Raw genomic sequence first — 62,002 nt, 5'->3', positions numbered from 1 at the left:
CTTTAACCTGCCTCTCCTCAGGGACCCTCCCCAGCTCCTTCCCACTGTGACTGCCTTGCTCGGCACAGCAACCAACTCCACCAGGACAGATGATGTAAATCCAAACATTCAGAACAAACCCAGCCCTTTGGATATGCACCAAAATCACCTACTCGGTTTTAGTTCATGTACTAAATTGAATTCATCCAAGTTATGATTGGATTATGTGAAATCAAGATTAAATGCTTCCCCTTTTTCTGTGAAAAGCACATTGGAAATCTTATTTTAATTTACAGTGTAACTCAGAGCAATTAAGAGACTTTACAATTTCAGTTCTGAATATTTTGCAAAAAATAACCACATAACAAGCAAATATTATTGTAACTGTAATATTTATTGATGTCTACAAGTATAATGTCCCTGATGCTTATACCATTACTATACTATAAAGAAGGACTTATTATTACTATTACCATTATTCTATTACTATAAAGAAGGACTTATTTTAAGTCTTACTCAAAAAAAAAGGCTGACTTATGACAGATATTGCAAAACTTTTGTATCTTAATAAAAACAGACTATCATTATCTTAGCTTTCCCTTAAGTCTGGTGATTAAATTGATTTATTTTTAAACATCATAAGAAGAAAGAGTGGCAGAGTCAAATAGAATAATAAATTACCTGGTTTTGGTTTATTTTGCTGTGTTTTTTGTACCTTGAAATTGACTCCCCCTGTTTTTACATCTGAACAACAGCTATTTAACTTATTAGTGATGAGTATTTCTTACAAAACTTAGGAAATACTTAAGTGGAAGTTTTAATTAAAATTAATTGCACCATCAAGGTTTCTCATTTGCTTTATGGGAAGCAAGGAAAACTTTGTTGTGAAATGCCATAATACATCAGCAAAAGTCCACCAAAACCACTGAAAACAAAAATAAAATAACTAAAAATCAGGTCACAAGCTAATTCATACTATTTTCACTTTGATTTCCAGGCACTTTGGGGAATGGTTTATCAAATTTTCACTATTAGTAAAAAGAGGGGCCAGGAGCAATTACTCTTTTTTAATTTAACCACCATCTTCAATTAAACACAATGACCTTAATACACGACAGGGATGGGCAACTGACTGCATAAAACAGTTAAAAACTCATCATTCCTACCCCTCAACAAGTGATCCCCTTCCTTTAACAGTTAACCTGCAGTGTTAGGAAACATCAATAATGAGAAAGCTATGGGGATCTGCAGACCTATCAAGTTTTGAAATAAACCCATGGGACTGAAGCTACCTTAATGCTCCTTTCTGGTTAGAAAATTAAATTATGACTGAGAAAAGACTTTGGTATGTCTAGTCCTATTGTCTCCATCTCTTTCAAACTGTAAAAAACCGGAAGAACCCAAACCCTGGGGACTGGATCACACAATTGAAAGTGGCAGGTACAGCAATTTAATGAGTATCTATTGGTGAAGCCACAGTAATTGTGTTCACACTGGTTGTCCTCTCTAGTTGTAAGGGAAAACACATTAATTGAATCTCGTTCTGCTGGAATGTAATCTCATTTGTTTTCCCTCACAACACAAAACAGCCTCCTGGGAATCAATAGGTGGGGGTTAAACTGTTTTAAGTTGAAGATGTTAACGCTGTGAGAGTTAACAGAGTTAACTCTGTTCTTCTTTCATGGCTGAGCCCCTGGCAGCTAGGAATTATAAAACTATTTGTATTTGTATATATATTTGTATATATAGTCTGGGTTCACTTTCTACAAATTCAGTGAGCTGAAATGGCCCAGCACAGGTGTCAGAGAGAGAAAGGCAGTGTGGGGTTGGGCAGAGCTGGGGAGGTAACAGAGCCAGCTTCCAGGGTCTGCCTTCACCCCTATGGATCACAGGAAGTACAAGAGCCCACTTCAGATTTTGGCTCTCTGACTCTAAATGTGCTTAAGTGAAGGCTATAAGCAATTAAAACTGAGCAGAAAAGAGTTGCCCAAAGAACATTCCAATCATCTGGTTTAAAATCTCCTCACTCAGCATGCTTGGCCGCTGGGAATCCAAGTGCTTAAGTCCCAGTTTTGCCAAGAATTTCCTAGAGCTTACCTCAGCTTTGTGAATTCTCTTCCCAAAACCAGGTTCCAGAACTAAAGCATAGCAATACTGACGACCATCACACTTGCTACCCTGGAAGATCAGCCTAATTTACCAGCTTAGGGTGCTGAGCCCAGCATGGCACAGGGGAGTGAATCCCTGCACACAGGGAACTGCCAGCTCCAGCCAATGCAGACAAGTAATGATGACTGTAATTCATCACTGCAGATTTTGACTTTTCCTTACAGTGGGGTCTGTGGAGAGGCTGCTATCTCATCTTGGCACCCCTGGCTTCAGTGAGGCTAGACACAGAGACAAAAGTCATTCACTCAGAGCTCACACAAGGCTTCACCACTACAAAACCAAAGCACACTCACCGTACCTTCCAAAACAAGGGCTTAGATTTGCTTAAGAACAAAACAAAAAGCCCCAAGCAGAGAGGTTAATGAACCCTTGCTTCTGTAACATGCTCTTCCAGTGTGGTAAGTTAAATCCCAAATCCTCGTCCCTCCAGCAGGCTGGAGATGGTGCTGGCTGTCACTGATGGGCTCTAGGGCGACCTGAGCTGCCACCCAACTGCTGCCAGACATGACAGAGGAGGTCCGGCCTCCTTCACCTTTACAGGTACATCCAGATAGTTCCTGCTCTCACCTAGAAAGCAAACAAAGGTGTCAAACATTTATAATTTTGCACTTGGTAAAGGAATGGGACAACTTTACTGCTAGTGTGAAAGGGAAATTACCAGTCTGATCATCTGGTAAGGTGCTAAAGTGCTAAGAACAGGGTAAGCCAAGTCAGCCACCTTCCACTGCAGCTAGCTGCATCCTCAATTTGCTAACAACTTTAAGGACACTACTAACAAGACAATTTATCTAGCAAGAAATATTAAGGACTAAACAAAATCTTAATCCTTAACACTTCCTAAATACTGCAATGACACACAGTGAGGAGAAACTGACAGCCTGAATGTAAAGACATGATGGTAAGCAAGGACAGGAAATCATGTTCTTCTACTAATAAGCACTTAAAAGAACACTTGACCATGGAAAACAAATGGACACCAGAACAGTTTGTAGCACAGACAGCTTTATCTCTCACATTTTCTTGCACTTCAGGGTCAGAAGCCCATCATCAGCTCTCAGAGGGAGGGAACTACAGCTTCCCCCATTTTTCATGCTGCTACATCTTGTGACTGATACTGTTAACAGTGAAGAATTGGCAAACCCTAGCTCTAGAATGGAAATAGATAAAAGAGGCCATTTTCCTCTTTTAAATACATACCCTAATGCACAGTCACAGGCTACAATAGCTAGCAAAAAAATTACAAACCAGTGTGTTGGTTGCTGTGCAAGATAAAAATGCAATATTTACTGAGAAACTCCAGGCTACCATAAAAGAGTGCGGTAAGCCGCAGGCCACTGAAGCTTGAAATAAGACAGCTCGATACAAGACATAAAAAGACTTGAGAAGTGAGCAATAAAACTGAAGTTTCTAAATCCTAGGAAGCCGGCAAAAGCCCAGCTGTACAGCACAGGGGGACTAGATGACTCTGGAGTCTCCTGTGAGAAGCTACAAAGGAAGTCACGCTGGGAAAGCATGCTGTGGGCTGAGATATTTGCCTGGCAAGCCTTGCCCGATTCAATCTTTTATGGCAGGAAGTTTCTCTTTCCCTGCAATTTATTACCTCGGTTTTTTTCTCCCGTTCTTCAGTAAGGAAGAACAGAAGTATAAGCAACATGCAATAAAAACAGACTGGCAGTACCTAAATGACCCCATGTTCTCCACCTCACTATAAATAACTCCACATAACTGACACTGTATTTGTTTTTAGGGCTAAGCCTCCAGCACTTATTAGGTGAATTTTCAGCGCTGTTGTTCTTGTCAGATGAGTTACAATCAAAAATGAAGTTCAGAAAAACAGCACTGGGCAATGACAAGATGTTCAGCCTCAGAACAGATATGGATGTTCAGCCTCAGAACAGATATGGCAAGATCCTCAGGAACACTCACACCATCCAGCACCTCCTCCTGTTGACCATCCTACATTTTCTTTTACATCCTCCATACTCTATATACACTATCCTTCTGTATTTCCAGTTTCTACATTTCTTAGGTCCCTGCATACACTATTAAGTAAAATAACATTTTGCTGCCCATCCAATCTAAGAGACTGAAGACTTGGCTGTAAATCTCCTTAGTGGGAGCATTCCTGGTACCTCTTTCTGAACTGTGGCCTTCCCACCCTCCCCATCATGAACCAGTAGTTGACAGCTTTTTTTCTGCTGAACATCAGGAAGTTGCTCTGGTCTCAGGATGAGTTGGGGAGGCTCAAAACTCCTCCCTCCAACATTGATCACTTAAATCTGTTTTGTGTAATTACATATAATCTTCCTATTCTGATGCACAACACATTTTAAAGCCTGTTAGATAAGTCCACTGTTCTTCATGGAAGACGAAACCCTCACTGCACTGAGACAGGGCTTAGTTTTCTATCTAGTTATTATCAGTTTAGATCTGTGCTCTCCCATGAGTGTTGCTCATTAGGTTAAATGCCTACTCACTTGAGCCTGACTCCACCCTGCCTTACTGGTTACTCATAACCCTTCCCTGCATTTGCTTTTCCTAGGTTAATCAAACAAATATTCCCAGAGCCTCTTGTAGATAAGCTTTGTTCTCATCTCCAGTAACCCTCCTGGAAGTACTTGTGCACAAACTGCTCTTTCCTGGACATGATTTATCAGAACTGTATACAGTAATGTCTCACCAGTCACCCAGAAGCCTGGCTGTGTGCACACCACTGTCACACTCAGCTTTTTCACAACCATGTTAAACTGGCAGCCTGCTTTCACTGACTAATAAATCCAGGTATTTTCCCATTACTCCATTACTCTGCTGGAGGGTTCCTGGATTCACACTACAAATAGTTATTAATCTGTACATTAGTTACAGTTAATTAATCTCTTACTGTTAATTAATTAGTTACAGTTATTTAATCTGTACAATAGTTATTAATCTGTACAGTATCTTGTATTCTGTGATATTACACATTCTTGTAGGCTCTTTTCTAATACTTGAAGGCCTCAAGTCACCAACAGAAATTAGGTCATTCGTTGAAACTATTACTCAGTTCTGACCAGGCTCCGCATTATTTACAAATGAATTCTGACAGTCCTGTAAAAAAATTGTCTACCTCTTTGGTATTGACATATTTAAATCACTCAAATATGTGTGGTTTCCAGTTTACTACAGCAGCTTTGGACATGGGAATTGCAAGAAGCTGGCAGATAATCTTCTTTCTCCTAGATGCTCCAAAGCTATCGCCATCCTACTAAGAAAAAATTGTTTTGAAGCTTTGCAATTTAAAAAAAAAGAATCAAAAACACACAGAAGAAAAGCCAAACAGAATACCCAAGCAAAACACTGCAAAGCCTAAAATACTGCACTTGGCAAGCATTTAACTGGAAGACTTGGACAGGGACAAATGTGCTCCAAAAAGCCCTTAATACGTCTGCTACTGTTAGGTTTGGAAACATGAAAACAAGCCAAAAAGGAAGAGAAAAAGGAGAAAAAGAAAAAAAAAAAGACAAAAAAGAAAAAGAGAAAAGAACAAGACTTGCTTGGAAAGCAGGCCGACACCTCAGGCCTTGCTTCAGATGCAGTGGGAAGAACAGCAGAACAAGAAAAACACAGCACCAGGTCTGGGCTCATTTCTGACAGCCAGAAAGCTTTCTCAGAAAGCATCTGAACAGCAGAATAAGGGCTCTGGCTGACCTTCAACCCTCTAATGGAAACAAAGTTTTTACTCCCTGTATCAAATAATTCTAGCCAGTTATGACTGAGGAAAAAAACGAAGGTAAAAAAGAAAAAAAGAAGCGTTAAGGAGACTGTCTCATAGCAGACAGGCAAGCATACAAGTGTGAGCATCTTTCCGGAGTGATATCAGTTCCTGGGAGGAACTGTGAATTCTATCCCATCAATCATCTTCATTTCCTATCTGTTTTGATGCAGCACTTTTCCCAAAATGTACCACCACTTTTTCTGGCCCTTTCTCTCTATCAGAAGGGGGAGAGAAGGCTGGCAGGCACCCAGTGCCAACAAACACCTCCGGCCGCCCCCCTGCAGGCGCAGCCCAGACCGCAGTGCGCCCACAGGGATCTAACGCGCGCCGGATCACCGCCACGGGTTCGATGAATCCCACTGACTTTTACACGCAGCAGCGGGATCCACAGGGCCGGGAAGCCGCCAGGTCCGAAGCGGCCCGAACTTACCGCGCCGGGGCCGCCTCCCGCCGCCCGGGAAGCGGAACCGCGGCCGCCCGGCCCGCGCTCCCATTGGCCCGGCCCGCCCCCGCCCGCCGGCCCTCCCCGCTCGGAGCCGGCCCGGAGCGGGGCCGGGGGACGCCGTGTGCCCGGGGCGACGGCACCGGAGGGGACAAGGGAAGTGGAAGGGGCACGGGCTACAGCGGCGCCACCGCCCGCCGGCATCACGTGCGGCCGCCGCGCCCGGGGGCAGGAAGGGGGGCGCGCCACGTGACGGGGCGGAGCCCGCCCTCCTCCTCCTCCTCCTCTTCTTCTTCTTCTTCCTACTCCTCCCCGCTCTTTCTTCCCCCGTCCCGCCCCGTTGGCTGTTGCCGTGGCGACACGGGAAGGAGGAGGCGGGGCCGCCGCCCCACCCCGGCCGCGCCGCAGCCCGTGAGCGCGGCCCCGCCGCCGGCAGCGCCGCCCAGGAGCCGCCGCGGCGGCCCGGAGCATCCGCCGGGCGGGGAGCGGAGCGGAGGCGGCTGCGGCGGCGGGCACAGGGCGGGGCGGCCGATGGCGGGGGGGTGAGGAGGGGCCGTCGGCAGGTGCGGGTCGGGCGGGCGGTCCGCGCTGGCGGGAGGATGCGCGAGTACAAGGTGGTGGTGCTGGGCTCGGGCGGGGTGGGGAAGTCGGCGCTCACGGTGCAGTTCGTGACCGGCACCTTCATCGAGAAGTACGACCCCACCATCGAGGACTTCTACCGCAAGGAGATCGAGGTGGACGCCTCCCCCTCCGTCCTGGAGATCCTGGACACGGCGGGCACTGAGCAGTTCGCCTCCATGCGGGACCTCTACATCAAGAACGGGCAGGGCTTCATCCTCGTCTACAGCCTGGTCAACCAGCAGAGCTTCCAGGACATCCGACCCATGCGCGACCAGATCATCCGCGTCAAGAGGTGACTTGCCCGGCGGCCGCTCCTCCGGCGGCCGCGCCCGACGCCCACCTGCGGCCCGGCCCGCCCCGCCGGGGCCTGCGGGCCTCCCGCCCCCCCCTCCGTGCCCTCCTCCCCCGCCCCGGTGCCCGGATCTCCGGCCCGGGGGCTGCCCACGCCCGCTCAGGTGCCTGCCCCGCGGCTCCCTTCCCTCGCCCGCCTCCCTCCGCCCTCCCCCGGGCTGCGGGGCATTGCCCCCGGCCCGCCGCCCCCTCCGCAGCCGCGCCCGCAGCCCCGGGCTCCCCGTGGGCGGGCGGCGGAGCGGGGGCAGGGGCCGGGGGCTCCCGTGGTTTCCGCCGCTCGCCCTCCCACCAGCTGCGTGTGCGGGGAGTTTGGGGTGCTCCCGTATGGAATACGGTGGAGAATCTGGCCAGAGGCTGGCAGCGTGGGGGCGGAAAAGCAGTTCCCCAGCGGTCTATCGGGTCAGTCAGCCCTCGAATGCACTTTCTTGGTGGACGTGCTGTGGCTGATGTGCAAGGGAAGCACCTGGATGCTTTCGTGCGGCAGGCGAGAGGTCTGCCTGCTCAGATACCTGCATAGGTATTTCCATGAACTTCCCACTCCTTAAAGTGCAGGGCGCCAGCCTCCTTCCAGGTGGCAGTGGCAGTGTGAGTGTTAGGCCTCATGTGTGCTGGTGTTGCTCTTAAATTTCCCACGGTCTCGTTGCCAGCCGCTCTGTTAGGAGCGAGCCCACGGTGGAGAAACGCCGGTGCCTACTGCCAGTTTGTTTTTATAATCGCTGCGTTGTTTAGATGTGCATCAATCAGTCAGATGTCGGCAGCTGAAATGCAGCCAGTCGCGCTAAAATAAGGGTAGATGCACCATTTGAAATCATAGCAACCGTTTGAACCGGAGCGGAGATGAGAAAATGCCGCTGGCCACATCGCCGCAGTCAGAGGTCTGTTAGTGCCCGTGGAGAGAGGCTGTAATTATATCGCAGAACTGGTTGAAGCTTTGGCTTGGACATCTGAAAGGGAAACCCTTGTAAATAACTTAGTTGGACCACATCTGTTGGATTTGCATCTTAGTGTAGAGTAGAGCATAAAAGGTGATAATAATAATGGCTAATCATATGGTCGGGTATGGTCTGTTCACAGAAACTGCCATTCCAGACCAAGGCCTGGGGAAGATGTATTTTGAAATTGGGGAGGAGGGTGAGTAGGGGAAAGGGGAGGGAGGAGGCAAAGCGCTGCTATTTTTAAAGACTTGCAACTTTTTCATAGTGGGTGTTTCTTAATGTGTGTCCTGACTCTTTCAGTGGAGATTTCTAAAGACCAATGTAATGGAGTTATTTTGAATTTATTATGGAAAGTGCATTTTCAGTATCCTTCAGTTCTTTTCATTCACTCATACCTTACAGAAGAAGGTTTTTTCTTTAAGTAGTTCAGGTAGACTTTATTCATTAATAATGCTTTTGGTTTTCTTGTATTTATTCGTCACTATAAATTCATTTAGCTTCTGAATTTATATCTGTGGATTTGCAGCTTGCTTTGTACCTTGTGCTGGAGCATCTGCATTCAGACCCCAGCTGACCAGCTGTAGATAGGTGAAGCAGAATAGAAAGCAACTTGTACTTCCATAGTTACATTGACTCAGCACTGCTGAGAGTGGGTCTGAATGCTGCTCTCATTTTTCATCTGCCAGCTCTTTTACTGCAAGACTCCAGCTTTTGGTTAGATATTTTGTGAGACGTATGAGCAACATTGTAATCCTAAATTTCATTTATGCAAAGTAATCTAAATGCAGCTGAAATCCTGAAAATTTTAGCAAGCCCAGATAATTTTAATTGAGTTGTAGTTGAAAGGAATATGATGCATTAAAAGGATGTAGCTTCAGCAAGGGTACCAGATTTTTACTTGTTAACTTGCCTGATTTGCATATGTGGGTTGTGGTGGGGGTGTTATGTTTTGGAACTTAGGTTCGCAGGCAGTGTAAGACCTAATGTGCTGTAGACTTAAGCTTGCATCCTTCTTACCAGTTGAACCTGAAAAATGCATATTTACAGATACAATATGCATCTGTACAAGGACTTCTAAATTATAATTTAGTCACAGAAAGGCATTTAATCCATGCTGAGGAACAAATAATCGTACGATTTTCTTGGGGGTTTTGGATGACAACTATGTGCTTATATTGATACAAAACCGTGTTCTGAAAAGTCTCTGAGCTTTAGTTGTATTGAAAACCAATTGGCCAGGTCTCTAAGTGGTAGGTATCTGTGCATTTTACATATTGTCCTTGCTATTTTGTTTTATTTTCGGATTAAAGAATCCCTGTGCTATAACATAATTAGAGAGTAATTTTAATTACACTCTCTAAAGTAGAAAAGCCAGTTGAAATTCCCTCTTTGGGTTAAGAGATGCACACTTGAGTCGTTGGCTTCCCTGGTCTAACCAGCACATACCAGGCCAGCCAAGCTCAGCGAGTTCTTTGCCCCACCTGATGAATCTGAGTGATCCTAGAGGAATGAATGACATGTTCATGAATGAAAGAGAGGAAACAAGTGGACCTTCACTGAACTCTGAAGCTTAGTGGTTAGAAGAGATTGAGATCACTCTTGCCACTCTAGTTTCTGTTCTCTTTAAATGGCTATTTTATATTAGCACATAAATAGGCTTAGTCTGAAATCCAGCTCTGCCGGCTTGCAGAGGACTCCCCTAATGGCAAAACTGTGAATCTGAGCTTCCTTGTGTAGTGTCTGTAGGCCTTGCATCCCTTTCAGTCATGGTGCACAGCTTTATCCAGAGTGGAGGATGTCTCCATGCCTTTTGAACAGGTATTTAAAAGTCTTTCTCAGAAAATGTTTTAAATGTAAACAGTATTCCTCTTCTCAAAGTAAAAAAACAAGTTTTGTTTAGATCTTTCTAAGAGAGAGTCCAGGTGCTTTACCTTGAGAAGGGAGCCCTGCCAGTTCTGGGTGGACAGGTGCACCCCCAGCAGCTCTGCCTAGACAGAGGATGAGGAGGAGGTTTCAGAGGTGCTCGCTGTACTCTGGGCCAGAGTTTCCTGCAGCACAGAGCGCTGCCAGCGCTGGATGAAGGATCATGGTGGTATGAAATCACAGCTGCCATTCTTCCTCCAGATGCTTCATCTGAAACACCCTGGTCCAGTCCCAGTTTGGGCACCTGGAACTGGTTTCTGAACCCTGCTTTTGCCAAATAGGTCCTTTAAGCCTTGTTTCTTGATTCTTGCATATGCCGAAGGTTTGTACTGCTAGGAGGGTGGAGTGTGCATAAGGTAGCTTTGAAGACTACTTATTTTCTGTATTCAAGAAGGATAAAAAGAATCAGCTGCTGCTTTACTGCCTCCTGGTGAGGTAATACACAAGGTATGCCACCTGTGCATCAGTGGGTGCTGCAGCTCTGGGGCCTTCTTCCTTAGATTTAGGCTTGGCAGCAAAGAGTTGTTTATGCTGCAGACTGAACTCACTGTCGTTTCAGAATGAGCTGTTTTCTGGAGGAACCTTCTATTTGTGAGAGCAGGGCAAAATTGCATGAGTGGGCCCATGCCAACAAAGGTCTGCAGTGAAGGAAGAACAGAAGCTGTCAGAAGAACAGATTGGAAGTGGTACACCCCAGTTAGATGTCAAGATTTAGAAGTAATTAGTGAGTATGAAGATTAGGTAGTGCAAATTTTAATTTTATTTTTGTGGGAAAAGGAATTGGGTATCTTCTAACACTTTTGTGTTTGTTGTGTGATTAGGAAGCTCTCTAAAGAGAATCTGCTGGTATTTGCCAAATACTGAATTTTAATTTTTAATATGACAGCCAATGTTTTTCCATTATGGAGGTATGTTTAAAACTCACTAGGTATCAATTCTAGGTGCTTGCTTAGCCTTCAACAGTGTAATTTCTCAATCTGTTCTACAGGCATTTTTATAGTGTTTTTTTCAGTTGAACCCCAAGAAAGAGGAAAGTATTATTTCTATTCAAGCAGAAAACTAGTGCCTAGAAGTAACTACAAACTCATAGTTCTGAGTTTTTCACTTGTAGTAATTTCTCTAGGTGTCTGACCTGTGCTTTAAGTACAGGACTGTTGCATTCACATTTTAGAGACTAACAGGGCCTACTTAAGTATTTATACTTAAGTATTTCACAAAAGGGCTATTTTACTCCAAGTCGTGAAAAGAACCCTCCTTTTCATTAATCTAATGCTTCTTCTCTAGAAGAAAAAGACCAGAAAATTTATTTTATTTAGATTGGCTGGAAATGTAGGCTAAATTATATAAGTATGTTGCTATGAAATATCACAGAAATATGTCTTTGAGTTGACAATGTTCTTTGTAGCTGTGGTTTATGATCAGGATGAAAATCTGCCTCTCAGTCTCGGGATTCTGTGTAATATTAAAACATAGAAGAGATGTAATTATTGAAATTTATTAATTGTGAAATCAGCATCTTCAGTCAATGATAGTTGATATATTTAGTGACTTAATGTTGATTAAGTCTGGAAAACTATATTTGAAATTACAAATTGCTCAAAAGTTTAGTTGAAAATATTGCTTTCCAAATACTTTGAAATCGAAGTTTCATTTTTATTCAAAGAACATAAGACCTCTTTAAACAAGGTCAAATTTTTCAGTTTTTGAAGTTCTATGTGTGTTGCAGCCTTATTTTCAGAAAGTATTTTTTCTACTTTTAAGAAGTAGTTAGAGGATGAACGCTGGTATAACACCTTCAACCCCAAACATGGCTTCAACCTTTCAGGAAGAAACACTGAAGTGTTTGGTAGAAGTGAAATATGCAAAATCCTGTTTCTTCTGAAGTGTACTTGACAAAAGTCTGGGGATTTTAATACGTTCTAGCTGTGTAGAGATGCAGAAATAAGCACACACTGAAATCCTTAAGTCTTTTTTAGGAAGAGTTCTTTTTCTTGCAGTCATCTTAACGTAATGGATTGTTTTGAGTACTCATCTTTGGGTAAAAAAAGGCAGTTTTGGTAAAAAGTATGGCCCCCATTCTGCCCTTGGCCAAGCTGCCAGCCACTCTTGTGCACCCATGAGATGAAATTTAGGAGTTCATTGGAAGAACAGATTAACAGATTCTAAATCTCAGCAAACATTTGCACATATTCAAGTACAATAGAAGAACTCTACTGGTCTCCCTTTTCCTTCTTTCTTAGTTAAGGGACGCCTATGGATAGCTGCTTCTCAGGTGGGAACCTCACTGATTTATAAGAACAAAATATAAACTCTTCAGGCATCTGTAGAGATACAGAGGAGAGGTAGGCAGAGGTAGTCAGTCATACCTAAGTGACTCTGTGTATAATATCAGAACTTTCAGCTGTCTGGCCATCCCTTGTGTTTTATTGGGGAACTGATACATAGACTGTCCTCTAGAAAGTGTCTGTGATATAAAAAGCATAACTCAGATTTGTGCTCTCAGGTTTTTTAAACTTTAGAGACAAAAGAAGCATTGTATAGAGCTTAGATTAATTTTTTGTGTGTGCAAATCTACCTTTGTTTTAATTTGAAATTAATGAACTAATTCTGTCAGATAAAATTATAGGTTCCTACAAGTCTTATACAGACAATCCTCTAAAAATGTCTGACAATGTGCAATTTTAAGCTATAGAAGACTATTTTAAAGTTGTTTGGCTTAGTCTTAAAATCAGATATTTCAAGGTGCTTGTGCATCTTCAGAACATGTAACCTTTAATATTTTCCTGTAGTAACTTTTGAATTTAATTACATATTTGCAGAGTTCTCTTGACTCTTCCCCCTCATACTTTCCCACTCTCACAGTCTTGATAATCTGAAATATTCATATTACTTTGAATTTCTTTCAGTGGAAAATGTGAAAATTGAAGACAATGCTTATAACCAAAGTGTTCTAACGTGTTGGGGTTTTTTTGGCTGCTTCCCTGCTCCCTACCATCCCCACAGCCCAGTCCAGATAATTTTATAGGTATTCCTTCCCAAGTTTTATTTATTTTTCTCTGTAAGGTAAAATGACATGATAGTTTTCCTTTCTGAACACTGAATATGAATATTTTTTTATCCCCTCCTGCTTTTTAGGTGTTCTTTGGACTTTTATTGAAAAAGCCAGGTAGGCAAGCTCCTTTTGTATGCGTGTTTAGTTTAGATTGTGCTAGTTTAGAGTATAGTGCTTTTTTTTTTTTTTTCAAATGATGCCTGTGTTCCTTAGCATCATCTTCTGGGTTTGGGTCTTAATTGCTGCTGTAGCTTATGTTGTTGTAGACATGTGTGGATAATTTTTGGATAGCTACAGTTATCAAATAGTAGAACAGTATGTGGCAAGACTTTTTAAATTTGTTTTTGGTTGTGCAATATTGCTTGATTGTGTCTGTGTTGTAAAAATGTCATTTAATGTGTTAAAGACCAAATATTTTCATGACTTTAATTGCTTTCATAACTTAGTTCAGTAATATAGCATTAATGCTTGGAGTTGAATATTTTTTATCTTGCTCTTCACAAGGCTGTTTTGACAAAGATTTTTGAATATTTGGAGAATTTTCTTTAAAAAAATTATTGCTCATTAGAATTTCTAGTTTTGTCTTTGAATTTCTTATTTTGCTGGGAGGACAGTAATTCTTTAAATACTGGTTTTTTATAGCAAACACAGTTGTCAGTAAGTTTAATATTTTCTTTCAAAATTTCTTCAGTTAGATAGTGTGTGGATGCAAATAAGTTTCATTCTTTGGTCAAACGTGAAGCAATCTGGGTGACATTATGTTTAGTTCAAGCTCCTATGTTATCAGGCATACTTTGTAGACCAGAATTTCAAAAATAGATATTCTTTGGCTGTTGGAAGTTTTTTAATTAAAATGCGAAATGTCTGAGTGGGTGGATCTCCCAAAAAAATCATCAAATCCTTCCATTAAATTTTATTTCTAGTTTTCTTCTTAATAATTGAATGTCAGATTTTTATTTCTTGTACCTAAGAAAAAACCTGGGGTTACTGGTTATTTAATTTCTGGAGCATTACAAGTGTTGCTCAAACAATTTCTTTTCCCTCCTTGTAAATGGTGTAGGTGGTGTGTGATGATAACGTTTTGAGAGAGAATAGGGAAGCAATCAGGACTGCAGTGCTAAATTATCCTGGCATGTAGTGGCTTGTATAAAGATTTCTGTAGAAAGATTTTAAGGTAACAAGAACTGTAGCTATCTGCTTCTATGGGCTCTCTTATTTATTAGCTTGCTTCTGCTCTTTTTGGGGGGTTTGGGCTTGTTTTGTTCTGTTCTGGGTTTGTTTTCCAGAGGTTTCCAATCCAGGTATTCAGTTTTTGCTGCACTAAGGCAAACACTACAGTCTAGGTGCAGTTTACAATGATGAGTGCAACTTGAACACTTTCTGTATCAATGGGTTGGCTGCATTTTGGCAGCTGTGTTGTCTTAAATCCTAGTCTAGACAAGAGAATTAAAGGTGTGTTATGGGCATGTTACCCTTTATCAACATTAATGTCATGGGGCTCGCTCAGTACATTTGGGTGCTGTACTCTTTAAAAATGCAATGGTGACAATATTTTAGTTATCGTCTTGGTTAGCCCTAGATTGGGTGAAAGATCAGATGAAGGACAAACAGGAGGAATGTTTTTAGGATTGATTAGTTTGTTTTGAAATATCACTTGTGTCTTGTAGATGGAGCTTTAACAATTTTTAAAATATTGTCTTCTGCAGGAGTAATGGTAATGAGGAGGACATTAAAGCATTTTTAAAATATTAGGATGTAAGAGGGTAGTGGTCCGTGGTAAAATAAAATACAGTTCTTACTTTAAAGAATGGTTTGGGGACTTCCATTATTGTTCTTGTTAACAGGTAGCCACCTTAACTAAAAGATTAATAGTGTTTGAGATTCCCATGCGAGTTTCAACTCAACTACAATTTAATTTGAACTGGAAATGAATTGGATAAGGCACTGAACTTAAGTGCTCTGAATGTTGTGAAGAAGAGCTTTGATCCTGGATTTCTGATTAATTGCAAGAAAGGATGCTTTCAAGAAACAGCCAAATAGGTCACCGCAAGCCTATAAGCATGTCTGCTGAATTATGAGCAAGTTTTCAGAGGAGAATGTTTGAATTGTTTGCCCTCTTGCCCCTAATATATTTTACAGTAAAGAGTGTAAGCCAGGACAGATCAACCTACTTTATCTCATTAGATCTGGGTGCAGTTTCCAGGACTGCTGTAGCATCTTTTAAACTGCTGTACAAAATCTTACTTGAAACATTTTATAAAATAATTGAATGCTTTTGTCTTTTCAAAAAGCTATGAACTTTATAAGGCCAATATAGAAATGCATAAATTCTCTCCTCAATAATTATTTTTCTTTTGAAATGTCCTTACTATGGTTTTAATTTTATGTATGAATTTTAGAAACTCCTTGGTTTTGTTAGAACTAAACAATGAATATAAAATGTTGGGGACTTATACCATTTCCCCCCAGAACTGATAAATGAGTGGAAAAAAAAAAAATCTGGTGGGGTTTTTTTTTCACCCACCTCTGTATTTAATGATGCAAAATGCTGAACAAATGTATTTTTTTGAACTATGACATCAGTCCTAATTTGTATACTGCTGCTTGTAAATACATGTTTTTAGGAAGGTATGTTTTCAGTCTATGGATTACTTTCCAGTGCCAAAAGAACTTGATATATTAATAGCATTTCCTAGTAGTTGTCTTCTATCTCCAGGTTCTGAATTTGCCCCTCTTCTGCTGAAATAATTCTGCTGAAGGCTTTTCACACAGTGGTGTTTTTTGGTTTATTTTTGGGGTTTTTTTTAGCTTCAGGAATTCAGGTTGAGGTTTTTTTAATAATTTGGAGGGCAGAAGATGGTCATGTTGAACTATTTCTTCTGGAGGATTTTATCAGATGCCCTCTGTACCTCTCTAACCCCACAAAGCAAAAAAACTAAACTGGTCTGAGTGTTTTTCAGTCTCCAGTTAAATCCAGGCTCTCCATCTCAGTGCTTAAAGAAGGCGTCTGCTCTGTTATAACAGTCTCAGATACAGTTAGATTCTTGGTAGCTGACATGCATGTCACTCCCTACAATGCCTGGAAGAGAGAAGAATGAGTCACCTTCTGCTGGGTTGAGGCTGCTGCAGTCCACTGTCAAAGTCCAAGTGAAAATGTGGAGTGAGTTCTCCCATTGCTTTCCTTTGGGTGTGGTTTTAGGTTTGGAGGGAGGGGAGTGGTGGTTGTCAGTGTGGTACCACTTAAGTCTGTTCAATCTGCTTGGATTCTTTAGCAGATGAGCTCCTCAGGATGCATGGAGGCTTTGGAAGTAGGAGAGGTTGGTTTTGTTATTGCACCAAATGTGCAGGATGCAAGCAGGCACTCCTGGCACCAGTCTTGTGAACATGCAGTGCTCTGGAACAGATGCCTTTTTAAAAATATTTTTCCCTGATGCCAAGCTTCTCTTTTTAAGCATTTCATTTAGAAATAAATGAGACCTGGCCCTTACAGGAAAAAAGCCACTAAGCTATTTTGGGTCATTTCCTTAGGAATCTGCTTTGTTCTAAGGTGTATAATACTGTTGCAGCAAACCACTCAAATTACCAAGTCGTATATGCAGAATCTTGGCTCTTGAGAAACAGGCTTGGCCATGGGTCAAAACACTTAAAAAGAATGGGAGAGAAATGGAAGTCAGTATGTCATCATGAACCAGCAGCTGACCTTTCCTGAAATATTATGGTCACCCTGACTAGGGGAGTCTTCTGGTGATCATTAATTATACGGGATATCAGTTTTGCATTTTTGCAGTGACTTCTCTAAAGAGAATAAGCAGTCCTGAGAAATCACTGGGTACCAGTCCTGCTACCTTTCTTTATCTTGTACATCCGATCTTTTTCTGTTGTTCCCTTGGGATTTGTGAATTTGCCTTCTTTTGTTTGTACTTACCTTCATAGTGGTACATCTTCAACAAAAACATTGAAGAATATTTTCTGAACCTCTCTTGCAGTTGAGTGGTTAGAACAGTCTTCTGGGAAAAGCAGAAAAGAGGTCTGTCACCTCATTGATCACTGTACTATGTTAAATGTGAGAAACACCATTGACACCACTTGCTTTTATTCCCAAGGTTTTCTGTGGAAGTGATAGCTGTTGTGGATTTGTTGCATATCTTACTATTGTTGTGTTAGTAGCCTCAGTAAGCAATGTTTAGTGAATTGGGCCTCTTGAGGGACTTGGCTGCTTGCATGAGTCTGCAGAGACCTTAGGTGTGTGACCCCGTTTTGGTTCCAGTATGTGGCTCAGCTGGGCTCAGCTCTAGGTCTTCAGACAGATACCTTGTTTTGACAAAAACTTTGAATGGGTGCAGCTTTTCAAGAAATTTATTGGGGAGCAGTCTCCTGGTCATGGGCCTCTAAACTCTTCTGGAGTCCCAGTACATTTATCTACATCAGTTTTGCTTTCAGACCCAGAAATGTTTGCCATCAGAATGAGTAAATCTCTCTGCCTCCTTTTTCACATCAGTTTCGTTCTGTATGTTTTGAGCAGTGAGTTTCTGAATGCCTTTGTATGACTTTTTTAGTATAGGATATGGAGAAGGCCACAGCTGTGATGATCAAATCATCCACAGCATAGGATTAACAAATCTTGTATTTCAGATCTCTTCCTTCTCTAGAAGGAGTTCTATGCACACCTTATATAATATTGCTGATTATAAAATTTATTTGGAGTAGAATCTGCTTAGAAGTCTATCCTTATACAAATAGTTGTTTGAGAGATGATAGACTCCTTCCTAGAAAGAAACAGGAGAAGATTATATCAGGATAGCCTGTCAAGAGTCCATAGAGTTTTAATGTTAAGTATCAAACAGGAAGAAACTTGATTAGTTTGCTTTCATTGGGTATCTCTTCTGTCTGTCTGGGTACCAGTCCTGGTACCTTTCTTTATCTTGTACATCCAATTTTTTTCTGTTATTCCCTTGGGAGTTGTGAATTTGCCTTCTTGTGTTTGTACTTACCTTCATAGTGGAACATCTTCATATGTTTGGGTGTCTGCAGCCTCACTTAACATCAGAAGCTGCAGATGCTCAGCAGTCTCCTTTCATGCCATCTGTTTCTCCAGTAGTTGGTATGGGTTAGCCATGTGAGAGAATCAATAGCCTTGTGCTCCGTGATGTTCTGGAAAATTTAGGCATGACGACACATTGTAGAATTGCACTCAATCCAAATATTCCCAAAATTCCTTAAAACTGGGGAGAAGCCAGGCTGCCTGCTTTGTGTGGCTATGTTTTGATGGGAGTGGGGTTCAAGAGTCCTCTGCTGCCTTCAAAGATAACATAATGGATCAGCTGGTTATTTTGCCTGGACTGAATGAATGGGTATTTATCTAATGGTCTCACCTTTAGTCTGGTACCGTACACGATGTATTTGTCCCATCTGGGATTTGTAAGCTCTGTTACTTAACAAAGTATCACTGTCTTATTATATTGTTGTTGCATATTTCTGAGTCTGTTTTACTATCTAGCAGTTTGTAGACAAACTTCTTCTAACTCTTTTATTTCTCATGCTCTCTTCTCACCAGATCTCTTAGCAACCAAAATCAGATACTTGCTACCTGTCAGATGAGTCTGTTAACAACGGTTGGCAAGGAATGCTGTTCCTATTACCACTCTTGAGTTCCAGTTTTTACATTGTGGAGTGGTCCTGCTGCCACCAGGCCTTTTGCCCCAGATTCTGCACTGACCATGTAATTGGAAGACTTGCTCCTCACCTGTGTGAAGGTGGTTTTCAGGAGCCACAATGTGCAAATGCAGTCCTTGGACTGTCTCCTGATGGACTGGAGCTACTGTTCCTTTCATGTTTTTGTTGCACACTGTTGGTTACACTCATAATTTTCAAGAGCTCAACTACTGAGCTGCAGGGGTGGTTTGTAGACAGGACATGTGAACATTTAATGGAAGCAGGGCCCTTTCTCAAGGGAAGGACGTGACAGGCACTTGCAGATGATGTGAACCTTCCATCACAAGACTAAACTGTAGGAGGCATGGTAAAAGGGCCTGTATCTCTAAAAATTGTATCACAAGAAGCTGAAGATAACCATCATGGTAGCTTAATGGTGGAAAGGTGGTTTATCCAGACTGCTTCATCTTAAGTACTTTAGTAACTCTGAATAAATCCATGCAATTCAGGTTTTACCTACCTTTCCCTTGTGGAAAGGAGAACAGCATATACTGAAAGCTACCATTGGAGTGCTGGAACTTAAAATGGCCAAATTACTCTGGAACTTAAGGAAGAGGGAAGGCAGGTGCTATGAATTGCAGGACTTACTAATAATATGTCCCTAGGCTTGACAGGGACACATTGGAGAAAAAAAAACAACCCTGTGTTTACAAAGTTTTCACCTCTGGAAAGATTTGCTGCATTGTAGGCTCTACAGAGGGAAGATTATGATTTTTGAAAAAAGAAAATATTTTATTTCCATGGCTTCTCAAGAATTTAGTCACTCAATATAACTGCTACAATTTATTGCAGGATATTGCCTTTTCTATTTTTTTCTCACGAACTATGTTTGGTAAAAAATAAAAAAATAAAGAGAAAAGCATCATTTTTTTAATTAGTCTATACAAAAAAAAAATAAATAACCTAAAGGTGTGAAATCACATAACTGGGGGAATGTTGAATTTTCCTCCAGATGGTTTTTTAGTCAGAAATAGTGACTGCCATCGTGGCACCTTCATCTGCCAGAGAGGGACAATGATGAGCTCAGCCTTGGATGAAAGCTGAGAAGGCACACCTTGAAAGTCCATCATTACTCTAAAATTAAGCAATTGTATTCCCTTCCTAGCTGGGATAATTGGTCTGGTAATTGAAGTTTACATTCTCCTCCAAGAAATGATCAAAACGCTTGCTTTGAAAGACTTTGTCTGTCAGCAAGAAATGTGGTTAGATTAAAAGGACTGGGAACAGTCTAGGCTTCACACCTCTGCACACACCTTCAGATTAATTGGAATGGCCTTTCTGAATAGGACAACTTAATGTGGAAAAAATAATTAATGAACTATTTTCAGGAAATTCTAGTTACCCATTAGTGATTCAGTGAAGAAGGTGTAATGGACACGGGGGTGTGTGTACAGTACCTTTAAACATAATCTCTTTCTTAAAAGAAAACCTTATTTTTCAAATATTTCAATATTTTTCTAATATTTTCTTACTGTTACTTTAGAGGGTTAAGTATACAAATTACCATCCTTTCTGTACCTAAAATATTTCAAATAGACATGTAAATATTGGAGTAATGTTTTGTTTCTTGGAGTAAAATGAAGTACATGGGCTTTTTTAAAATTAAGTTTGCTCAGAAAGAGACAGTTAAAATGTATGTAAAACATACACACAAATATATGCATATATGTACACAAGAAGTTTTCAGTCTTTTAGCCATCTGGGGTCAGGACTCAGGACAAAAGGTAAAAACTAATGAATGGATTCTATCAGGTTCTGCAGTCACCTTCTGTTTAAAAAAATTAAAATAGGCTTTGTCTACATGTGAAAATTATTTCACCAAATTGCTTCTGAACAAATTTGTTTAAACCAGTGTAAAGCCACGCTGTTTGTCTCCTACCTAATTTGAGCAATATGAAAATTGGTATCCGTGCGGGAATTCGCAGCATTTTAAAGAAATTTCTTAGGTTTGCCTGGCTTGTTTGTGTTTCCCTCTGAAAAACAATTGTGTCAGTAAGAAACATATGCACTGATTTTGTTCTGTTTCCCTGTGTGACACACTTGTGCAGGGGTTGCCCTTTCTGCCCTCCCAGACTCTGGGTGACAGCGGATGGCCGGCACACGGGCACGGCAGAGCGCCAGCGCGGAGCTGCTGCCCAAGGGATGCTGGCAGCCAGAGCCCTGAGCTGTGACCCCGGCACTGCTAGCACAGCCTGGGCACAGCCAGGGTGCCCACGTCCCCAGAGGTGCCAGCGTGGTGGTGGTGCAGCCCCAGGGGCCTGCCTTGCTGGTAGGGTTAACAGGTACAAGATAAAACAGTCTGCAGGCCTGACTGGCTGCCACACAGTGTCTTCATGGACAATGAAATGGCTGTCAGACAGGTTAGTAAAACTCTTCTGGGAAAGAGGAGCTTTTTATAACCTAGAGCAGACCCAAGGAAATTAACGTTTATACAGTAGTTAAAATATAAATAGCTCGACATCTGAGATGATGACTATATCTGAGTTCCTCATTTCTAGATGGCTTCATTTGATAGTTAATCAAATTTGAGATATTCATGCACACATCTGTGTATGTGAGAAAAAGTAAAATGTTTAGATTTCACTGTTTTACCAGGTACCCTGTATTTAATGTCTTACAAACAAGTTCTTACTAAGAAGTGTCTGGATATTCAAATGGATTATATTGACAACACTGATTCGGAATGAAGTTGTCTGTTGTTTTTCGTTAATTGGTACCCGTCCTATTGTAGAAAGAATGAAAAAATCTCCTAAGAAAATTATTTCTGAAGTTTATGCTCAAGACAGTAGGGAAGTTATCAAGAAATTGTTCTCTATATTTATCTTCATTCCATTTAAATGTAGTATGTTGGGAGGCAGTATCTTGTATTTGAAGATGAACCAGGACTTATTTTAATAAGAACAAATGAGTAACAATCAAAAAATCCTGGCACTTCTGAAGCTCTTATTTTGGTCTGTTCATCTTTAGATATGGAAACAGTTTCATTTAACAAGATTGTATCCAAGATTGTATATTTTTTGGATACAATTTCTGGAGATAGAAAGTTGAGGTGTTGAAGATGGAGCTAACTTCTTAAACCTGTGGAGAATAAAACCTTCTTGGTGCTCTGTTTAGTCTAACATTCTAATTATTTATAGTAGGCGTATGGTAATTAGATAAATTGTTCTGTAAGGTAAGGGCCACCAACTTTCTGAAGTCATGGCAGAGTGGTTTTGCTTACCAAGTAGAAAATAAAATGTTCTAGTAGAAACTTGGCAGTAGTGGAGAGGCTTGCAGAGCATCTGGCCATCATACTCATCAAGGCCTTGGATTTTTACTTGGTAGAGGAGGGTTTGACTTTGGTCAAAAAGAACTGAAATAAGAATAGTATTTCTGCAGTAAAAGAGAAAATGCATTTTATACTGTTTTGTCGTGAATTTTTTTCACTATGTCAGTGTGGTCACTTGCTTAGAGTTTCTGTAAAGTAGTCTGTCTTCTGAAAAGTATCCAGAGTTCCACCCTAATTGTACCATTGTGAGGAAGATCTGTCTCAACGGAGCATTTTTTGCTAAGGTTTTTTTATGTGCATTGTAGGATATTTTTATTAGCCTGCAGGACATTAAGCTGTATTCTTCTTTAGTTTCTAGGGCAACGAAAGTCTCTGCTTTGAACTAGACACACAAATTCTTTTCAGGCTATGCAGTATCATAAAAACTCCAGTATCTACCTGCCTTAGCTTCTGCTTAGGGACTGATGAAAGAGCAGAAGTTCAGGCCAGGTTGTTTGCCAATTAGCCCTGTTATTTTTGTTTTACCCTATGAGTTTTAGTGACCTGCAGCTAGGTTCATTGCAAACAGTCAAATTCTTTAAAAAGCAAATAAATAAAAGCCTCTGAGGAACTGCAGTTTTTATCAGTATGTAATGCTTGATTCTGCAGACTAGGCTGTGGCAGTCAAATTATCAGAGGTCAGTTTTGTGAGCAAGGCTTGCATTTCAGGGGCCAGATCTGGGTAATGCCAAAAGTCAGGAGCACAGACTTTTTGGAGTAAAAGGTTCTTACCTCAGAATGGAAGAGAAACTGTTTCTTTGCCTGTGGTTCTGACTGGACAGGACAACATGATTGTTGCTGAACTCTAATCCTTTGGAAGTGGGTGATGCTACTAAGAAGGTTTTGAATTAATTGTTAGGCCTATTCTTGAAGACTGTAAAAGTGTAATTTTAATGAGCTAGAGAAAAATCTCATTAGAATAGTTTAAACAAGTTTTGCAGTGAAATTTTTATCAGTGATTATAAATTGGTTAAAGTAATATAAGAGTATGTTGGCTTTGAAGAGTGAACTAATACTTTAGAGCACTATAGTCTTCTGGCCCTTTCAAAATGCATATGAATTTCACTACTTTTTGCTATTTTTACTTTATGTATCCACGAAAAAGTTTCAATTTTATAGTTTAAATAAACAAGGATAAAGAAGTTGTCATTAACTTATGCTTGAGCTTTAGTTAATTCTGCAAAATCTGGTTAGTTCATTTTGCTTTCAAAATTCTTAGATATATGTCTATCTCGAGGCCTGTAAGTATGATTATCACTTCCTCTACATAAATGAATAGCTATAAATATTTATGTAACTTTGTCATTTGTTTCTGAGCCCATTTTCTATGTAAACAAGCATTATGCAACTCAGTTGTCCGCTTGTCTCATCTTCCTCCATTACCTGCCAGTAAGTTTTGAATTCTGCAGCACAGTTCAACTAAATTAAACATTAGGACAAATTCCCAGAGAGATCATGGAAAGCCTGTCCTTGGAAGTTTTCAGGACTGAGCTGTGCATGGCCCTGAGGAAGCTGGTTGAGATTTCCTGGCTGACCTTGCTGTGAGCAGGGGGTTGGACTGGAGACTTCCCAAGGTCCCTTCCTGCCCAGATCAACATCTGGAACAAATTAGAAATCTAAATAATGATTAAGTTCTGTCAGAATTGTTGGTGGGAAAGACACACTGTCGCTGCTATATGGAAGAAACTGGCACATGCTTAATGCTATTTATGGACTGGAGAATGGTGAGGGGAAAAGTTGTAGGCAGAAGGAGAAACTAGAGCTTTAGATAGCAGCATTGATAGACTCTGTAAGAAACTAGACCTACCATTGTACTCAGAAATTGCTTTACACACTCTGCACTTTATACAGAGTCTGGATGCTGTTTCAGCTTTTTCAGGAGGATTGTTAACAGTATTTTGTTGCAAAGATTTTATTTTATTTTTTAGCTGAGCTACTGGCATAAACTTTGATATGTCTGAATTGGTACAAATCTCTTTGGTGCCTTTCTTTCTCCTCCCTCACTTTTGTCAGTGTTTGCTTGTACAGGAAGTTTACAGTATATTTTAAAATATTACAGTAGTTTATCTAAACATTTGCACATCAAGATATGCTTCTGAGAGAAATTTCTTGTGACAAAGTATGTGTTGATGGATAAATAGTAATGCATTTTAGGATCACTGTGTTTGAACCAGCAATGTAATAACTAAACTGTAGAACAATTGGAATCCATAGATTTGTATGATGTGCAAGAGGCTCACATTGCTTTTAACAAATATCTGCATTTTTCACTGCCCTTGTAAAGGCACCTAGTCAGTCCCACATCACCAGAACAGGCAGGTTTTGTGACCTGGTAGAGTTTTGTACAGAGGGGCAAGGAGGAGGAGAAATCCCTCAATATCAGCATATGTTTAAAGGTATTGTGAGCCTTTGCAGTTTCTGCTCAAGTTGGTGGTGTTGAAGTGGGATAATAACCTTGACTTTGACCCCAAAGTTGGTGTTCCTGCTTCAAGGCACACCTAATCCACCAGCTTTATCCTTGCTGCTGACAGGTTTGATGTTGGCACAGAATCTGCCCTAATTTTCCTAATACTTGTAAAGAAATCTTGCAATTTTGTGGTGTTCCATAGCTCACTGCTGAGAATAGCTGGGATGCAGGGTGCTTTTTCAGTTGAAGAGCAAGCAAAACTGCTGCTGCATGCTTCAAGATGTTCAGATTGCCTCCATCACTAAGGATGGAAGACCTCAGAAGTGTTTATGTGTCATAGGCAGCAGAGGTTAAAGCTGACAACTCTTTTCTTCAGATGGAGAGCAGAGGTACAGAGTTCAAGGGACTTGCTAGAAATTGCACAGGTGGTCTGTAACAGGGTGTGAAACTGAACCCACATCTCTTAAATCTCATGTCAATATTCCTCTTGCTTGATACTTAATGTTTTTGCTCTAAGACATTGAGGATTAAATTTAATTATAAGTGGTTATGTCGGAAAAAAGTTGTCATTTAAAAGAAATGTGTTTTTTTGAGACTTCAGTATACAAATAAAAGATAGATGGTAGTCTCTTTTATTTTATAATCTTCTATATGTTGCACATTGGGTAGATACTTGACCTATCCAGTCATGCTCATTGTGTTCCAATAAACATTAGTATATTAGCATGGATATGACTTAAAAATATTCAAGAAAAGAAAACTAATATGATTATTAAGAATAATTTTCAACTATGGATGCAAAGCTTAAATATTGAAATGTGAGGCCTAATTTTCAGGATGTTGGGCTATTCCTACAGCTAGTAGCAGTAATTTAAAAAAAAAATTAGGTGCTCAGCTTTAATGTCTGGAAATTTTTGAGCAATAACTTTTTTGTTTTGAAGCAACTATGACATGCCTCATAATCTGTTAATAGTTTTCTTTACAATTAGACTTCTTTCGGTATGAACTGTGTAGAGAAACAGGAGCTAGATGAAATTGGTGCAGCTGTGAGAATCTCAGATTTGTAGGACATTCTGATTTTCTTGTTGCTTTTAGAAACAAGGGCATTAGTCACATTGGAAACAGCCAGGTACAACATTTGCTTTGTGTTTACTTGTGGTTATTGCTTCTTAAGCTAAACCAAGGAACAGAAAATTCCCATTTGAAAATTCCAGTGTTTCTGAATTGCTAAATGTGCCATGCATTTTAGGATTTCAGCAAGATGATGTTGATGCTCAGATGTGAAGATGAGGATTTTGATTGGCATAGAGAGAGAACTCGAGGATTAAAATCTTGTTTGGATATGCTCCCAGCAAACCTGCTGCTAAGAAGGTAGATTTTATATATCCCTTAGAGTCTTTTCAGTCTTGATAATAGACTTCAGTGTTGGCTATGAATTTTAATGATAGATACTAGGGAGAAGTGTCCTTTTTAAGGTGAAAATAACCTCTTGTTTGTGAAGACTTTAGAGCATCTGAAATGGCAGTAGATGAGAACTGAAGCTACTTGTGTCATTGGCTCCTTGTCGTCCCCAGCACTCAGAAAGCTGATTTTCTTCACCAGTGCCACAGCCTGGGGAGCAAACAGTGTCATGGGACATAGTTTAAACATTCATGGAGTTCTGCAAGCTTAATGAGAAAATGTCTCCCTAACATCTTAATGATCACGGATATTTTTTGGGACTTACTTTAGTGACTAGTGAAGCCTTAAGACATGTTGATAGACCTTTGAAATTTCAGTTGCTCTTGACATTTTATCTTAAAAAGCTGGAGGGAGAGCTAAAAGTAGGCTCTATCTGTAGTGACTTGCAGAAGCAGGCTGAAAACATGGAAGGAGTTTATTGTTGTTCTAGTTCTACTACGGAATCTTAGCTGCAGAAAATCCTCTGTAGATAAGAATTTTTCTCTGAAGTGAATGGAAATGACCTGTAAAGATCTTTGCTGTCCTTCATACAGAGATGATGTGCATTATCCTGTTACATCTGTTGCAGCAGGGAATGCGGGTTTACTGCATGGCCTTTGTGTGTGTGTGTTGGGTTGTGCAGTCCATGGTTCCAGTCCCTTGGAAGGTCTCAGCTGTAAGCTGCCTAGGAATAATATGTGTAAATGCTTTGGTTGAAAAGTGCTTATTGTGAGAGTTGGGAAGCAGATATTTATAGTGCTTCTGCATGCTGTGGTTGGTTGTTGTTCCTTGGGCTTTTGCTTGGAACTATTTCCTCTTAATTTCTTACAAGCGCAGCACCAATGGTGAGCCAAATAGGCAAGTGAAGCCAGCTCTAACACCCACAGAACTGAATTTGCTTTAAAGTATTTTATTTAAACTGAGGGCATTATTTCCAGAAAGTTTCGTGTACAAGAACAAAGTTTCTGAAGCTTTTTCAAAAGTGATATGGTGTGGTGTTATTTATTATTCTAATATTATCCTCCCAAGTTGTTTTGCAATTATTATTTAATTTGCTGTCCTATGAGTAAGTACAATTATCATGACTTTATATACCTCAGTCTATCCATCTGAAGAGGGTTTTTTTTTCCCAAAGGCTATGTAAGGAGTTCATGTCAAAGCCTAGAATAAAATGTTAGATCCCAATCCTGCAATTAGGCCATACACTGTTCTTTATAGCAAACTGATTCATGACTCAGCCACCTAATTGCAGTGGGACTTCCAATAAACTCTTTAACATCTACTCATTTATAAAAATTATTTTAAAGACTGTTTTTTTAGTTGGGAGTTATTGCTTAAGAAATGAAATCACTACACAATATAGCTTACAAAACTGAATATTAAATGCAATTAATTAGTAAACTGGAATGACTTGTTTGCAGCAGAATCGTGGGAGTTTTACAGCTGTTCTGTGTGGTTTTGCCTGAGAAGCTGTAATAATTTCCATTAGAGGGAAAAGTGCTCCAACTTTGCAGAAACCTACCTTTGTTTAGATTTGAGTATCTCTCTGACACATTTATGCATGTATACAGGTATTGCCATGTCTTTATTGGTGTCTGTTTGCAGGAGTCTATGGAAACATAATTCTGCACAGTGACCCCCTAATAGCTGCAGTTTTTAAAGCTACCAAAATACAAAGAATAGGGGTTTGGTAAAAGTGAGATGTCTCCTCTGTCTGAGTGTCTTAAGGTAGTAACAGCTTCAGAAGTGTGTGTGTATTTATATAAAATTTTTTTCCTGCTGCTGTGGTTCAAGAATTGGTAACTTCAGGAAAGGTTTAAGATGGTTTTCTCCTTGAAAATTCTGTGGTATTGCTTCCTCTCATCCTGGTGTTTGAGAGGCTCATAATCAGGCTGGGGAGCGCTCGGTGCCTTTTCTTATCCTCCATAACTGATGTGAGGTTTAACTATCTAGGATTCTGCATTAAACATCCAAGTAATTACGTGAGAAGGATTAGAAAAATTCTTGATAGTTACACTTGGAATGTGTTCGTCCTCTAGATGAGGAAACTTCTTGTTCAAGTTATGACAGATTTTACTGAAGGCAATCAAAGTTTGCAAGTTACATTACAAAAGGATAATTAGTTATATTTAGGGTGAGTTTGTAAATAACCTAATAGATTTAACTATCATTTCTGGTACTTTATTTCATATTACCCATAATTATTTTGCTGTGTATTTTGGCAGGATTTATACCACAATTTTTTTGTAAGTCTAAATTGAAGAACAGTTATTTTTTTATTGATTTTTGATATTATTTGCATCATTTTCAACACTAATATCTTTATCCCTTAAATTAATTTCCTTTTTTAAATACTATCAAAACTGACAGAAATGCATTTAAAAAAAAAAAAAGAGAAAGATGCCCTGTGTGTAGAAGGTAATAAAAGAGAGTTAGTACTGGAGGTAGAAGGTAATAAAGGAGATTTAGTACTGGAGACTCCTTTTGATTATTAGTAATCGTTATCCTGAAATACCTTTTGAATTTCAGTGGTCCCTGGTTTTATCATATAAAGCTGTAATCGTGCATCTTTCCAAAAACTTCAACAGGACTTAAACTTGTTATTAAAAAAGTATTTTGGAGTACATGGTATTATCTTGGTTTGTTTTTATTACACAGAATGATTTGGTTGAAAATATTTGGGTCTGATATGAAACTCGGGAAAAAAATCTTAGAAAAGAGACACCACTTCCAGAATGTGAAATTAGAAAACAGGAACCTGTTTGTACTTTTTTCTCTACTGACTACTAAAACTCACACATGCACAGAGTGTAGGGGAACTGGGCAATCTCTACCACTGTTTAAAGGAATCAGATCAGTTTATTAGCCTTGGCATCTTTGGGGGTTTTGTTTTTAAGTTCTTGCTGTTTCAGTCTTCATTTTTATTATATTTTCACTGCACATCATCTTTGTTTTTATCTTTATCCAATGACAGTTCTAACCAGAAATCTGAGAAGTACCTTGTAAAAGAAGTTAGGTACTGCCCATGTTTTTTTGGGTGGGATTGAAGGTGGAAAAGCTGTGAGGAAAAAGTCTCGGAAGATCATTCTCATACCAATCACCTTGACACTTTCTAAATGTTCTAAGCTTTTATTCAAAGTGTACGTAGTAATCTAAACAGAAATGTGGATGATGTCTGTGCCATGTGAGGTAAGATGAAACATAGAAATATTTATTGCCGTGTGGTCAGTAGTGTATAACTGGGCCACATAAAACATTTGATGTTTGTGTATTTATTGATTTCATGTGGCTGTGGTGTCCATCCTCAGGAAAACTGAGGGATTTACTGTGGGCTATTTGTCCCAGGTGTTCGTTAAAGATGGGTAACGGGGTGAGTTTTAGCACTGAATTTGTCTAGAACTGGCAAACACATTCTGATTGTCTTTATGGGGCAATGACTGTACCTTGCCTGTAGTGGAAACCCTAGATATGATGGCATTTGACTCTGTACTGGTGCCTTTCCTAAGGCTATAAATGACTGCAGTCCTGCTACCTCTTCAAGAGTCACTGCTGCTCAGTATCTGTCATATTGGAGCTAAAGATAATGAGATCATTTAAACAGGGTGAAGTGCCTTGTTCTTTAATCGTGTTCTGCAAACACGTGTAATTGGTCTTGCAAAAATTTGTTCCTGAAGAGGTCTTAAAAAGTCAAGCCTTCCCCTGCTACATTTTTGAGAGTGTTTCTTACAGGCTCTGCTATATTTGCTCCAGAATACATACTGTGCTCTTTGATACTGACAAAAGTAGCAGCAGTTCTTATTTTCAGGTGGCCCTCATGCTTTTCATTAGGAATGATCAGTGCTGCCAAAGGTTTTGAGCCATACTGAGAAAATTGGATTTTCCTGCTCCAGAAATGAGCAGAACTGTGCCACTTTTCCATTGCTAAGGGAACAGGCAGGGGCAGGTGGGCTGCAGCAAAAGGCAAAACTTCTGCCCAGCTCCCACTGTGAGCTGAGCCGCTCTCTCACAGATCCTGTGATGGGAGCAGCAGCCTGGATTCAGGACTTCAGTATGGGTGGTGGGGTTTCAGCCTCTTTTGCTCTGCTACAGGTATTTGTGAGTAAGTTAGATCCTACTGGAGGAAGGATTTGTAAATTCTTGTGGTTGTATGGAAGGTTCTGCATTGCTGCTTGAACATTGCAAGGTGGCTCTCTTTTTTTGTTTATTTGTTTTTTCCTTTCTCTTGGGCCACTGAAATTCAACAGGGTGAAGAAGAAATTATCTTCTTCCCTTCAGATTTCATTAGAATCATATAATTCCCCCACACCTGAGAAACTGCCCTTCCCTTGGTGGGCCTGGTGTGCTGCACAGCACCTGAGTGAGGGTGTCCAACATCTGGCTGCTCAAAGCTCTGAGTATCAGGTGGAGTCTCCAGATGCAGGCAGAAATTGCCTCCAGTGAGATCAGCAGCTGCAGTAGGGAAAGTACTGAGCCATGGATCTCCCCTGTTCTTTTCATCAGAATAGAAATTGCCCAGGATACTGAGGCCGGAAATTCTGAGAGTGTTGAGAGTAAAAGGTGCAGAGCTAGCTTCAACTTCAGAGCTTGTAGAGTTTGATTTAGGCAAGAGCTAGATTTTCCATAAAGTGTTGCCAGAACTCAAAACTGGAAAGTGTGAAGGCCCTTAGGACTCTGAATGAAGACACACAGTTCATCATCCTCTTGGTACTTGGGGAATCTGATACATAGAAGTCTGGTCTGAATCCCTCTACTCAGCTTGGGTCTGGCAGGACTGATCCTGAGCTGGAGCACTTAGGTCCAGGTCATACTAGAGCCAGTCTTCTGCTCAGTATCCATGGACTGTGGGTTTTTTTGCGTTTATAATATACAAGCATAAGTATATATAAAAATCTAAAATATGTGTCACACAGATTATATATATATATATATATGTAATGTATTTTTTTCTGTAAAATTAACTACTCAAAGTCTAGGTAGTACAGGGATGTATTCTGCAAGGGCAACTTTATTTTTGCTAAGGAGACATAATGAGAGCTTTGCAGAAACACTTTCTAACACATTTCATCTTGTAAAGTTATTGGTTATTGGGTGAATCTGAATTATAAGGTGAATAAGGCTATTGACTGTAGGATCTCATTTTAGGTGGTGAAGGTTGGTAGTGAATTGAGTAAATGCAACAGGAAAAGCAATGCAGAAAATTGCTTCTATCAGTTCCACCTAATAGTTCCGAGATGGTCCTCTGCAAATAAATTAAATTAGGCTTTTCACATCTTTTCTGTCAGCTCATCAGTTCTTTCTGTTCTTCAGTACAAAACATCAGGGTTTCCACTGCTCCGTTTCCCAGGTGCTGTGTACTCATAGCATACAGACACTCAGATATTTAGTTGCCCAGCTTTTCTAGCATTCCTAAACCTTTTAAGCGCTTGAATTTTTCAGGGGAACTGACTATAAGTCTGCAACAAGTGTGTATGTGTTTCCTTATATGTTTCTCAACAATTGAAGTGATGTCACAAAACTCAGAGAAGTGATCATGTGTTTTAATTCTGGCTCATCTGTTTCTTCACTGGGCATTTCTCAAGCACCTGCTTTGAATTTCTCAGTTTTACCAGAGGGCAAGCCAGTGGAGAGTGAGAGGAAGTTCAGGGCCTTCAGAAATCAAGTAATGCAGTGAAGGGGGTACCTGATTCCATTTCCACTGAAGGATTTTTTTAATGCTGTATAGCAAATACAATGGAACACATGCATCTGAACAATAAAGATAAGACAGCAATTCAGTGTTTCTTTTTATCTGTTGAATGCCATCCATCTTATGTAATTAAAGACTGTGCTATCTTGTGTTTAAATGCAGGAGGACAGATTTCAAGATGCTTGTGTGTATTTTGGTACTTTATTAATGGCAGCTTAGCTCTTGCAAGTGTTCCAAAGATATCATTGTGCTAAACACTTATCCATGGAGTGAGAAATGGATTGTGTCTCTTCAGATGGTAAATGAAGGCAGGATAAATGGTAAAAGTGAGGGGAATTCTCTGCAATTATTGATGACAGCCCTGGACTATGGATTAAATTATCTTCTCTTAGTAAGCAAAAAGGCATAACAAAGTTTAGAATTTCAGCTACATCTTATGACATAGTTGGACAAATTTTTGATACTAGTCTGGTGATGTAAGAGTTGCTGATGTGATTTGAGACATTGTTGGCCTTTTATCCTTTTGGACTCTGGAGGAGCCCACTGTCCCTGCAGCAGGAGCACACAGGGTCCCTGTTGAGTGCACAGTGGGGACAGACAGGGAAAACAGGCTGTTCCCCTCAAACAGATGAGGCAGAGGCACCAGCACTGCTCTGCTGCCTTGCCTGGCAGGCAGGATGGGTGGGAGGGATGAAGAAGGTGGCTTAAGGAGGGTGTCATCTTCAGCAGCTGCAGGTGTCAGCTGTCTGTCCACAGTTCAGTCTTACTCCAGCAATTTGACTCAAAGCAATACTACTAAGAAAATATGAAGGAGAAATTCGGGTTTAAGTTAAGAAGGTACCATCTTGCTTCTCTTAGGTCTGGTTTGAGTGCTGAAAAGCCATGAGTGGTTTTGCTCTCAGTCCTAGTTGTTTTTGTGAGAAAACCTGTGTAAGAGGATTTTGGAAATAGGCCCAGTGTTTTCTTCTCTCTTTTCTTTTCTGTGGCAAATATGTAAATTTGAAACCTGATGGAACTCTTAGTTTCATGTCTGAAGAAAGGTTTATGAATGTGAGGGTAGAAAAAAAAGAATGGCAGGCATTTCGATTTTGTAAAAAAGATTTGGCAAGGATCCTTTCACAAGGAGGTGCAAAGTAAAGAATTCCTTCATAGCAACATGATCTGTTGTGCTGTCCAAGTTGAAGCAGAACTGTGATAGTATTGCCTGGAACTTAATTGTGATTTTTTTGTCTCTTCAACTTGTTTAACTGGCATAATGATGTGAATGCTGCAAGGGAGAGATACACATTCTGTATTATCTAATACATATTTTTATGTAACAGCACTTATGTGTGTATGCGGTACTTGAAGTGGACTTCATTTCCTGAAATTTGGAATTAATTTACTGGCCCTTTGGTTGTGTCTCATTTATTGCTATTCAGAGAGTTCTGTGTGTATTGACCAAAGGTAAATGTACTCTTGAAAGGGAGAGTGTTGCATCGTTATCCCAAGCAGGAGATACAAAATACCTCTTCAGGGAGAAGGAGGGTGTAATGTTGAAGGCAGGATTTGATGTCCATCCTGTTCTTACACATGGAGATTACAAACAGAGAAAATAGTATTACATTCCTCATTTTTTTAGTGTGGAAGTATTCCTGGCATGTTTCTTGGAAGGAAGGGAAATTCAGGGGAGGATAATTTTTGTGGAACTCTGAAAGCTCTGAGGGGAACAAGATATGCAACAAATTGCTAGAATGTGAAATACACATTTTTTCAAATGTAAAATTTTAAGGTCATTCAAATGTCTCTTTCCATTTGGGCCTGTATTGTTTGCAAATAGATTTTTTTTTTCTTTTTTTTTTACTTGAAGAATGTTGCCACTTAAAAAAATTTAATTATTGTTGTTGTTGTTTTTGTTTTTAAACTGTAGGTATGAGAAGGTGCCAGTAATTCTGGTTGGTAATAAAGTGGACCTGGAAAGTGAGAGAGAAGTATCATTGAGTGAAGGCAGAGCCTTAGCTGAAGAATGGGGCTGCCCATTTATGGAGACCTCTGCTAAGAGTAAAACAATGGTGGATGAGCTCTTTGCGGAAATTGTTAGACAAATGAACTATGCAGCACAGCCAGACAAAGATGATCCATGCTGTTCTGCATGTAATATACAATAGCATTAAAAATGACCTAACCCGGACTTAATTTGCAGAAATTTTGTAAGGTGGTAAAACTGTCTACTTCACTTCCTGGTTTGTGGGTCACTTGAAATACATCTGTAGTGAAGTAGCAACATTAACTCAGAGCTGAGCATTGAAAGTCAATCACTGACTCTGAATATAATTGGGTTAAATGACCACATCTCACCCGTTGTTCCCTTTGAGCACCTGCAATTTTATGGCACAGTCAGTTGATCTACAGGGTCGTTCCAGTCCAACGTACGTGTGTTGTCACGTCAGACAGCAACAACAGCAACTATTTCTGAAGAGGACAGAATCCTTTTGGAAACGGAGACGAAAGCAGCGGAGAGGATGTCTCTGAAGACCTTTCATGACAAGGATGAGCATGGAAAGGAGAGCCAAGTCTTTTGGTGTCTGATTACCACGCTTCAGAATGGACACTATCACATGTGGCTGAGTTTGTTCAGTCAGTTATGTTGATTTCACCAGAACTTCTGACAGTGTTGGAGGAAAAGGCTACCAGAGACCCATATAGTTTGGATTCTTTTCAAAATCAATGCTATTATTTCTACACTTTATCCCACATCTTGAAATAGAAAACATTGTATCAGTGTGTGAAATGAGAGGCAACATCTGGAAACAAGTGACGGGTGAAGAAACAGTCTGGCATTGGAATGTTTTAAATCTTTCATTTTGCTGCTCAAAAATGGAGGATCGCTTCAGGTTTTGGTCTACAAAAAGCCAAACAAACCCTCTGTTTACAAAGCAGGAAGCATCTTTATTTTCACTTTACTGAACCAGGAGGAAGCAACTGTGATGAAAAAAAAATTGCTGAGCCTTACTAACAAGGAACACTTTAATAGATTAACTAGTACCATCTTGTAAGGAAAATTAAGCCATGTTTCATCCATATGTTCCCTTCTGCAGAAACCTTGTGGGACAGTATGAACATCCTGCATTTTTAAGTTTGTTAAAGACAACAGTTTTTCTTGCCTTTAAGGGCTACATTCTCTGGTGTGAATCCCAAACTAACATTTGAAAATCCAGTTTGCTATTTGATAGCTTTAATGTTGAAAACTTAAATTGAATAACCACGTGAAATCATTTGGTTCAGAGGTGAAATAGTTACGGTTGTAATTCCTTAGGTGAGTGTGGAAATGGCTCTTTAAATGCCTGACACACTATTCAAAGGTTGCCCCAATTATTGGAGTGTTTAATGGTGGGAGCAAATATTTTATTTGGAAAGGATGCTCGAGCTCTGACTTGCTAGTTTCATAGCAGTGAAGTATTTATCATTTGCATGACTAATGGCACAGAAATACCTATTTCAAAGTCTTACAATCAAAGTATAGAGAAGTTTTCAATCGCAATGTTTAGATTTTAAATGCTGGAGAGATTGTCTTGAGCTGGATCTTTTATAGGTAAAATTGGCCATAAAATACAGTCACTGAGCCTGTGGTCTGAATAACACCATGCGTTTATTAGTTTTTAAATCTTGTGCAGTAACAGTGTAGTTCCTTGTGTTTAAATGAGTGAAAATAGGGGTGCTGAGCTGTGTGTGTGTGTGTTGAGTGTGTATGTGTGTGTGTATATGGCCCTTAGAAATGCTGTAATTGGAGTTAGGTTCGAGAGTTTTGCCTCCATCTGCAGAACTTCCTAAAAGCGCTCTCATCTGCCACAAAGGACACTGGAGTAGAAAACACTTTGCAGATTTCCATACATAAATATCCTTAACATTTGAATTATAGTTCACTGGATGATAACTAAAGAAAATCATTTTCACGGAAGAGAACTGGCCAACTCTGCCCTTAATCTTTCAAGACCTTTCCACAACCAGTGTGACAAAGGGCATTAGATGTCACAGAGCATTAAGCCTTACAACGTAAATGTAGCCCATTTCCCACCTACTTTGCAGAGCTTTTGTTACTGTACTTTGTTCTCTTAGGGAGATAGGCACACCGTTTATTTCTGGCATCTGAATGCCCATTTTGGGTGCTCTGAATCGCCCTCCTAGAGGCACCTACCTCTTTCCATTGACTGTATAGCAAACTTAGGCTTTTAACTTTAGTCCTCCAAGTCACAGAACTCACATGCCTAAACTAGATGGTATGAATGTTCTCTTACCACTCCCTGCCTGCCCATTGTGTCAGCTGCCATGCTTAAACAAAATGTGAGATGTTGGATCAATGATATTTCAGGGTTTCAGATATCTAGATTTCAGATATCTTGGGAAATGGTTAATCAAGCAGCACAATCCATCCATAAAACAGCTTGTCAGTGTGAGATCCACTGCATAAGCACTCAAAAAAGAAAAACCACAAAAAAACAAACCAAAGCCAAATTTCAAACTGAGTTGGAAGTGCATGTTATGCGAGGTTATTTACAGAGATGTTAAAAATCTTACCTGACAGATTGTTCATCAACCAAGAAAATGGCACAAAGTCGAGGATGAACAGCCTATCTTGAAGTTCATGATATAAAGCAGATGGGCTTTAAATATAGAAAAAATTGCACAGTAAATTTGTAACAGAAATATTAAAGAAAATATCTCCCAGTTTTGTTGCTTCATTACACTCTTACATTTTCAAAAGCATAGGCCATATGTAAGCTACCATGCAACTTGGCTGGGGGAGCAAAGTGTGTTGTTTTTTATTGTATAGTTCTGAGGAAGTAGTTATGCACTATTTGTATTTCCACTAATGTGAAGATAGTGGAGCTTGAATCAATGACAGTTGCACTCGACAGATTTTTCAAGTTATAGGGGTAGCAGGAGGGGAGGTAGGTGAGCCACACAGAGGCTGCATGGCCACCCTGCAGGAATCACTGGTCTTGGGTCACTGTTTCATTTGTACCCTGATAGGATTACCAATTATAGTATTTGAAAGTTTCTTATAACATGCCTTAAAATATTATGATTTGTTCCAAAGACCCACTTTTCCTTTGGCTGTTCTTGTAGAGCTTTGTACTTTTCTACAAAGACAGCATTTTTTCCAGTTTTGTTGGTTTTTTTAAAAAAAAAGTTGCAACTTTTATTCTTTTAAGCTATGATAGAGCAACTGTTTCCTCTTTCCCTTATAAATACACACACAAATTATTCAAAGCAAACAAACCAGAATCAGATCAAGAGTATATAACTTGCATTGGATTTTGTTTGAGTTTTTTCTGTTGTGCCCATCCCCCTGTCCACCTCTTCAGAGCATCAAGAAAAGAAATTTGGTGACATTTTCTGTTCTGATTCTAGCCTCTCCCTAACCCCAGTGCTACAGTTGCCATTACTTTTCTGTGGGAAAACTACTGGTATTTGCTTTCCTGTATAGAATGTTACCTAAAGATGTCAGCCATTTGGTTGGGGGGTTTTGTGCATGTTTGTTTTTAATTTTTTAATTTTTTTTTACCAGTGTGCCATCAAAGCACTGGTTAGGCTTTAATTGTGAAACTCCGCAACAAAAGCAAATGTTTGACAACTGCAGGAGGCTTTTATCTGCATTGTTGTGCATCTGTTAATTCTTGATCAGGGTTTGAAGAAAGACTGAAGTGGGTTCTGGAGTCAGACTTAACGCTGTTGATTTGGAGTTTCCTTGGGTGAATTAATGTATTTCACAGTTAATTGTTGAGCTCTAATACAACTGGCAACTTAAAATGGGGCAACAGTTTGTTTTGTAACAATGTCAGTTGTTTAAACCTTGATGTTTCAAATAAAACAAGAATTGTACATAGAACTCAATGCAAACTCAGCAGTTGTATTTGGAGTTAAATTATTTTAACAAATAAATTTATTTAATGAAATCTTCCTTGCATTTTCTCTGTTGTCCATTTTGATTTGATTAAAAACTTCATCCAAAGCTGATGAGGGGGCCCAGTAATTGGAAACAACATTGTCAACTATATTCAGTTCAGGAAAGTATTTCCTGCTAAAATGGTCTTCTGGTACAAATTAAGTAGCAATAAGTAAAAATCAAATTAAATTTATTTTGGATGGATGGATGGATGGATGGATGTTTTGATCTAAGTTATGAACTTGATAAAAAACAATAGCAATGGAGAGCAGTTTTCACTTAGTGGGATACACACTGACGACAATCAGTAATACTCAGTATTTGATAGGATACAGCTCTTGCTATGGCAATATATATAAGTATGTATATATTTACATATATATATGTAAATATATAATAAAGTGTTCCATATATAAAAAATTACCACGTAAAAACTTGTTCAACATATGATATAGTTAATATGCAGAACTACTTTTATAGCACTGAGACTGCAAAGGGTTAAAGGAGGATTGTTTGTTATATCAGCTGTTCGATTGATGAGTGTTTTGAAGGCTTTCATCACCACACAAAAGGAGTTAGTGTTAAAAGAACTTCAAATACAATTAGTGTTGCAGACATTTATAAATGAACAGTTGAGCTAATGCTAACAGGATTATTCTAGCTAATTGGCACTGATCAGCAGTTACATTTTAGTCATGCCAGTATCACTAAAAAACCCTATTTTCAGTAATGACGGGTGCTTGGTAGTCTCTTGTTTTCATGTCATACATGCCTTAAGGAGCAAGAGGCCTGAGGCTGGCACATCTTAAATGCTTTTAGTTCTATGGATCATATGGAAGGCTGACACATGCTGCTAATTGCGTATTTTTGATTTGCCCATTCATTCTGTAAATCAGTTCCAAGGGAACTTTTGCTGATGGGTTCTTCCAGTCCCATTAGCTTAGTAATATCCTTTTGCTTTGCCCAAGAAGATACCTATAGAGAGACAACATGAATTCATTGGGCTGTTCTGAACAATTAAAAAAATGCCAGTGTGTGACATGCTCTTTTCAAATAACTGAACAGCTAGAAAACCTTGAACTTTTCACTCCTAGCAAATGTTTTCTCTGTCTCTCTGTACCCTTCTCCCCTTTTTCTTTTTTTTTTTCTTTTCTAGCTACTGCAGGAAGATTTTTACTCTGTAAAATATTTTGGTTGGACATAATATCTTGTTATCAGTCTTCCACAGGTATCAGTCTAACTGGTTCACCAACCTTTGGTCAATATTTTTGTTGCTTGACCATGGAATCACTGGACTCCCTCTCCTATCAAAGTTACCTCCAGTAGTATTGTGTTCTTGCTGGTTACCTTGTGCTTTATTCTCCATCAAATGACATCTGTTTTTCTGAGTGCAGGAAGAATTATTTTGAAATTGATGGAAACTGTGCTTGTTGCACTGTCTTGCCCATAGTAGTGTAGTCATCTCTTCCTTTGGCAGGCACCATCTTGGTCATTCTCATTTAAGAAAGAAATTTCCAGCTTCCAATGACTGTTTGAATGCACTAGTGTCCTACTCAGTTGTCTTAAACATAATTCCTGTTTTGCCATAAAACCTGTAGAAAGAACTTTTCTTGTGGTATTTTTTGCTAATTGCAGTCAGACATTTAGAACTGCGGATTTCTTCATAGGGGGGCCAATTAATATGTCTGGATTTTGACTCCAGTTGTTTAGGGTTTCAGTTGTCTGATGGCCAACACATTTTTCTTCTCACATTGGAAATAAAAAGTAGTGAGTTAAGAGTCATAGGCTCATAGAATGATTCAGATAGAAAGGGATGTTTAAAGTTCATCTAGCTCCAATCCCTGTGCCGTGGGCAGGGATGCCTTCCAGTAGACCAGATTGCTCAAAGCCTGGCCTTGAACACTTCCAGAGATAGGACATCCTGTGCAGCCTGTTCCAGTGCCTCACCACTCTCACAGTGAAAAAATTCCTTCCTTGCAATCTAAACCTGCCCTCTTTCAGTTTGAAGCCATTCCCCCTTGTCCTGTCACTACAGGCTCTTGTCAAAAGTCCCTCTGCAGCTCTCTTGCAAGCCCCTTTTAGGTACTGGAAGACAGCCAGATGGCTCGCTGGAGCCTTCTTTTCTCCAGGCTGTGGGTTGCATTTACAGGCTGGCTTGCAAGTGGGTTGAAGAAAACGCCGTGTTGATGTGAGCCAGGCACTGTGCGATACTGGAACTGCTAACGGCACATCTTCATTCCACTCTGCTGGAACAGTTTTTCTGTGTACTTTCAAGCCCATGCTTTGTGGTCTGACTGGAATATGAAATAGTCTGTGGGGCACTGAGAATTTATTTCAAGTTTTTCACGGTGCAGTGACCACGTAGGTAGACAACCAGACAGCCACGTAGGAGTCTCACTGAAGAATGGAACAGTGAGCTGGTTAGCTGGCAGAAGTGGAGGAGCATGGGAGTAGATCTGGGTTAAAGAGGTATGTTTATAAACCTGAAAGACTGCTGAAGAAAAATAGGTAGGTAGACTGAGTGTTATGTTGAGTGGTAGAAATAAGAGTATTAAGATTAAGGACATTCTTGCACAGAAGTGCTTATTAAGTAAATCAGAGAACTGGATCTGAAGTGTAGTCTTCAGCTTCTTGAGATGTTCTATGGAAAGATTCTGAATTTTTCTTGCTTTACAATCCTTGTACAATTTAATAACCAAAAGACATTAACTTCAAACGTCATCCCCAAATACTTGAGACATGGCACCTTAGCTTTCTAGTTGTACAACACAGCTTAGGAAAACAAAACATGCTTTCATCCTACAGCCAAGAATATACTCTAGATCACAGCTCTTTTGGTTATTACATAGGCTTCTTTTTGCTATTCACCCTTTGTTCTTGCAGATGGAATACTCAAACTGAATAGAGGTTGCCTGGCACTTTCCAGTGTGACACAAGGTGATTTTTTTTTTTTTTTTTTTTTTTTTTTTTTTTTTTTTTTTTTTTTTTTTTTTTGCTGCTTTCCAAACTAATTAGGAGAGCTCCAGTTTTTTCAGGATGATCTCTCTGTCCCAGATTTGGGGGTGGTTGTTTGTTCTCTATTTTTTTAATGGTTCAGCTGTTTCTAAGGATAAAACAATGGAAGATGCACCATTCTGAATGTGCTAAATTCTTGAAAATATTCTCTCAAAACCTGGCACCATTCTGGTTTGGATGACTGGGAAATAGCCCAAAACACCACAATATTGGTACATGGGTCTAAACTTAGCCAAATTATAAGCCTCTGAAAAAATGGTTTGCCTAATATAAGGAAGGATAAATGTCTGCATCCAGACTCTTCAGCTGGATTGGATATGCTTTTTGCTCTTTGTATTTCATATATAGTAACTGCTGGGTGCAAGGCACAGCCCTTGTCTGTACACACTGGCTTAGAGCTGAGAAATAGAGTGGGAAAGAGTAGGATGAGACTTCAGCAGGGAGGATTTCCAACTGTAGATCTTAATGTTTCTTGTTTAAGGAATAGAAATCAGCTTTGCTGGCAGTGAAGTCATCTAGGAGCAGATTCAGAGGCAGACTTGATTAACACCAGTAGTGGAGGGCTGGTCTGAACACAGGAACCTCATAACCTGCCTGGTGGCATGTCACCAACACAGAGACACAGGAAAAACTTTCCAAAAGTGCTAGTGGGATTTTGCCTAGAAGTCCTTGCCTAAGTAAGGCAAGAATAAGTTAACCTTTATAATATTTGCTGTTTGGAATTTTAAATACAGGAACACAAATAATTGGTTAAAGCGAAGAAGATAAGATTCCACACACCAAAATTAATGATACATAAGTGTCCTATTGATAGAGAGTAAATAGATGAGGACACTCAGTGCTATGTGAATTAAGGTGCTTCTCAAATTCTCCATGAAGCCTCAAGACTTGTAACAGATGCTGCTCAAACTGGGGTGGATTCCTTCTAGGCCTTTGTATTTCTCTAACTGGTTTTTAGGTAAAGTTTATTTTTTCCTGTGTGGTTCTACTGAAAAAAAATTTGGGGGCGAAGACAACATTTAAGTGCAGTATTGATATAACATTTATCTTTGTGTTTTAAGATGGAAGGAGAACACCAAAGACTCTTCTGGTTCTGCCTGATTTTTCAGGAAAAGATACACTGTGAAGATTCAAGGATTCATAAGAGTTGGCACCTCTTTATTAGGGGAACTCAATCAACCTTGATGAAGGTGCTATTTGTGGTTATTTCTAGGAACGTGCTTATTCAAGCATGAAGAATGGGTAGGCACTTACAGCATGTTGTCTACTTGTTCCCCTTTGCAACCTGGGAATGCTGTGCTTGGCATGCATGATAGTTTACTGAGATAATTCCTAATCTCTGCATTTAAAGTTAACCCCTCAGGTGGATATCCTTCATCCAGCAAGACAGCATCCATCTGCAAATAAGCTCTCTATGATGCCTGTGGGGAGGCGACTCTCATCTCTGCATCAGATCTAAAGCAAAATGCTCATTTTCCTTGGCATTTTTCATGGCTGGAGGAAATCTGAAGAGCAATAAACATTGCTTTCTTCCCATTAGGTGAGGTATCCCCAGTTTCAGACCTCTTTGATTCATCCAGAAGCATACATTGGAAAAACCTTCCTATTTGTCAGTGTGGAGGGAGGATAGTGACAGGGAACATACACTGCTCATAAAGGCTCTTCACTCCAGGGAAGTCACCTCTGCCATTGGGTGAACATCATGTTCTCATGTTCGTATTTTTTCTATGTGGAAAACAATTTGCTTCATGCAAGACAAGAGAGATTCTTCTTTGTTTATTCCCTTTTTTGTCCGTTTTTTTTCTTCTAATCTTGTATTAGGTTTTGCACAAAGCAACCGCTGTGTGCCCTTGAATCAATAGTTCATGGCAGAAGCTGCGTCTCCCCTGCTCTCTGGAGACATTCTGACTCAGAAATGTACACAGCCTATGCATCACTGAAGCTATAAACCCAGTTTGCTTGTTTATAAGTGCTAGAGTTTTCCAATAAATTATGAAAACCACACTTTCAAAAAGTTCACAATGCTGCTCCTTGTTAAACTTTTTTCATTTGTTCCAGATTTTGGCATGTTTGTCAAAAGTTTTAAAACACACCAATGAACAAAAAACACCAAACAGTAAAAACCAAGCAAACAAGATAATCAAACAGTACAAACCAAATTCAGGTTTCTTCATCTTGATATCTCCAACAAAAAAAGTTTTAGCTACTATTTGTCACCTTTATGTGTCTAGAAACCTATAAATGCAAATTAAAAGAAGGGAAATGGGAAAACTTGGGGAGGGGAAGAAGTCTTACAGCTCACTGAGCTTGGATGGTAATATCAAAATAATCCATGAAGTTCCCTGATCAAGTATAAAAAGGAGATGGTGGCAGCAGGTGGTTACCTGGGACTCAATGGCAGCAATGCTAAGAAAAGTTCTAGAAAAAAAGAGTTCCCTGTTCTCTGCCCATACAAGTGTCCCTGTAAGGAAGTGCTTGAACGAACAGTGTCTGCCACACCGTGTGGGCACTGGGTGACGAGCAGCCTGCTCCTGCACTGTGCTGTGAGTGCTGAGAAAGCTGGATTAGCCCTGCAGCAGCTGCTACATTCACCTTCTTTAGCAAAGCTTTCCTGCAGACCACAGCTGGCACTTGGTGTGTTTAGAGACATGCAGCTTCTTTAACTGGTCCTGTAATTACTCCTGAACCTGCATTTTCCTTGAAAAGCCACCTTCAGGTGCTGTCCAGCACAGAGTAAGGGTAGGGGGGCCATCTTTCTCTCGCATGTGTGAGTCAGGAACTGCATGACCAGATCATGCTGAGCAGTTGTTCTGCCTTGCGGAGCCACCATGGAGGGCGTTTCCAGTTAAGCTGGGCTAATCAGGCCAGCAGGATTTCAGAGGCTGCTGCTCTGGCACCCTGTGAGAGGGGCATGGCCTGTGCTTCCCCCTGACCAGCTGTGTGTCAGTATGGCCCCAGCCACCTCTGCTACTGGATTTCTGCACCAAAAGTCTTAACCAGTTTTCTGCCACATCACCCAATATGGGCAGTAATTGACTGACCCAAAGATCATTTGGTAGCCCTTTCTGCTCTGTGCGAGAAATAATCTTTGAGATCAGCCCTCTTAGACTAATTAAGCAGAGATCCCCTCTAATCCCCTTAGAGCAGGCCTCCCATTGCCTTGGCTTTGTGTGGACAGACTCCAGGAAAGCTCTGGCTGCTGCCTGCTTGCTGAGGCAAAACATGGGTTGTCAGAGACAAGCATTCTGCCAAAGGTGTATTGGGGGGGCAATTCAGCACCCTTGCTATCAGCAGGTTTGGATGCATGAACTTCTCTGAGTGGCACCAAGACAAAGCAGCTCAACGTCCCAGGTGCTTGTGTGGGTTTCCAGCACTGTGGAATGCCCATTGTGCTGCACTGCGGGTGCATTGACACCCCAGTTTCTCTAGGATGTGCTTCCTGCACATCCCCCAGCAGCATCCTTAACAAACCCCATGTGCTGCTGCAGACACACCACACAGAGGGGCTGGCCCTGGTCCTTGGTGGGCCTGCCCTGCCTCTGAGCCACAGCTGAAGTGCTTGGGGCTGCAAACATTATGCCACAGCCCCAGGGGACCCCACCCAGAGGGACTCCTCACCAAGTGGGATGCTGAACTCAGTTCTCTACTTTTCAGGGTGTGCAGAGAGGATCTGGGCCCCTGCAAGTCACTGAAGGTGCAGGAGGTGAGAGGAGTCCTTGTGTCAGGGCGTGTAGGATGTTTTCCCTTTCGCTACCAACACACCTGAGGTTTTTCAAAGGATGGGGTATTTCTTACCTGCCCATTTACCTGTCCAATTCTCAGTAAGCACAACCTACTGTGGCTGGCAAAACACTCTATAGTGGCTCTTTATACTAATGTTGACCAAAGCAACAACCTGAGAGCACAGGAGCTTTTCCTGTAGTTAACTAAATAGCCATGGAAACTGAAAAGTTGGAGGCTCCTACAGAAAAGCTAAGCTAAAATCAAACTTAGCAAGCTTCTCATACAGGGATTAGAGTGCAAGAGCATTTGAAATGTTCTGCCAGAACAAGTCCAACAGTGATGGTAAAGCTGATTTTTGAAGGCCTATCTTATAAGTCAGTAAAAACTAAAATACCCTGGAATGTCTGTTAAATGCTTTGTAGGAGGTAACCACTGATATTGAATTAAAGGAAAGTTTCCAGCTAAGACTTATTTTTCCAGCTTCTGTTTTCTGCACAACTATTTAAAAACACTTTGGAAAAGGTGAGCAGTCGCATTTTCCTCAGCTGAGTGGCTCAAGGATGAGTTAGACTCAGGAACCTAGAGTCAGAGGATCTCCAATGACCTGTCCTTCCCAGCTTTTTCCTATTGAAGCAAGGAGACACCTTTGCACATGTGCCATGTTAAAGTCTGGGAATAAGGAATCCTTTCCTCTGCTTGTGCTTAACAGACCCTTTACCAGTAATTTATCCAAATGTGCTCATAAGCTTTATCAGCAGTCTTTTGTTTTAATGGCCTAACAATCTCTTGCAGTGGAATAACAGATTTTTAGCCTTCTCTTTGTGGAGTTTATTGTCTATATTTATATCATGCTCTCAGGCAATGAGCTTTAAGCTCTTGAGTGGAATGTGTGCATTATATCCTCATTTCATTTCATGCTTGTGGAAAGTTGTAGAAACAGATATTCATCCAAAGGAATGTTCCATGGCTCAAAAGATACTCCCCTCATTGAGTTGTTCTGCTAGTAAAAATAACTGACAAAAAAAATTAAACCCTGAAACTAAATAAACTTGAAAGACCATTGGTTTTGAAACCACCCTGCTTCTAAGTGCATCAGCATATACTGAATATGAAGCAACAAGGGAGGAAATGAAGCTGGCACTGTTTCTGTTTGTTAAAAAAACTTGGAGCTTCAATCTTTCTTCTTCCTGTGTTTAAAAATCCTGATGCAGCCAGAAGTGGCTCTGTAGATCTTGATGTACTTATAAAAGTAGTCTGGGTAAACACAAACTCTACTCTAGTGCTTTCAGTGCCAGAGAGTATGTGGCCAAAGAGACAAAAAGCATTTCAAGCGCTCGAATGGGGAATCTCCTGGAAAGGGACAGCCTGAATAGAGCCGGCCTTTGTGGTGTCGGGGAAACATGAGGTCAGGCTTAGTAAATTGGCAGGAATTATTTAAAAGAGCTGTTACAAATGTAGAAGGGTACATTTTTGTGCATTAGCATGTTTCTGCCTACAATTTAAATGGTCAGAGGGAATAAAAGGTGCTTTTTAGGGGTTCTCTGTGCATTTTGGTTGGGTGGATGGAAAAGAGGGAAGCGAGGATGAAACTACTCTGTTGCACACATCTTGGTTGTAGATGCTGAATTATTTTCCTGATCTTTAAGTTTTGGGGGAGAAGAAAAAACCAGAGCAATGCTCTATGAACCTGATGTCACAGACTGCCTGAGTAGAAGCAAGCTCACCAGCCTGTTTGGCAGTGTGTGGTGAATAATGAGCCTTTTGGGGACTCTCCAGCCCCTACCAAGGGAGGCGGATCTTCCCACAGCCACTATTTAGGCAACCACTGTGGTGCACTCCAGCTTATGAGTGCATGGGATACCCTGAATGGACTGAGGAAAGAGTGACTCCACGGACAGACTCCTGTTGTCATGCAAATCCCAGGAGAAATCAGGAGAAAAGTTTGTACTAACAGTAACTGCCTTTACTGATAGAGAAGTTTGCAGAGGGAGAGGGAGCAATATAAAAACAGCTACAGGAGACAAGTCAGTCTGTGGAAGTCCCCCACATAAACAATGCCAATCCAATGACATCCACAAAAAAAGGAAAGCTAAGTAGCCATTCTTTTCTAAAGAGGAAAGCAGAAGTGATAGCAGAAATGCCTGTTCTCACTATCAAAACTGCCTGCGTCTGAGAGCTTCTCTGAAGGGCCCTTGTGAGGTGATTTGAACTGGCAGTCTCTGCTGGCATGTACCTACTGGGAAATGCTTTCTTAGAGCTGCTAAAAACAATTTTTAAACCCTCTCCATATTTTCAGGCCAAGGCCAGCTGATATCCCCCAGTAAATTAATTTGCCTAAAATGGCCTCCAAGGGAGGAAAGCAAAAGGAAATTCAATCATGTTTCAGACTTGCACATCTTAGAGTTGGGCAAGGAGGAGGAATACAGACACCAAAGTGTCTTTCCACATGAACCTGTCAGGGAGTTCAGCACTGTCGAGTCAGGACTGGCGTTGATGCCTCAGGTTTTAGCTTTTATATTTTTCAGAATCTCTGTTGCTTTAGTGTGTGAATCTGGGCTTTGTATTAGGGGATAGTAAGCTCTCTTCACAGGGTAGGTAGACAAAACAGTTCCTCTCTAGCTGGGGACCAAGGACAAATGATCCAAATTTCAGACCCAAGAGCATAAACAACAGTGGACTGAGGAGAGGAAAACAAGGATGGGACTTCATAAACTAAAGTCATAATTGGACAATAACTCCATTATGCTAATGGACCAGAACTTATAGAAGTGTGAGACCCCATGACCAGTCATCAATTTGGGTTCACCTGGGCTGTAGCCCTGGCTGCCTCTTGTGCTGCCCAAGGCCGATCCATTGAGGCCTCCTAATAAATACCTACTTTATTCTTTAGCTCTGTCTAGTCTCTGTTCCAGGTCAGCCTTCACAAGGCATCAGTGTGAGGTGGTGGCTGACACTCCTGAGGAAGGGTTTGGCCCTGGCCTGAGTGGACAAGACGGAGAGACAAAGCAAAGGAAGCACCCAAAGGATTGAGAGGTCCCAGCTGGGGGTTTGGGCCAACACCACAGTGCCCCTGTGGGGCTGCTGGCCACCTCTGCTGGCATCAGATCCCCCATGGACCAGAGCCCTGGGCTCAGGCCTCCTCCCCAGCACTGGCTGTTTGCTGAGCTGCAGCCACTTGTTTCTGCTGATGGAAAAACACTGACAACCTGCTTGCACACCAGCTCGGCTCCTTGTGGAGCACACACTGGGGAGAAGAACACTTCCTTGGGATGAGAGCCTTGGCTGCCAAGGATACTTTTGTTTGTACCCTCTCAAATGAGGGCTGTGGTCAGGGAGGGTCTGGTATCTGCATCACAAGCCTCATGCTCATTTTGCAAAGCGTGCCTGTGTGTCCTTGCCTTCTTCATCTTCATCACTGAAGAGAGATCTTTGCTCTTTGAGGGAGAAGATGGGTACAAGGTCCTCTGAGGCCACATGCAAAACCTACGCTCACTGCCTGTCGTGCAGACAATAATTATTATTAACTGCAAACAGCAAAGCATGGCCCCCCTGCTTGACCTCCCTCAAACGCAATCAGGGAGGGCAGCCTTATGTGGGTGACAGTAGCTGGGCTTTATACTCCACTGTGCTCTTCTTCTCATATTTTTGGGCTAAAAGCAGTTTTAGTCAAAGCCCTCACAGCCTCTGTCACTATCCCTTTAGCAGACAGGTGATAAGTTTTAATGACAACGTGCTCTCCTTTCTCCACCCAGTAAGTTTTGAATGAGCTCTTCCAGCCTAGGAGATGGGTGTTTCATGTTTACTGTGAGCATTGCTGGTGCTAATTGAGATTCTCAGCACCAAGGCCGTGCTGATGGGCTGCAAGGTCACAGGGTGTATCTATTCCCTGATTGAGCATGGCTTTTGGAAGAAACTTCCTCTTGCTAGTGCTTGACATGAATTTGAAATTCACTTCCAGTGCCTGTTCTGCAGGCATTTGAAATTCACTGTTTTGCAAACTCTCCTGCAAAGGTTGGTTTCTGGGTAGCAAATGTGATTAAAGCCTTTGCAGGGTGTCCTCCTCTCTGAGAGCCTCTTCTATGGCCATGGGAAGGTTTGTTATTGAGCCTCTGCCTCCTGGAGCTACCCTGGACATTCCTGAACTCAGATCAAGTGATTGCTACATCTTCAAGGCTGGCTGTTCACTGTCAACAGCCCAGCCACAATCATAGGAAATAGTACTGCTGGAGACAAAAGGGGGGTATACTCAAGTGTTTTCATGAAATTTCACCCTACTCACACCACAGAAACCTGCTAATTTTATCTTCCCACAACTCCCTTCTCTGCTCAGAGCTGGGTGCTGTGTCCTGTCAGGGTCCTCTTCAGTCTGAGCCATTCTGAGTCTTGGTCAGCAAAAATCATGAGGCAGAAGAGCTCGCTGGCACTGTCGAACCTGTCATTCCTACTCACTGAGTAAAGGACCTGAAATGGCAAGAGTGGGCAAAAGATGCTTCTGAATATTAACTGAAACAGGCAGGAGACAAAGGAGGAAGGAGAAAATATTCATATTAATGCAACAAGAGGTGAGGAATTGAGTATGCTCCCCTTCCAAACTGGCAGCAATGATTAATGGAGCTGTTAATGACCTGGAACAGCAGAGCGGGTGCAGAACTGGCTGGTAGCAAAATATACAGCTACTTTCATAAATACCAGGGAAGACTGGGAGGTTATGGTCCTAACTGGGAAAGCTAGATGCATAGCAGAGCAGTGAGTGGAAATCCTTTCCAAGCTGCTTGTGGAAAGGGATGACTTGAAAGTTTTCATTACATACAGACCCTATGTCCTAGAGAAATTGCAGTCACCTTGATCCAGGCACTATTGCACTTCAATGTGTTCAATAACCTGGACTCAAAATAGTCACCAAATCTGAAAACTGACAAAAATGTGGAGCTTCTTTATAAAATTATTGTACTCCCACCTGAAAGATTGTAGAGCGTTATTAACCTGCCATTTCACATCATACGTCAGCAGCAGCAAAGTGAGCCAGAGACAAGAATGAAAAGGATTAGTGATACACAAAACTTCTGCAGTCAGCAGTGGGAAAAAGAGAACTGCACAAGACAGAGATGAGTCTAATATGATGAGACTGAGAGGTGAAGATGTGATAACTGGTGAACAGCACAGTGCATGTAGATCCAGGAGAGTCCATGCACCAGTTGTCTCATACTACTCCACAAGGGAAAACATCTGAAGACTGCACAAATAAAAGGCAGTGGAGTTTGTTGCATGAGATAACCACAGTCAAGGAATTGATAGTGCTGAAACTGATACAAGACTTAAATGCATAGTGATGGGAGGGAATAAAAGCACAGCAGCAGCCTTAATGCTCCAGAGCTACCCAAAACAATGTCTTGAATTTTCAGTAGCCGCTGCTGGACACAAGGGAAAACACAAAGTGCCACAAATGTGCTGCAATGCCTTGGGAGGGATGGTCCAGTAGAGTCAGTGAAATGTTCTTTATATGTTTGTGTCAGGAGTAGCATCTGCTCTTTCTGGTGACCTCCTCCCTCAGTGGCACTGACAGTGCAGGTTTGGTACAAACCTGATGAACACAGCCTGAAGGAGAGCAAAGGCCTTTCCAGGAGCACCATCCATGCTGGACCTGGATCTTTTTAGAAAAAGCAAAAGGCACTAAAGCTGAAACCCCTGGCTCATTCTGGGCACGCTGTCGATACTTTGCATTTAATCCTGCCATTATTAATGACTGAAATCCTCTGGCAGCTGGTGGGTATCTGGGAACCTGCATGTCTGAGTCAGATCTCCATGGAGCACCTGCTCCCAGCACCGAAGCACTCTCCTTGTTGGAAACCTCCATGGAAGAGCCAGCCAGAGGACAGACTGCAGTTCTGCTGGCTAAGAGAGAAGTTTCTTGCAAGCAGGTTGGCACAGTGCTGGCCATGTGTGCTGTGCCTGTCCTCACACAGCCCCCACTGCCCAACTGCACCCTCAGCAATGCTCAGGTGGGCATCCACAGGCAGTGGCAGCTGAGACAGAGGGTAGAGGTTTCCTGGGGCCCTGACACAAATGCCTCAGTCATGTGGAAGTCCTGTATGATGGTGCACTGTGGAGTGCCTGGGACGCTTATGCTGAGATCCAGCAGCTTCCTCACTATCTGAGTGTCTCTCCTGCCATGTTTCCCTGGCTTCAGAGTCAGAGAATGGGGCAGCAAAGCACCCACCTATGAAAAATAAGGCACAGAAAAACAATGTCAGACCCTTCAATGACAGAGATCTTCCAAGTCTGAGGATCTCTGGGTCTGACTTGTTCAACAAAAGGCATACTTTACAGTATAAGAAACCACCTTCATAACCACCAGCTTCATAACATTAACTTCATAAAGGTAGAAGGGACGGGGAATGGGATGTTCAGCATCATGAAAATCAGGACTTTTTGGAGTGCATACCCTGCATCTTGTCCTGTTAAAGCTGATGGGACATTGGTGACCATCTCCTGTGTGCAGCACCAAGTCTTAGAGCAATAAAAATTATAATAACATATTCTTCAAACTCATCCAGAAGTATTCAAGTATTTGCACATATGAACCTTCAAATCTCCCTGCCAGCCAATTCTGTAAGCTGATCTCTGACAAGAGCAACAAAATACATTTAATTTTGAAATGCAGCTTCTTGGTTAAGAGATGCTGTGTGGGGCTGGGACTTATCTTAATACATGCCATACGCAAAGGCAACGCTGACCTTGCGTGCCAAAAGAGGCTCATTTGAGCCTCGCATTACAGTGCTGTGCTTACAGGCAAATAAAGATAATTTCTCTGGATTGTTACTATTTGCTTTACCAGCTGTCTCTCAAAGCACTGGAGCAGATAATCTGAATGGCCTGGCAGCCACTCTGCTGCACAATCATTGCTGCCCATTTGGCAGCGATTAGCAGCGAGCAAAGATCAGCCCTGCTGGAGGAAGGTGAGCTGACCACCGCCTCAAACAGCCCCCAGCACAGCTGTCTGTGGCTGCACAAGGGAGAAGGGCCTTCTGCTGGCAATGCAAACTGATGCAAGGAGCACGTGTCTCCCTCCAGGGAAAGGGCTTGGCAGCACCCTTTCCCAGTGGTTCCACCAGTGCCCAATGGTGGGCAAACACAGGCACAAACAAACTCTGCAGGCTGGGGGCGCTGTGGTGAATTCCTGAGATGAGTAATTTAGGCACTACTATCCCAAACAGTGCTGCAGGAGGACCCTGGCTGGGATGGCAGCTGTCTGCTCAGGGCAAGAACGCCCCAGAGAAGCCCTTCAGCCCAAATGGTGACCCAGAGGCTGACGCTGTATCAGTTTGCCCTGTGTGGCTGAGTCCTTCAGGGTGTTGAGCTGGCAGAGGATGAGCAGGTGGCCAAGGAAGGCACCCTGACACAGCTTCAGGACAGCCCTGAGAGAGCTGTGAATGTGCTGCCTGTGAGCTGTGCTTCCCTGCAGCACTCAGCGGCATTTGGAGCTCTGAGGAGAGGAATGGACATACCCAGCACCATATGGCCTCAGAGCACACAGAACTGAGGGCAGCCTGGTGGTGCCTTCGTGAAGCAGCAGCACTTCTTTAACTTGAGATCCCACCATGCTCCACTCAGGGCTCTATGAGCTGGTGCATTAAAAATAGCGCCATGTACAGAACCAGGCAGAACAGCAGGGTTAGCCACACGCACTGCTCATGCTGCTGTGAGAGCAGCACTGTCATGTTCAATGCACTGGTAGAAAAGGTGGGTCTGGCACAGCCACCCAGACCTCCTCCCTTTGGACCTATTCTGTCTCCTTCCATTCCCATCCCCAAAATATTTTAAAAAGATGCTACGTACATTTTCAAGAAGAGACAATTAATACTGAAAGAAAAAAAGCACACTATTGCTTCTGCTGTTCAGGCACAACAGGGTGACCCAACTACTGTTCCAGAAACTTGTGTAGCTAAAGCAAAACCTATTTCCCTCTAACTCTAGCTCCAGCTTCATATCTTAGAGTCAGCATAGGCAAAATGAGCTGTTTGTTGGGAGAGGACTTTGTACCACTGGAGAATATACCTGGCAGTCTCCCCAAAATCCTCATAATTTTTAATACAGCTTTCATGTTTGTTTTCACTTTCCCCTTTGTTAAACATTTTAGGCAACTCAAATGAAGCCCTTGCAATCAAACCAGCCTTTTAGCAGTAGTGACACAAATTACATTGTTCTCCTGAGCTTGCAGCACCCAGCTATTAAATCTAACCACGGGAGTTTGGCAAATCTTTTCATGCATGAGGCAGCTGTTTCCTTTCTCCCCTGCTTCCACCCTCCACCCCCTTTTTTTGCCTTGCATGAGCACGATGTGCACTCTGAGGGACACACTGTACCCAAAGCCCTTTGCCTGAGGGGCACTGCACAGAGCCACAGGGCTCCCTGAAATGCCCCCAAAACAGAGGGATGCAGACCTGCTCTTGGTCACAACCTGTCAGAGTTCTCCAGGAGCAATCTCAGGTGCCCAGAGTGGTTTCATGGTGCAGAGCTGACAGAAGCACCATGACTTAGAAAGTCACCTGCATCACCCAGGAGCAAATCCTGGCTCCTGCTGTTGGAACACTCCAATTCAGTGCAGCACGACTTGGGGATTTATCATACAGGGCTTGGAATGAGCTGCCAAGAGTCTGTGCTCAGTTAAACACTCCTGACAGCTTCTTTGTTTACCTTGGGGTTCTTCTGGAAGCATTTTGACTTGTGTTTTCTCAGTGTAGTTATCCGCCCAGGCTGAGCTACCATGGAAGAACCATCACCTTGCAGAAGCTGTAGCTGCGCAGATCCTGCTTCAAGGGGAACTTATTTAAATCTTCAAATTGCCCTGCCATCAATGGGAGTTTTCATGTCATTGTTCAATGACAATTCAATGTATATTCAATGACAATGCTCTAATGCAGGCTAAAGGATGGTTAATTTGCAATCAGTGCTGTTTAACATACACATCAAATGGTAGCATGCCACTCATGTACTGCCCCTTGGGATAGTTGTCTTTCATGGGAATGCATGGCATGTAACCCTGGTTGGCCCCAGTGCAGCAGGATGAGCTGGCTGCTGCCCAGGCCACTCCTGGTTATCCTTGTCCCCATGTGGTCTCGGGACAACCTGCTGGATGCATCAGTGCACCTGGGGACACCAACCTGGTCCCCATTGCCATCCTTTCCCAGTTCTGCCACTGCATCACTGCCAGGTGGCCAAGAAATGGATGGGAAGCCCTGTGCTCCCAGACAGCATCTCCCAGAGAGCATCAGCTGCAGACTGACTGAAGGAATTGAGGAGCCCTGTGATTGGTTTGGGCCTCTCTGCAAGGGAAAAAATGAAACTCAACCCCAAGCCTATTTTTCTTCAAGCTCTGGCATGAGCAGAGAGGCTTTTCTCCTGATGAACTTTCTTTTTCTGTGCAACAGCAACCAAAATAAAAAGAGCAGCACTTAAATGGGGTTTGTTAGTAGACAAACAAGGTTAAACAGGTTAAGCAGTGGAAATAAAGGTCTCGGTGTTCCTATCTTGGAGCAAATAGATGCCTGAATGTTCCTGTGAGACATATTTGCTGCTACTGCAGTGCAGAAAGACAGGCACTGCAACCCTTCTCCTCAACAAGCAAAACATATCTGTGCTGAGGAGCGAGGGAAATGCTTTTCCTCCTGAGTTTCAGAAAGCTGGTTTTGGAACAGAGATTAGAGGAGTCAGAAATGGCAAAGAAAATGCACCTCCCTTGCAGTTTCACTGGACAAAAGGAGGAGCAGCTCTGAGCCATTCTGCCCTGGCTGACAGAGGGAGACATGGGGCCACACACTGGCATGGATGGCACCCCAACCCCACACATGCTGCACCCCAGACACTGAGCAGCAGGAGCAATAGAAAGGAAGGAGTGAGTGTTTCCCCAGCCCTGTGTCTGCCACCCAGCCGCTGAGCTCACCCACCCCTCCTGTGGCACAACATGTGGGGCAGCCCAGGGGCAGTGGCTGCTGTCCCTCCAGCTCCAGCACAAGAGCCATGAGGTGGGGATTGGAGTAGCCTCTCCAGCCCAAGGATGGAAGGAGAAAGTGTGTGATGGGGGTATAACCATTAGCTTTGGCTGGCTCTGTGACTGACCTTGCAGAAAAGCCTCCAACTTGTTTACTAAGTGCCTGGGTTTAGGGCTGTAGGGATTTAGGAAACATTTGGAGAACATGAAGGTTTTATCAGTCATCAAAGAGAGGATTTAGGTTCATTTGGTGGACTCCCAAATTTATTCCTCTCACCTTTCAGTGTATTCCTAAATCTGAGCGTCTGAGTCACTCTTGGGGCTCCATGAACTGCAGTGGGGTGTAGGTATCTGCTGTGCCTTCAGTTTTAGATGTGCACACTTGGGTCAAATCCCATCCAGGTGATCATTATTTGCCCTTGATGGGCAGCCACACAGGCAGCCCTGTAAGGGATTGTGTGAGTGCTCCAGCTCCCGTTCAGTGCCAGCTGCCAGGGATTTTGGCAGAATGAAAGGCTGCCACAGTGGCATGGAGAGCCTTCCTACAGCTCTGCTGGGGCCCTGCTCTCATGGTGCCAGCCCCAGATAGTGGGGGGCACAGTCAGCTACCAGGGGACATGATGGCCATTCACAGCTCAGCCTATGTCTGCAAAAGCCTTTTGGCCTGGAGGCTTGTTTTCACATCATCACAGCAATGGGTTTGCTACTGCTCTCCTTGGATCAATTCTTTCCTGTCAGGTTATATCTGGCTGACCCAGGAGATGCAACCCTCCATGAGATCCCAACAAGAACCAGTGCACTGCTATCTCAACACTTCCAGCTACAGCCAGGGGCCAGGGTAGATGAGTCAAGATGCTTTTTCTTGTACATCTACACCTGCCTTGATAACCTTAACAGATAAAAGCTACAGGCACTTATAGAGGCAGGTAGACATAAAGGTTTGTTCACAAGATGAAGTAAGCAATCTCCAAGTTCAGCAAATAACTGCTGAAGAAGTAAACTCCAGTAAAAGCTAAATGGAAGTGAATTAATGCAGTTAATCTACTTTTCAGCTTGATTAACTTCCACCAAATAATCAGCAAATTCTTATAAGTTTTTGATAATAATGTTGAAAAGTACTCGTGGGTGCAGGACAAAGAAAACTGATGTGACATCCCTCATGGCAGCACAGCATGAGCACAACATTCATCACATTCTTGCTGCAATAATAGGCATTTCCAGGAATGGGACTTCTTTTGGCAAAGGAACTTCACCTGCATACCTAATCTACCAGTTTGGTGAGATAAATGCTGACAAGCTTAGAAATAGAAGAGTTTAAAAAAAATTAAGAGGAGGAGATTATCTGAGACTCAGTAAAGCCATTTGCTTGATTTTATTACAGAGACAGAGAAAAGCAATTTAAAAGTAGAGATATCCATGGACAAAGGAATGAGAAGAGGAAGGACAGAGGGAAAACACAACTGAAAAAAACTTGCATATAGCCTGAAGTGCAGAGGGGGAGGAACTGGGCCTGATACAGGTAATCATGTGCACCAGATCAGAAACACTCAACTGCAGTGTTTGCACACTTGTTAGGGAGCTGGTCAGAGTGAGTGAGGGGAAGAAAATGTGGATGTTGTATAGACAATGGTGGAGCAAAAGCAATGACCATGACCGATGGATAGAAGGTAATAGATGGATAGATAGACAGACAAACAGATAGGCAGAAGGAACAGCGACCAATCTCTGAGCTGTTAAGGAAACAGAGAAACCAATGCAAACAGAAACAAGGGATGTTATCAGCTAATTTTGGAAGAGATGATTGGGGAACTAGGGACTGTGAAACAGACTCGGTCACACACTCCGAGCAGCAGCTCTTGAGGTGGGAGAATGCTTTGCAGCTTCAGCAGAAACAGACACTCTTGAGAATTGTATCATTGAAAAGACCTGAAGTTCAGAGCTGCTATCTGGAAAACAGTTCTGCTAATAGTCACAAGCCCCAGGTATTCTTGGATGCAGCAGTTCCCTTGTCATTGAACCAAGCAAGGGTGATATTACCTCAAACTAATTTGTCATCCATTGGACTGGTTATAGAAAATCTCATTGCAGAAGATGACTTTGGACCAAAAGGGCATGAGCAGATTTGGTTGAAGTTAACAGATAAAAGTAAATTATAACGATATGCTAATGATAAAAATGTCTCAAAGATGAACAAAATGTTGTGTGCTTGGGACAGGAGGCATTGCAGCTGGCTGCTGGCAGGGTAGGGTGGCCACAGTGACAGGAGCCCCAGCTCTGTGGGAAGCCTGCCTGGTCCTGGCTGCTCCAGCACATTCCATATGGGCTTGGGACAGGCAGCTGGGAACCCATGAGAGCGTTTTGTTCTGGTCTTTGCACCTCTTTGCAAGCAAACCACAAAACTTCTTCAGAGCCATTCAATTCCTTCTGTTGATTTACCTTCCCAAATGAAATTATCTGTGAGATCCTGACATTCAGCTTCCTGCTCAGGTTAAAAGGAGTAACAATTTATTCAGGTCTCAAAACATAAGAGACTAGCTTGGTGCTGCAATTCAATAAGAATAATTATCTAGACTGCAGGGTCAGAGCCAGGATGACTAATGGAAATGTTCAGAGAAATGGAAATTACCCTGCTACAGATGGAAGCTAAACTCTGAGTTTAATATATTCCAGCTAAAAAGACCAGATAATCTCCATCCCCAGAGCTGAGGGAACTGGCCCATGAAATTGGCAGTCTGATAGTAAGGATTTCTGATCTATCAAATCAGAGACAGATAACATAACACAGGATTCCAGTTAGTGTGAGAAATGGGAAGGAGGGTATGATCCAAGCTGTTTACACACTCATTAATCCAACCTCATTGGTTTACAACCCCATAAAACAAATTTTGAGCGAAGAAATAATTGAAGACATGGCAGAAGGTGCAGCTAAAATGTAGCATAGGCCAACCAAAGGTCAGTGGGATAGCAAGCTCACTGGCTCAGGATGCACAGACCTGAGGGATAGCTGCAGCTTGCTTGTTGGAAATCCAGGAGAGATCCTGTTGCTCGTTCTTGGGCTCCTAAGCCTTAGTGGCAAGGCAGGAGGGTGGTGGCAGCACACACCCTGCTGCAGGGAGGCAGCCTGGCATGTCCAGACACTGGGAACTGAGTAACTGAGGCTGCTTTGGTCACCTTTACTGTGTTGCAGGTCACATTGTCAAAACAAGCAGTGGTCTTACACCAGTAACTCTGGAAAAAGCAGTACCAAAAACACCCCAAAAAACCCAACAAAACCAAAAACACAAAGCAATTTCATCAGAAAGCCCATAGGTATCTTGAGCTAGTGGGTGAATGCCCAGTCATTGCTCCAAACTCTGTAAAAATACCCATCTAAAAGGTAATTTCTGTTTCCAAAGAGCAAATGCACTTGGAACCTGGACCTGCATTTGCAGCAAGCAGACAACTGTAGAGTTTCAAGCTCTCAGAGGAAGGGCTGGGCCCTTCTCTACAGTCAGGGACCTTTCTTTATTTGTGGTGCTCAGCAACTCAATTTCTAACAGCTTTGTTGATATACCCAGTCCTCATGTTTGCCAGCATGAAAATTCGATGGATTTTGTATGCAAGCCCAGCATAAATTTTAGCAACTCTTTCCTTCTTTTCACTTTAAAGAGTGATTTCTCCTTTTTCTTTTAGAGGCTGCTGGCAGACAGCCTATAAGACAGTTTTGAACATGGAAATTTTGCTTAACTTAGATTTGTAGCTGTGGTGGGTTGACCTTGGCTGGAAGCCAGGTCCCCACCAAGCTGCTCTATCACTCCTTTTCCCAGCTGGACAGGGGAAAGAAAATAAGATGGAAAATTACTCACAGGTTGCCTTTACTTTGCTAAAGCAAAAGAGAAAGTTTGCATGCACACAAGAAAAGAAAAAAAACATGGCTTTACTCTCTACTTGCCATCAGTAGCAGTGCCCAGCCGCTTTCAGGGAAGCAGGACTTCAGCACCCTCAGCATTGGCTCTGGAAAGCAAACATTGCAAATAATGAATGCCTCACTTCCTCCTCCTCTCCTGAGCTTTTATATCTGGCTTGACATCGCATGGTGTGGTGTTGGAACCCAGGACATTCCTCTGACTACCCTGGAGGACTCGAGATGCTGGCAGGGGCTCAGGGACCTTGGCACGGAGTCAAAAACACCTGTGCCTTCGGTTTTAGCCCATGGAAACAATTACCAAGTTGGTGTGAAGAGTTACAAGCCACAAGAGTTTGAGTAGAATGATAGTGAATTTATCACTGGGTGAAAATGTAGAATTTTGGGGTTTTTAGAATGGGAGTTCAAGAAGCAAGATGGAGGAATCTGGGCATGTCCTGTCCTTCCTCCTTCTTCTTCTTGTCCTCCATCTTCTGCTGTGATGGTGGCACTTTTGGATTGGTTTAGAGTAGAGACAAACTGTTTAACATAGGTGATAGGTATTGGAAAATTATTGTAAATAATGTACATGTAGTTTTTACTATAAAAAGTTAACACCACCCCAAGGGCAGGGGCTGTGCCACAACCCAACCTGCTGGACAGACCTCTGCAGGTCAGAGAAAGAATGGAAGAGATAAGAGAAAATAAACAACCTTGAAAAGCAGAATTGACGAATCTTGACTTCTTCTTTGGTCTTGGGGCTGGGAAAAAAGTGACTTACTAACACCTCAGGGTCATCTCGACACCAGAGACCTCAACAGTGTGGAATAACCCTTTGGTTATTTTGGGTCAGTTGTGTCCCCTCCAAGGACCCACCCCCAGCCTACTGATGGCATTAGCACCGTCACTGATGGGCTCGGCCTCGGCCAGCACTGGGTCCATCCTGGAGCTGGACACTGGCTCTGCTGGTCATGGGGGAAGCTTCTGGCAGTCTCTCACAGGAGATACCTCTGTAGCCCCCTGCTACCCAGACCTAGCTGTGCAAACTCAATACAGGAGTTTTATAGATGCTTTTCCCATGGGACCAGTCACTGCAAGGCCATACAGACGTGGATGCTGGGACATGGCAGACAGGAGGGACAGGATGGAGACAGGAGGTGAAACACTGACAAACTGCGCTGTCCCTGCAACGTGTCCACTGCCCAGACTCTCAGACCCCACATCACACCAATGCCTCACAGAGTGACAGGAGGCATTTTCAGGGTATTTTCTTGCCATTGCCCAAGGGAGTCCCAATCTGAACAAAAGATTTACCAAGTCTTTTAACTATTCACGAGAAAACCTTGGCTGAAAATGGTATTTGCAGACTGACATAGTTGTACAGAGAATATAAGTGCGTGCCAGCACTGCTGCGGGGCTGATCTGCCCAAGTGTCCCACATCAAATGGCACATTAGTGCTGGAACTTTGGCCCCTGTTCAACAAAGTGCAGATCAAAATGAGCTGTGACATCTTCTGCTGCTATGTTGGTCAATTATCTCTGAGCTCCATGACTCAGTCCTGGCCCTGCCATAATGCCCCCATGGACAGCAGTACTGTGGCTAGTTGGTGTGTAGAGGATTAAGGGTTTAGTCCTGCATTAATTCTACTAATCGAGACAAAGCAGAATAAGATCAACGAAAAAGAAGTAGGAAAAAGCTAGAAAATATTGCTGTGGTTGTTTTACTTATCCCCCTTTGTTCTGCACTGACCCACAAACTCAGAACTCAGGAAAAAACCAACACAATGCAGACATTTGCAGGTCCATAAACAGAAGATCTGGACAGCACTACTCAGAAGGAGGCTCTCAGAGGAATTGCTCTCCTGTATCTCCTCACTTCCTTCCCTTGCTCTAGACACAGCTTTTCTCAGACTTGCTGCCCCAATTCTTCAATGCTTTTTTGTGGTTTTGCTACTTTAATTTAACAGCAGGGCCCCTGTTACACTGAAACCCAAAGAGCTGGAAGGAGTGCACAGGAGCTTTCCTGAATTGCTTGTCAAAGCTGATTGTCAAGGTGCCTGTGTTCTATCAGAACAGTTCTATTAACTTCTGACCTGTAAAAATTGACTCCCAGCTCCATGCCTGGGCAGCTCCAGCATCCCAGAGAGCAGCAAGGCCAGCATTTACTTCCCTTGCAGCTACAAGAGCAGCTGTGGCTTGAGCTGGGACTGGGATGCTCCACAGCTGCCTGCTGTGCCTGGAGCTGCAGGAGCAGGCAGCTCTGGCTGCCACAGGAATGACCAGGGTGTCCCATGGGAGAAAGAGCAAGCTCCTAGGGAGAACTCAAGGAACCAAAACCAAGTGCAGGTCATTCTGGTCGGGCATCTTATGCCCAGAAGCATTTTGATAAATCCATAATATCCTCTCAAACCCTAAGAGGGGGGAGTTGTTTGGGTTGTTTGTTTGTTTGTTTTTAAATGTGGCAAGAAAAGAAAAATGTAAACATTTGGAGCAGGTTGGGATCTTTCCTCCTAACATATTTTCTTTTACTATAGGGATGTGTATACAAACAGGAATTTCCTGATATGTGGTTCTAAATAAATGTTCCAAAATATTTTTCTGTTGAAAAATATCTCAGTTCTAAATTAAAATTAATTTTTTTCTGACCCAGAAGTGATTCTTTTTTCCACTATGAACATGGTCCATAGGGAAAGTTCAATCTGGAACACAAACGATGTAAAAAATCTTGAATCTGTTGCAATCTGGAAGTTTGGAAACCTAGCAGAGGAGTTTGGAGACCTATTCCTTGTTAACAGGCTGGGAAAGGAGGGCTGCTCTGCCTCACAGCAGCTTCCCACAGTGAAAGAGATGGAAAACCAGACTCCAGAATAGTTTTTGGTGTCTGATTATAGAAACACCTCCCTGTTGTGTTGGGGATGTGTGCCCACCACCACCTCCTCATCAGGACCCAGGGCATCATATTTCCTCTGGCATAATAATCACAAATTAGCCATAGCTAAGGGCATTCCCTAACATGCTGGATGCCCTCACCAAGATATCTGAATTGACTGAGGAGTGAGTGTGGCTGAGACAGGTGCTCCCAGTACTGGGCCTCCTGTGCAAGCTCATTAGAGCATCCTCCATGATGCATTTTTTACTTGTACTTTCACACAGGGAAATCAGTAATTTTCCTAATTCAGGAGATTTGTGCACACAGAAAAAGACCTAACCAACAGTTAACCTACTCACAGCACCAGCAGATAGAGACTGTACATTTGAAGGTGAGTTATTATTCATTTGGCTGTAGTGCTATCAAAATCTAACTACATATGTATTTCTTTTACCTTCATATGTGTTTTTCATATAAATACAGTTTTAAAGACTTTTTATATGAGTGTATACACAGACACATGCAACATATATTTATCTGTACATGGGTAGAAGATATGGGACCTGTAGTTTTAAGCAAAGTCACACCCTTAGAAAGGGCTCTACCAGGAATGGTCAGGGTGAGTCACAGACATTCAAGCATGTGAATACACTGGTGTTTTACCTGACCTCATTAGATACCTATTCTGGATATGATTTTATAAAGCATGGTGATGAGTTAAAGACAGCATCTCCCTTGCAGTGTTAAACAGAAATGCAGGCAGAATGAAACCAGGGTGAGGAGAAGAGCGTGGAAAACCAGATGAAACTCAATGGGTGTT

The 62,002-nt window shown here is 41.9% G+C and overlaps 1 protein-coding gene across 1 annotated transcript; it reads left to right on the top strand.

The window, feature by feature from the left end:
• The first annotated feature begins 6,892 nt into the window (after positions 1 to 6,892).
• RAP2A (RAP2A, member of RAS oncogene family) lies at positions 6,893 to 37,725 on the top strand. The gene is made up of 2 exons (XM_064712432.1): positions 6,893 to 7,257; positions 33,688 to 37,725. Exons 1-2 carry the CDS (start codon positions 6,944 to 6,946, stop codon positions 33,923 to 33,925), a joined length of 552 nt encoding a protein of 183 aa, XP_064568502.1. The 5' UTR covers positions 6,893 to 6,943; the 3' UTR covers positions 33,926 to 37,725.
• Positions 37,726 to 62,002: the final 24,277 nt, after the last annotated feature.

Source organism: Zonotrichia leucophrys, chromosome 1 (assembly GCF_028769735.1).
Source record: "Zonotrichia leucophrys gambelii isolate GWCS_2022_RI chromosome 1, RI_Zleu_2.0, whole genome shotgun sequence".
NCBI lineage: Eukaryota > Metazoa > Chordata > Aves > Passeriformes > Passerellidae > Zonotrichia > Zonotrichia leucophrys.
Note: the sequence above shows the minus strand (reverse complement) of the source record. Positions and strands in the feature narration are given on the sequence as shown.

Bases quoted from the DNA above. Each gene is read 5' to 3' on its own strand.
- RAP2A (XM_064712432.1), top strand. From the start codon at position 6,944: ATGCGCGAGTACAAGGTGGTGGTGCTGGGCTCGGGCGGGGTGGGGAAG. The intron at 7,258-33,687 runs GTGACTTGCCCG...TTTAAACTGTAG, and splicing joins CAGATCATCCGCGTCAAGAG to GTATGAGAAGGTGCCAGTAA.